The 68,627-nt window shown below is 47.2% G+C and overlaps 1 protein-coding gene across 1 annotated transcript; it reads right to left on the reverse strand.

Annotated features, from left to right (window-relative positions):
* Positions 1-26,139: 26,139 nt before the first annotated feature.
* LOC142588271 (uncharacterized) lies at positions 26,140-58,441 on the reverse strand. The gene is made up of 2 exons (XM_075699844.1): positions 57,907-58,441; positions 26,140-30,067 (listed from the first exon to the last, which is right to left on the reverse strand). The coding sequence occupies exon 2, from the start codon at positions 30,004-30,006 to the stop codon at positions 29,173-29,175; it is 834 nt and encodes a 277-aa protein (XP_075555959.1). The 5' UTR covers positions 30,007-30,067; positions 57,907-58,441; the 3' UTR covers positions 26,140-29,172.
* Between the last annotated feature and the right edge of the window lie 10,186 nt (positions 58,442-68,627).

Consider the following 68,627-nt stretch of genomic DNA (forward strand, 5'->3'; position numbering starts at 1 on the left):
CTAAATGGAGAAAAAAGAAACATACCCCAGAATTTGATAACCGCCTAGGTGGGGTTCTATACGTAGTCGTACGGGCGCTCGACCGAATCCGTAATGAGTTCAGGACGGGAACCGAGAGATAGCGAGCAAAATGACCGAAAGCGAAGAGGGACACGTCGTATGTACTACGTTCCGCGGTGCGGAAAAGAACACAGGAGATTGCGGCATTCGGCGTGCCCTAGGCACAGCCAGTTGCATGTGTCGCCCTCCACCAAGCGCGGTCGGCGAATGCGGCGCTTTCACCGTCGTAAAGGGCTTCCTACGCACGTTGTACCATTGCAAAAGGGGGTGGTTTCGCAGGGTGGTGGGAAAGGGGGGATTGGAGATAAGACGGTGGATGGGGGGGGGGGGGGGTTGGTACGGCTAGGTGGGGTGCTTTGGTTGTGGTGGTAGCGGTAAGGGGGAAGGAAAGAGGGGCGCCGCAGGAAACGTTGGCGCCGAACAGAAATCTATCTCGGGGCCTTAAGGGGTCGACGACGGCTCGCTCGGTCGGAGCTGGCTCTCCGTGTGTGTGTCAGACGCAGGGAGTTCCGTGCTCTGCCTGCCTTAGCAGCGTGCGTGCGTTCCCGAGTCGACCTTTACGTGAATCGAGAGCTAGTCTTAGCCGCCGCCCCCCACTCCTACGTAGTACACTTCTTGGCTTTCCAGCTGAGTCGCCGGGCGCGTTCGCGAGCGTCGCTGGCTGAATGGCGCTACCCACGCGCCCGCGTGCGCGTCTTTAAGGCGCACGAGTCGTGTGTGTGTGTGCGTGCGCGCGCGCAGAGCCGCAGCGCTCGGGGCAGGGACGTGTGCCGGGCGCGTGGGTGCGACGTCATGGGTGTCACGTGGTGGCGGAGCGTCTTGGTTGCCTTCTTGGCGGCGCCAGCTCTCCCGTGTGTTCTTATGCGTGTGTCGCTCGAGAGAAAAAGGCCGGCCAATTTTTCTCGGGCTTGTCGACGCGGCAACGCCTGGGAAAGGTTGTCCCCTTCGACGTAGGTTGCAGGTTCGGTGCATCGAAGCCTTTGCCTCGGCAAAGCACGCAAGCTGAACGTGCAGCGTGCAGATTTCACAATTGACATAGGGTTTGGTCCCTGGTGTCGCGGGTGTCCGAGTGAAAAGAAAAATTGCGTGAAAACCCTGGCTATCGCTTCAACATACTCATAAAAAAGACCTGTCTGTTTCTTTGCTTGCTGTACCACAACGCATAATAACTTTTTTTTTTTTTTGCGGTCATTGATATGGACACAGCTGACTATATATCTCATTTAATGACGCAACCTGACCTGTGGGTAAGGCCACCGTTTCACCTTCATCGCTTGACATTAGACACATTGCTGTATACGCTGCCAGATGTAGATTGCCATGAGAAAAATGTATCGAGAAATAAAATGCGATATAAATCATTCCACCTGTGCTTGTCACGTGGCTCGATCGTTCATGCTTCAAATGTTACAGTGTTCCTTTTTCACTTGTGCCCTCTCCCGCGGCAGTTAGCCCTCGGTTTCCCTTCTTCTCGTTCATACGAAGCGTGGGTCTGGAATCTGACAGTCTTGATGCCATTGGGTGGCGAGCGAGGGTTTATTAGTCACGTGCCTGCTCTCTTGAGCTCACGTGCAACGTCACGCCATCGGGCAAAGAAAGGTGTTCCGCATACGCCTCCCATGGCTCTCAGTGGCTCTGACTAACACTCCCAGGGCTAGATCTGGAACACATAAATACCCAAGTCAGTGGACAAATTGACGACCGTTGCTGCAGCACAATTGGCAGTGCTCCGCGCGCGTAATTAAGCGAAGGTGTGGGTTCGACTGCCCTATTCGTCCACTTTCATTTCACCTTTTGTTCGCTATCTTCTATATGCCAATTTCGGCCACACCCAGTTCGGTTTACCCCTATGCTCTCCTTGGCTTTAGTGGCTTAACATCCCTGCCTTCTCTCTTTATTTCCTCCCCTCATCCTCCTTGCCTGTTGGATATATATATATATATATATATATATATATATATATATATATATATATATATATATATATATATATATATATATATAGTACGTGTGTGAGTGACATGTCGGTTCCGTGTTAACCATTGTCGGGTCATGACGTACATATTCTGTGAAAGTCAGCGGGAGAGCTAAAAAACGTTTCTGCGATAAAACCCAGGAAGTCTTGTGCTTCTTGTCTTGTGCCGAAATATTTTCTTTCGACTACTTTTGTTACATCACACGTGATGGTATCTCTTCCATGAGTATTGATTTAAGCATTTTTTTGTAAACTAAGAAAAAAAATAAAAGAGAAAAAAGCCAATCCGCGCACGGCGTCGTCGAAAAGTACACGAATAAGAACCTACGCATGCACTAAGTTCGCGCTTCTCTCAAGGGTGGCGCCACCTGGGGCATCGCGCGCTTCACTCCTCCCCCCCCCCCCCCCCCCCCCCCCGCGCATTATAAATGCGTCCACGGCGCGCCTTGTCGTCGGGGTCGGACGCCCTGGCGCCTAACTTTATCGGGAGCACGAGCGACCTCTCGCGAGCTTGTGCGACATGAACGTCTCCGCACGCTAAATATACGAAAAATAAATAAATAATAACAAGCGATACAACACAGTGAGATAAGAGCGAGAGAGAGAGAAAACGAAGGAGTGAGACCGAGACGTCGAGCGCCAAAAGTCAAAGCAGACGACGCGCGACGCACTTACAAGAGAGGCTTTGTATAGAACGACTGAAAGGGGGCGAGGAGGAAGTTCAACTGTGTGTTGTACGTTCGTATCGGCCGATACATATTCCTCCTCTCTATATACTGCAGTCCCGGGCGCGTTTAATGTTGAAGGGCAGCATTTCCTGTCGCCTGGGTACAGGAAACGTGCCTTGCGTATAAACAAAATCGGTCGCCGGCGTGGCGCTACAGGCGAAAGGCAGGCTCTCCGATGTCTAATCCTTTTCTCTTTTTTTATCTAGACTTCGGGGTCTCGTTTTGGTTGTTTTCGTTTCCCCCTTTTCCGGAGGCGGCAGGATTATCGGGAACCCGAAAGAAGGCGTTTCTTCGCCTCTGGGGAGGGCGCCAGGCGAAACTGTACCGGCCTCCTTTAGACAGGCACGTTTCCTCGGCGCGTTCCCAGAGGCACGATAGATGGCGACACAGACGTGCGCCTTGCGCCGTTCTGGAACCGCACGGAATTGTTTTATTCAGTATTCATTTGGATAGTGGGTGTTTCTTTTTTATGCGGAACAGTAATTTTTAAACTGTTGTCCTGCCGTGGTTGCTTAGTGGCTATGATGAAGGGCTGCAAAGCACGAAGTCGCGGGCTCGAATACCGGCCACGGCGGGCGCATTTCGATGGGGGCGAAATGCGAAAACACCCGTGTACTGTTGCGTTTCGCCTGCGACACGTGGTTTTGCCGGCGCGACTGCGGCGGGGCGGCAGACATTTTGGCCCGATCGTCGTCGCCGCAACACTCATCGCCAGGTGTTTCCAGGCGCGACTGCGGCGATGCGACCGCATAGGGATCATCCTCGCATTCCAGTCATTGTGCCCGAAACAGGCGATGCCAAAGCAGGGACCATCCTCGCATTCCAGTCATTGTGCCCGAAACAGGCGATGCCAAAGCAGGGATCGTCCCCTCATTACAGCCATTGTGCCCGAAACAGGCGATGCCAAAGCAGGGACCATCCTCTCATTACAGTCATTGTGCCCGACCGGCAGCGCTACAACAGGGTGCTACGAGATCGTGCTCGACAGGGTGCTACGAGATCGTGCTCGTCATGGTGCTACGGCATCGCTACGACAGTGTGCGTCACCATTAGCCCATTGTACATTCACGTGCTCGTCTTTTGAGGGGTTCCTTCTTGCCCTCAACTGCGAGAGTATAAAAACAGCTGCCCCCGGACGCCAAAAAGAGGGGCTCCGATTTCTTCTGTTGAGTGAAGTGCTCTCCCGTCTCTCTACTTCGGTCAAACCTGACCGCCAACTCTTTGCGATGTTAAAATAAACAAGTTGTTTCGTTGTTACCAGTCGACTCATGTTTTGCCGGGACCTTCGGATGCTTCCAGTTGTACCCCAGGCCGCCAGGCCAACGCTACCCTTGGGGCTTGCGACCCAGGTACAACCACGGGCGTCAGCACCGAGTTCCCAACAGATCGCACCAGCAGTCCGACTCCAAACATCTGGTTGCCAGCGGTGAGATCGCCTCCGACTTCAAACAACTGTCTGCCAGCGGTGAGATCGCGACAACGAAGGCCAGCAGCGAAGAGATGCAGTTGACTGTATGCTGAGCAGCTCATCGACGATCCGGGAGCAGTGCAACGAGCCCTGTGTGACGACTGGTTGCCTGCAGCGGAACGACTGCGCGGAATTCCTGCCTGCGAGGTTTGGTGAGTGCGGGACTTTCTTCTTCTGAGCTTTGCCAGGCTTTTTGTTAGTGTCAGAAACAGAGCTGGTAATTGTGGTTGTCGTTGCTGCCGGGTTAGTTTGCGGCAAGACAATAGTAAGCAGTAGAGAAAGCAGCATTCAGAGCAGCCATGGATTTGAAGTCGTTGCGCAAACCGAAATTGCTGGAGCTTGCAAGAGAGTTGGGTCTGGATGTCTCGGACAAACTCAGAAAACCAGAACTGCTAAAGGCTATTCTTGAGTTAGAGGCTGAGGATGACGAGCTGTCGGAATGCCTTGAGACTATTGAGGAGAGGTCAAAAAGACAGGAGCGCGAACTTAAAGAGCAAAAAGAGAAACAGGAGCGCGAACTTAAAGAGCAAAAAGAGAAACAGGAGCGCGAACTTAAAGAGCAGAAAGAAAAAGAAGAGCGTGACCGTCAACACGCTTTGGAAATGAAGCGTCTTGAGGTAGAGATGGAACGCGCTCGTAATGGAAGTCAGGCACACGGTGCAGGAGAACGAGTATTATTCAAAATGACTGACCTGATGCGGCCGTTTAAGCTTGGAGAGGACATTGGTTTGTTCCTGGTTAACTTTGAGCGAACGTGCGAGAAGCAGGGGTTCTCTCGGGAAACGTGGCCACAGCGCTTGCTCACTTTGTTACCCGGCGAGGCGGCCGACGTAGTCGCTCGCTTGGATAGAGAGGAAGCAGAGGATTTCGACAAAGTAAAATCGAGTCTGCTAAAAAAGTACCGGCTGTCTGCGGAGGCGTTCCGTCGGAAGTTTCGGGAAAATGAGAAAGGCAAAAGTGAGTCATATACAGAGTTTGCGTATAGGCTTATGTCGAACATGCAGGAGTGGCTCAAAGAAGAGAAAGCGTTTGGTGACCACGATAAAGTTCTGCAGTGTTTCGGGCTAGAACAGTTTTATAGTCGGTTACCGGAGAACGTGCGATACTGGGTCTTGGATAGGCCAGACGTTTGTACGGTGGCTAAAGCCGCTGAGCTAGCCGAGGAGTTTGTGACGCGTCGGGCTCGCGGAGCTAAGGACGGTCAAAAGGGTGAATTTGGCTCGAAGTTTGAGAGGCCGAAGTTCACACCCATGAGATTAAAGGGGGACACGCGTAGTGAGGATGCGAGTGAAAGCAGTCCGACCAAACGTAAAGAGACGGCGGCAGCCAAACGCAGAAAGCGGTTCGAGATGAGGCGAGCGGGCGTTTGTTATACGTGCCAGAAGCCGGGTCACTTTTCGGCGCAGTGTCCGGAAACAACACCAAAAGTTGTTTTTTTTTCAATAGGCAGCACTGACGAGAACATGAAGCTTCTCGAGCCTTACATGCGAGACCTCCTCGTGAACGGGAAAGAGTGCCGAGTGCTTCGCGATTCCGCAGCAACGATGGATGTAGTTCACCCGTCTTACGTAGAACCCCATATGTTCACGGGCGAGTGCGCGTGGATCAAGCAAGCCGTGGAAGCTCATAGCGTGTGTCTGCCAGTAGCAAGGGTGCTTATTGAAGGACCTTTCGGAGCGCTTGAGACAGAGGCGGCAGTGTCATCTATGCTGCCACCCCAGTACCCGTACCTATTTTCAAACAGGTCCGATCACCTCCTGCGCGAGAAGGGGCTTTTGTTTGGTGAAGCTAGTGTTCAGGCCTTAACCAGATCGAAGGTTCGGGAGCTCGCTGCAAAGGCGGTAGTTGCGGGGCCGACGTTATCAAACAACGAAAAAGGGTCAGAGGCGCAGCAAGCTGATATTCAGAGCACGCCCGAACTGAATAAAATTGAGTCTGTAGCGTTGAAGGCGCCAGATACTGGAGAGGGAAATCCCGATTCGGGAAAGTTAGAAGAGCTATCTACTGATTTGCTCATCGCGCCTACGTCAGACGGACTTGATAGGTTGCTAAAAGTCAGCCGGACGGCTTTGATAGCCGAGCAAAAAAAGGATGGCAGCCTGGAAAACGTGCGCTGCAATGTCAAAGAAGGTATCGCCAGGAAAACTGCGCGTTTTGTGGAAAGAGGTGGAGTCCTGTACCGGAAGTATCTAGACCGCAGAGGAGTGGAGTTCGATCAGCTGGTCGTGCCTCAATGCTATCGTCAGGATCTGTTGCCCTTGTCACACGGGGGTTCGTGGTCCGGACACCTAGGAGTTAAGAAAACTAAGGACCGTCTCTTGCAAGAGTACTATTGGCCAGGGTGTTTTCGGGACGCAGACCATTTCGTGAGGACATGTGACACTTGTCAGCGGGTGGGCAAACCAGGGGACAAATCGAGGGCGCCGTTGAAATTGGTACCTATCATTACGGAGCCTTTTAGACGGCTCGTTATTGATACTGTGGGACCTCTGCCGGTAACAGCCACGGGGTACAGACACATTTTGACTGTGATCTGCCCAGCGACAAAGTTCCCTGAAGCAGTGCCGCTTAAAGAACTCAGCTCAGTTGAGATAGTTAATGCACTACTGTCCATATTTGCGCGAGTTGGTTTTCCTGCGGAAATCCAATCAGATCAGGGCACAGTGTTTACTAGCGCTTTGACGACAACTTTTCTCGAAAGGTTTGGGGTAAAGCTGTTACACAGCTCAGTGTACCACCCACAGTCGAATTCCGTTGAGAAGCTCCACTCCGTCATGAAGCGCGTGTTGAGAGCGTTGTATTTTGAACATCGAACTGACTGGGAGCTGTGTCTGCCTGGGGTGATGTTTGCTTTAAGAACCGCGCCGCATGCGGCTACGGGGTTTTCGCCAGCTGAACTGGTGTACGGTCGCTCGCTTCGATCTCCGCTTCGCATGCTTCGAGAATCATGGGAAGGTAGGGGCGACGACCCAGTCGTGGTGGAGTACGTACTTAAGCTCCTCGAACGCTTAAGAAGGGCACAGGAGTTGTCAGGTGAAGCCATGACAAAGGCCCAGCAGAGGGCCAAGGTTTATTATGATCGGACAGCCAGGGCCCGTCGTTTTGAGGTTGGCGATGAGGTCATGATATTGCGCACATCGCTAAACAACAAACTAGACGTGCAGTGGGAGGGCCCAGCACGAATTGTTCAGAAACTGTCGGACGTTAACTACGTGGTAAGTCTGCCAGGAAAGCGGAAAGCACAGCAAGTTTACCACTGTAATCTGCTCAAACCTTATAGACAACGGGAAGCAGTGGTGTGCATGATGATAAACGTTCCTGAAGAGCTTCCAGTCGAGCTTCCGGGACTAGGCTCAGTGACGAACAGGGAAGACACCGGTCAAGTCATTAGTGACCTTATCAGTAAAGCACCGCTGTCGCCCGAGCAGAAAACCGAACTACACCAGCTATTACAAGAGTTTCAAGGTCTGTTCTCTGAGAGGCCTGGTAGGACTTCTGTACTTACTCATGATATAGAACTTACCTCCACAGAGCCAGTACGATCCAAGGCGTATCGGGTGTCACCCCGCCAGAGCGATATTATGGAGGCTGAGGTAAAGAAAATGCTACAGCTCGGTGTTATTGAGGCAGGTGAGAGTGATTATACCTCCCCTTTGATTTTAGTTGAGGTACCGGGCAAGGAACCTCGTCCTTGCGTCGACTACCGCAGGCTTAATTCCATCACTAAGGATCAAATTTATCCGATCCCTAACATCGAGGAGCGCCTTGAGAAAGTTAGTAGCGCTCAGTTTATTTCCACCCTAGATCTTGTCAGGGGTTATTGGCAGGTTCCACTTACAGAAGAGGCTAGTAGGTATGCGGCGTTCATTTCACCAATGGGAACATTCCGTCCTAAAGTGTTGAGTTTTGGTTTGAAGAACGCGCCATACTGTTTTTCAAGTCTCATGGATAAAGTGTTGCGGGGACAGCAAGAATTCGCTTTACCGTATCTAGACGACGTAGCGATATTCTCCGCATCCTGGTCTGAGCATATGACACACTTGCGGGCAGTGCTAACCCGCCTGCGCGAAGCAGGCTTGACAGTAAAGGCTCCTAAGTGCCAGTTAGCACAGGCCGAGGTTGTCTACCTCGGTCACGTGATTGGTCAGGGTCGTCGCCGCCCCTCTGAAATAAAAGTGGCCGCTGTGCGAGACTTTCCGCAACCGCGCACCAAGACCGATATTCGGTCGTTCTTGGGTGTCGCCGGCTACTATCAGAGGTACATCCCTAGGTACTCTGATATCGCGGCTCCCCTGACGGATGCTCTAAGAAAAACAGAGCCTCAAACAGTCGTCTGGGACGAAACAAAGGAAAGAGCTTTTAGCGCCCTAAAGAGTGCCCTAACAAACCAGCCTGTGCTACGATCGCCAGACTATACAAAAGGGTTCGCTGTTCAGTGCGATGCTAGTGAGCGAGGCATGGGCGTTGTACTGTGCCAACGGGAAAATGGAGAAGTAGAACACCCCGTCCTGTATGCTAGTCGTAAGCTGTCCAGTCGTGAGCAGGCGTATAGCGCCACCGAGAAAGAGTGTGCGTGTCTCGTGTGGGCCGTTCAGAAATTGTCATGCTATCTAGCCGGCTCGAGGTTTATCATTGAGACGGATCACTGCCCTCTCCAATGGCTGCAGACCATCTCTCCCAAAAATGGCCGCCTCCTGCGCTGGAGCCTCGCTTTACAACAATATTCCTTTGAGGTGCGTTACAAAAAGGGGAGTCTCAACGGTAACGCCGATGGCTTAAGTCGAAGCCCCTAACGTAGGAATCAGCCTCAAAATTGTTTGTTACTGATGTTTTTTTTTCCTGAGGCAGGATTTTTTTAACATATTGCTTTTGTTTAGTGTTTCAAAGTGATGATATGCTTTCTAGTGCAAGTTTTCAATTTGTGGACGCGTTCTGAGTGATGCTAGACTACTGTAAGGAACTAGGCAGTGGTATAAAAAGGGGAAAGAGCCTGGCAGGGCTTAGTGAGGGTTGTGCCGTGCTTGCTGACTGAGCGGTTGAGTTTCAGCGTAGTTCTAACGCTTACCGGGAACGAGAACAAAAATGTGAACTCTCCCGAAGTCACTTTGCAGTGTCCCGTGCGAACCTGAACAAGAGAACGAGGCCTTCTCTGTGCGCTGCGCTCAAGAAACGTCGAGGGACGCCCGACTTCGGTTATGAGCATCATCGAGCGACATCCCTCCGGACAGCGGATGCAGTCCCCTGTCCATCGGGATCTCCTTCCCCCGGCGGGGCGGTCTGTTGCGTTTCGCCTGCGACACGTGGTTTTGCCGGCGCGACTGCGGCGGGGCGGCAGACATTTTGGCCCGATCGTCGTCGCCGCAACACTCATCGCCAGGTGTTTCCAGGCGCGACTGCGGCGATGCGACCGCATAGGGATCATCCTCGCATTCCAGTCATTGTGCCCGAAACAGGCGATGCCAAAGCAGGGACCATCCTCGCATTCCAGTCATTGTGCCCGAAACAGGCGATGCCAAAGCAGGGATCGTCCCCTCATTACAGCCATTGTGCCCGAAACAGGCGATGCCAAAGCAGGGACCATCCTCTCATTACAGTCATTGTGCCCGACCGGCAGCGCTACAACAGGGTGCTACGAGATCGTGCTCGACAGGGTGCTACGAGATCGTGCTCGTCATGGTGCTACGGCATCGCTACGACAGTGTGCGTCACCATTAGCCCATTGTACATTCACGTGCTCGTCTTTTGAGGGGTTCCTTCTTGCCCTCAACTGCGAGAGTATAAAAACAGCTGCCCCCGGACGCCAAAAAGAGGGGCTCCGATTTCTTCTGTTGAGTGAAGTGCTCTCCCGTCTCTCTACTTCGGTCAAACCTGACCGCCAACTCTTTGCGATGTTAAAATAAACAAGTTGTTTCGTTGTTACCAGTCGACTCATGTTTTGCCGGGACCTTCGGATGCTTCCAGTTGTACCCCAGGCCGCCAGGCCAACGCTACCCTTGGGGCTTGCGACCCAGGTACAACCACGGGCGTCAGCACCGAGTTCCCAACAGATCGCACCAGCAGTCCGACTCCAAACAGTACTTAGATTTAGGTGCACGTTAAAGAAATCCAGGTGGTCCAAATTTCCGGAGTTCCCCACCACGGCGAGCCTCATCATCAGATCGTGGTTCTGGCACGTAGAACCCCATAATAAAAAAAAAATAAAGTTATTATGTACAGACCCGTGCCATCTTCATGATAGGCTGAGCAGCTCGGCTGACATTAGCAGCAAGAACATTTTAACGGTAATTTTGTTATCTAAAATATGCTAATAATTTTTTTACTAACTTTAAAGTACATTCTGTCATTCCAAAATTGAAGTCGAGGAACACAGAAGTCATGTCTGCTTAGTGGAAATTCTAAGATAGCACCACTTTCGAGATGTGCGACATTAAAATGTGCTACGAAATACATTGGCGCTCCAGTTATGTTTCCCTAAAGGGTGCGTCTTAACAGTTTGGGGCGATCTTAACTGGAACGCTGAGGTATTTCTTAGCGGATTTCGGAGGGCTGATGTCTGGAAAGTATGCTATAGTCTTATTTTCTTGATGTGCTAATGTGCTATAGCCACGTAGCCTGTTCTGCCAGAACGGCAGGGGCTTATAATGTGGCAGTTTCTTTTTAAGTGTTCCACATAAGAAAGTCCTGCTATATCCGGCAGGTATTTGTGGTAGTCAGATACAGTGACAGCAAAACGTTGTGGCTCTGTCAGAAGCAGCAACTTGTAAGAGTTAACTAATAGTTAAGCGATGGCGACGCTGCTTCGTTGCGCGCAGAATATCTTCACAATTTTAATAATAGCCTTCGGTTTGTTTGTTTGTTTGTTTGTTTTTCTTTTCTTCGATGCCACAACATGGCGATTCGCGTGGCCTCACAATGGGCTCATTATCAAACATCATAGGCCAAATTCAATGGGCTACTAGTTCGCAAGTGATCTTTGGCGCTGGCCGGCAGCCTCAATTACTATGTTCATCATCAGGAGTGGCTGTATAATCTTTTTTTATGATAAACCTTACCGTAAGAGCTTATTTTAACGCGATAGCGTTAAGGAGCTCGTGTCGCAGAAAAGCCGGTGTCGTCGGTGTCGGTGTCGGCGTCCGCGGCGTTGGCCGTGAGCGATAAATCACGGCAGGCACTTCATAAATAAAAAGCAACTTCCAAGATGGGCTGGGTGGGAATCGAACCAGGGTCTCCGGAGTGTGAGACGGAGACGTTACCACTGAGCCACGAGTTTTTTTTTTCTTGTTCGACGCTTCAAAGCGGTACGAAAGCGCCTCTAGTGAACGCGGTGTTGCTTTAGAAACGAGCTGTTTCTAAGGCTCAGGCGTGCGTCGCTTGCTCAGGCGCACATTTCGTTGTCGCGCCGAACGCTGCGTTGCTCGACGCTCACCGCGTCCGATGCGGGGCGCGTAGTCGCTGCGCCGTAGCCCATTGTCTTACACCCCTTGGCGGGTCGACGGGAACGCTGTCGCGTTCCACTCTTGAAGGCGAAGCTTAAGCGTCCTCCAATTTTTTGAAGAAGGGCATCGGGAGTCAGTGTTGATCCCGAGGACTACAGTGTACCGCGCTAAATGTGTCAATTCAGGAGGTGCATGTTGACCTACAGAGTCGAGGGCGCCGCTCTGGAACGCAGAAAAATAAAATGAAACACCACACACGTTTGCGTGCGGGTCCCGCCATGTTTGCTCAGTGGCTATGGTGTTGGGCTGCTGAGCACGGAGGTCGCGGGATCGAATCCCGGCCAAGGCGGCCGCATTTCGACGGAGCGAAGCGTGAAAACACCCGTGTGCTTACATTTAGGCGCACGTTAAAGAACCCCAGGTGGTCAAAATTTCCGGAGTCCTCCACCACGGCGTGCCTCATAATCAGATCGTGGTTTTAGCGCGTAAAACCCCATAATTTAATTTAAATTTAACGTTTGTGTGCGGGCGTGTGTGTGTGTGTGTGTGTGTGTGTGTGTTTGTGCGTGCGCAGTAATAAACAGTAAGTAATTGTATAACAAGTAGTACAGTAATAAACAATACAGCATGATTCTTGAGCTTGGCTGCACAACTCATGCTCACTAGAAAGTACCGTAAACATTTTTCAGTGTGGCAAATTCTGGCTGCTTGCTTGTTGTAGTGTAAGGACGTACAATTAATTCCCCCCTCTCCGGTATATGAGAGCCCAACATGTACTAAATAAGCAGCAGGGGGTGTATCCGACAAGTATGCTTTTATTAGCAATTTCCTCCGTGCTTGATGGTTTTACGCTTGCTCCCTTCTCCTATAGTTGCTGATACGGTAGTCTACTCGGCGCCCAGTTTCGTTGTAATGTATGTATGTGTATGCAGAGAATAGACATCTACAAGATATCGACTGAGCTGAGTCAGGTATTTGTCAGATTTCCTCTTTTAAAAACGCAGTGGTTGTACCTTGTTTGCTGCTGTGTGTAAGGTCCCGGATAAGGTGCCGAATGCAGTGCTTTTCGTTCGTAAGGACTCGGTCATTGGCCCGCCTCATTCGCTAAGGATATTTCCAAAATTAGGATTGGCTAGAATTCGCTCCGTCAGGAAAAAGTTTTAGCTCGTGCGCCTTCTTTCTTTTTCTTGTTTGTGTCAATACGGTCTTAAGCGACCGTTCACTCAGAGCGACATAGCTTGTTTAAGTGAAGTTGGTAACTGTTTTTATTTCAGAAAGAATTCAAAAAGAAAGAAAGAAAGCGTTAAGTGGATGTGTTTACGTGAAAGCAGGGAAGTATAGAGGGTGTCCCAACTAAAGTTAGCGAAATTCAATAAAAAAATTGATTGGAAGAAATACGGTGCAAGATACGCCTTTAACACCTACAGTGTTCGGTCATCAGATCCCTGACGGCTGAACATCGGAGATCTTATAATTATATCTTGCACTGTATGTATGTTTTGATCTTGTATTTTCGTTGAACAGCTTGGCTAACGTTAACTGGGGCACGCGGTATAGAGTGCGCACTGGTTAATAATAATAATAATAATAATAATAATAATAATAATAATAATAATAATAATAATAATAATAATAATAGCCTTATTCATGAAAACAAATGGTACAAAGTGCCAAGGCATTAGGAAAGAAGTTGCTACAAAAAAGCAACTTGACTGGTCCTAATAACCTACGGCATTAACTCCGTCGTAGGTGAGGTACACAGGATTTTATATATTCATAGAAATATTAGTAGACAGTGAGGCACTATTTAGGTGGAGAACTTCAACAAAGTAAGCGGTACGCAAGCAGAACACGCACAAGACGCACCAAGTGCCCAAACAGAGTCTGTACGGTTGGGTATACCCCATTAAATGGCAGCTTGCGTTTCTTACGAGTTTAATTATAACGTTCTGCGCGTTTTGTGCAAAGATGTAGCCCTAGAGGGCAATATATTATCACTTCACTGCTGTCAGCGAGTTTCAGCAGCTAAATATCGGGCCAAGTATTTCAGAGCGAACGCCGCAGTGTAATGTGCATCTTAATACATACCGCGGACCGTTTATCTACGCTAACGCGGCAGCGGTGCTGTCACACATAGCTTGATCTCGCAGCGATAGATAAATACCCTTGCGCCTATGAGCGCAGAAAGCGCTAATGAGCGCTTCGTATGCATCTGTAGCATTGCCTTTGTTTTTTTGATGCGGCCAGTCGGCTAACGTGCAATACCAACAATGCAAGTTTACACTGCTTTAAAGATTCAATAAAAGATTACTTGTACATGATTAACAACTAACTTATAGCAACTAATCGTTTCTGCAGTGTATGCATTTCACGTCTTATATAATATTCTTCAACGTTTGTACACCTGCATATGTTTCATTGTTCCGGGTATACAGTTCACTCATTTCATGGCACTACAGTGCTTACAGTGCCGATGCATTGGTTGCCTACTGAATTTCTGTACGAGCACGTATGTCTTCTCTCTTTTTTTAGAGCGCAGCTCTTTGGCGTCCGTTCCTGGGTTTCGCGTCGTCGTCGGCGTTGTCGTCGGCCTCGTAACCAGCTCCGCCCCCCTTTCATCCCCCCAGCGCTAGCAGCGACCGACTGATACCGCTGGATGCCGCTGACGCCGCTAGAGAGTCAAGATAACGTGACTGCATAGAACACCGTCGCCGCCATGCAGAAAGAGGAGGAAAGGGTCCCCCCCCCCCCTGTTCTTGTGTGGCGGATAGGGTGCTCTTCAGTTGCCGACGCGCCGGTTATTTCACGTAGGCCCCGGCACGTCGACGAATACGTGACCACCTTCCCACGGCTAGACCTGGTTCTTAGCGCTGCGGAAGCGAGGGTATCATATTGTTTGTGTCGGCATCGGCGGCGTTGTCCCTGAAACCAACTCCGCAGCTGGGGTTGACTCACTATCGGCGTCAGCGGCATCAGTCAGTCGCTGCTATCTCTTCCCTCCTCCCTTTATCGTGTTGTCCGCTTGCTGCGCGCGCTTCTGCCCCCATCGTTTGCCGCTGGGTGTACACGCCGCCCCCCTCCCCCCTCTTCCTGCGAGTCTCCGGTTGTCAAAGCGCCGGCTCGAACTTAATTCCTTTCTTCGCTCCTCCTCCAATGCAACCCCTGTGCGGTGGCAATCAGAGAGCCAGATCGGTGGCGGCGGATCTGTATATGTGCACCGCCCGAGCCGAAATTGCCGCTGCCGTTCGCCCTGTGCGGTGGCAATCAGAGAGCCAGATCGGTGGCGGCGGATCTGTATATGTGCACCGCCCGAGCCGAAATTGCTGCTGCCGTTCGCCACTGCGAAATTATCTGCCAGTTCTTTCTGAGCCATGAGCGAGACGACCGATGGAAGTCCTCCGTCTGCTGCTGCTGCTGCTGCTGCTGCTAAACGAGCTGCCAGAGCAGAGGCCCAGCGCCGTCGCCGTCAGAATCCAGAGGTGCGTGCCGCCGAAGCAGAAGCTTACCGTCGCCGCCGTCGAGATGATCCAGGAGTACGGGAAATATAAAAAAAAAATTCTATGATAGCGCATACATGTGTTGCTCGATTTCTTTGCCTCAATCTATCGAAAAGGTGAAACAGCTTATTTGCTGCGCTCAAATTTCGCATTAGGAAGTAACGTAATCGTCGGTACTTTTTTTGCTTGGAGTTCTTTTAAAACTCGCTTTTTTTTTAATGCGAGGATAAATGCCTCAGGGCATACAAGGGTATGGGATGGGGGTGAATAAGGATGATTAAATGAATGAAAATAGATTTGCTGACTCGCTTTTAAAATATCCTTTCGTGGTGCATTTTTTCCACATATATCTTGTCGTTGAATCACTTTCTGACGTCTATTTCTATAGAAATGGACGTCGGACACACGTCAGAAATGTATGTCAGAAATACACTATAGTGTATTTCCATTATGTTCATATAGCTTGTCCGGCTTGCAGTATATTGTGCATAATATTATTCGTTCGGTGGAGGTCCCGCTTGCAGTTTTTACTTTGGGACATCTTCCTGTATATCACTGGCACTATGTATCAATATACTTTGTCAAAAAATAACGCTGAAATGAGAATTAATCCAGCTCGAATCGACCAAGCATTGAAAACAGAGCTGAGGCCGACGCCACACACATGTAAGACAGGTTTCTATCCCAACGCAATGCGACATAGACGCTGACTGCGAAATTCCTTTGTCTTTACGAGGAGTTGCGGTTAGGTAACGCTGGCTTGCACGATAGCGTTTGCTTGCGCCAATGCTACAGGAGCAAGCCAGCGTTCGCGGTTGTTTGTCATGCGTCCTGCTTGACTTCGCAAGAATGACAGTGGCAGCGGGGCACGCAGCTTTGCTACCGGCACCTACAACCGGATAGGCGGCAGACGTGACCATTGTACTGATCCAGTGTGACGAAGCGTCCAGTGGTTCCACTGACGATTGTGAGGAAAATGAGGGGCATCCGGCAGGGAGGTTACCCGTGGAAGCCGTGAAACAGGGAACGCCCACATTTTGAATTCAAGAAGCTATAGCGGCCCCGCCATCGCTGCCAAACACACTAAGTTTTCCTCGAGTCGAAACAATGGAGAGAGAGAGAGAGAGAGAGAGAGAGAGAGAAATGGCTGTGGCTTAGCTAAGGTTAAGCCCAGGATGCGAAGCATACTAGCCTTAATTTTAGTTGTTGAACCACTGTTTAGCCTGGTGAACTGCTGTTGCTTCGCTATATTCGGTTCGGCTAGACGAAGAAACAACTCATGCAGGCGAGCGCACGAGCTGAGACCCGGCTATGTAGCTACGCGGCCACAAGCGAGCGCACGAGTTGAGCCTCTGCTTTTGCAGCTGTTATGACGTCATAAGGTAGCTACGCGGCCGCGCGCGGCGCAGCAAGGAAGAGCGTGGTTGTGCGGCTAGTATGCTTCGCATAAAACATTTATGTGTATTGAGATGGGTGTCTTCCTCGTAGAGTGGAGCCCTTAGTTCAGGGCCGCATTGGCTCGTGCCACTCCTCGTGCGCGCCGGATCAGCCGTCGTTGCTCTTGCGGGTCTAAGCTGGTCAGCGCAGTCTCCTAGGAGGAAGGCGAAGGTGAAGGAATAGGGGAGTAACCTGGAGGGTGTGTGCCCGCCCAGGTGCAATGATATACAGTGGGCTTTGTTCCACAGTTGGGACAGTGTGAGAGATATTGTATGGGGTGGAAGATGCGAAGATAAAATAGGCAGGGAAATGAATTAGTTTGAAGCTGTCGCCACGTGACGGCATCTTCTCGGTTAAGGGAATTATGTGGTGGGGGGAAGTGTCTTCTGCTGGCTCTGCAATATTGTAGAGTTTCACTGTAGTTTGGTGGTTCTGTCGTTGCGTCGTCTGGGTTGAACAGCTCTTCCAATGGCACCCGGTTAGCGAGCTCTCGGGCTACCGCATTAGCGCGTTCATTACCATGGAGTGAGGCGCGTCCAGGTGTCCAGGCGATACGCACCCTGTGTAACGCTGTAGGGTGTAATGTGTAAGGATGCGATGTGTGTAGGGTTTCACGTTCCCTTGTGCCATAGTACTGCAGGTGGTCTGTGAATCAGTGACCACTGTGATAGGTCCATCCGGTGCCGGTATGGTTGAAGGGTGTACGATGGCTAGGGCGATAGCAGCCTGTTCCGCCGTGCCACTGTCCACAGTGTTGAGCGTGGCCGAAGCCCTCAGAATGTCTGTACTATCTAGTACGACTAGACATAGGGCACGTCTCTGTGGTTAGTGGGTCACGTCGGTGTATAGGACCGGCGTGTTCGATGTGTCATCGCCAAAGAGTCGAGCCAGGGCTTGTGCTCTTGCCTTTCTTCGGCCTTTATGACGGTCAGGGTGCATATTCCGAGGAACTGAGGCTACGTGAATTTTGTTGCAGATGTTAAGCGCAAGTTTGCGGTCTTCCTAAAACTAATGGTTCGATTGGTAGTTGAAGACGAAGCCGGTATTTCCTCTCGGAATGTTGACGCGTGCACACAAGAAGATTTATTTATTTATTTATTTATTTATTTATTTATTTATTTATTTATTTATTTATTGTATTCGGAATGTTGAGAACCTGTGTCCACGGGTTTTCAGAGAAACTGGCCAATAACAAGAATATGCCTGGAAGGTCACAGCAGCAGTCCTTACTGATGATTTAGAATTTATGCGCTTTAAAAAAATGTACACATCGGTTCGAGTGGAATGACAAAGTTCACCGAAAAGAATAACGTAAAAACGTGATCCACAACAACAATGACTAATAGTTAACTCTACGGTCGCTATCTGTGAGTTTTTTGTACTGCTGATTCCTCAAGACTGACGTTGAAATTAACGATAGCATTGATTATACATTTTATTTTGTGCACGTAGCCGTGGGTTTTATTTATTTAAAATATCATCGTGGTTAAAAGACATTACATAGGGGAGTGGTTACACACAATAGTTACAACAAGATAGAGAGATGGAGTAGAAGTGGGAAAAGCAAGGGGGTTAACCAGAACGGAAGAAAATCCGGTTTGCTATTTTTAGATATTTATATAGTCAATCATGGTAAAACAGAACACGTGAACGAGGGCACCACCACAAACGAAGAAAATATACTGGTCTGAAAACCATAGCTTATCGTCTCCAAAATGCATACCTAAAGTGTTCTGCTTAGTGAGCGATTGATGGAATTTACTGTCCCAACGCGGCACAGCTAAATTGGGACAGACGCCATAGTATACAGGACTCCGTATTAACTGTGACTGCCTTTCGTTATATAACATATCCCGAAGATTCTCGTCACGCGGGCGTCTGTGCCCGCGTGACGAGAATCTTTCATCAACACATGCTGTGGGATTCTCACGTTGAAAAATTATGTATTAAACTAAGAAAAGCCTTAGGTATTCTAAGGAGGTGTCAGTCGTTTCTGCCGGTTCCCCAGAAACTTCATATTTTTAATGCGCTTTTTAGTTCCCACCTACGCTACTGCCAGTTGGTATGGGCATCTGGAACTCAAACATTAAAGAAAAAGATATATACACTTCAGAAGTGTGCTTTGCGGGCTGTTGCCAATTTAGGCTATAGAGATCATACATCACATTTATTTATGAAATTTAAGGTTTTAAAATTCAGTGTTGCTTATGAACATCAATTGTTGTTGTCGTTAAGATCAGAAATTCGTAGAAATAGCCTAAACCTAAGATGTTTAGCGCAATTACAGCCGAACATTTCATTGCGTCCCATCAGAAATTCTGAACACTGGCACATTCCCCGAACACGAACGAACTACGGTCTCCAAATGTTAAAATTCACCATTCCACACGTACTCAATACATTCAAGCTTACAGAAGATCACTTGCGTGTCCTTTCAGGCAGGGAGCTATTCAACATGTTTACATAATCTGCTACAAGCCTAGAAAAATTCTGTCTAACTAAAGCCCTCCTTTCTGTTCACAGTATGTCTTAATGTTATGTTACCTTGCAATAATTTACATGTCGTTGGTTTTTGTTTTTTTGTGCGTGAATGATTGATGTACTTGTAGGCACCCAAGGGCGCATATATTTAAGTATACTTGAGAATTATTGTACACGTTTATACTTATTTTTATTTTTCTATCATACGTTAAGACTGTATGAAGTTTGCTGTGCTGTCGTTCTGCTGCTTTGTACGGATGGGAGGTGGGGCTAGTCAAGCTGCATCAGCGCAGCTTTTTTCCCACTTTCCACGCCACAACTGTTCTGTGTAAAACACACTGTACTGTTAGTGGTCAAAATAAACTTCAACAACTTCAACAACTTCAACAACTAAGCAACTGCGGCGGGTCAAACTTGGCCAATGTCAGCAGTAGCAGGGGTAGTTACCGCATTTCCCTTTTTTAACGAAGCTTTCTTTAGACCTTTCCCGACGTTTGACACACACACACACACACACACACACACACACACACACACACACACACACACACACACACACACACACACACACACACACACACACACACACATATATATATATATATATATATATATATATGCCAATCCCATAGAATAGATGTCCCTGGTGACGCAAGGCGTAGGAATCCTTAAATGACTACATCGGCACTAAGTATGTGCCACTATATATGGACCCATTCCTGGTCAATCACTAACATTGGATGTGTTACTGTGGTGAAAAGGATTCGAAAGCATTACCGCAAAACGCATTAGAGCAAAGCTTTCTTTACCTCTTTCCGGATGATTCGGCGTTCGGCGTCACATCGCCTTGGAAGACCTGTTTAACAAGACGTGGAAGGTTGTCTTTTCTTGAAATGATAACGGCAGTGGTCTCCTATGAACGACGTCGATGTGTAAAATAAGCATTCACGTAACGCCTCATCAATGAAAAAAAAAAAAAACTGATTGCTCAGGCAACTCGCGCACTCATTTCGTAGCACGTGCACCAACGTGAGCGCGAACATTGCTAAATTTAAGCATGAGCACCAAAGTAAAAACGAACATCGATAAACTTATGCACAAACATTGCGCAAAGGTTCGCTTCCCGTACATTCTAACATCTGCGTTGGGACCTGCAAAACTTTTTTGTCATGCAGGAATACGGCACGTAGGGCAATTGCACAGTTTATGCGGTGTTTTCAGCAAAATGTGATGAATGTATGTATCGAATTGCATACGTCACTCAGTGGTAGTTTTACTGCGACATTTGTAATGCGACATTCGCAATAATTTTTCAAGGCGACGATGGAGTTACATGCATTCCAAACAAGTCCGAAAACAACATTGAGAACGGCCGTATGTGCTGTCCTCCGGTCCTGATTTAAAACGCTTTCTACTGTCGAATTCACCTTCGACGTACTCCCACAGAAATCATCCTCTCCGCGGATGCAGAGCCTTAATCAGGGCGGTGAATTCCCCCTCATGTAAGCGCGCGCGTGTGGGTTCTCTCCACACCCTTCCGAGTCCCAAAAGCCACGGCTGAGGATTAAAAACAAAGTAGAAGGGGAAGCTCAGGGCGAATGTTTAAGCACGGCTCGTAAATTTTCCGCAAGAGGCCGCGGATCCAACGGCGGTCTTCTTTCTGCAACGGCTGCTGCGAGTGAAAACGAAGCCCTTGCAGCCTAGCACTGCCCGATCATATCGCGCATGAAAACGAAAAAAAAAAAGACAGAAAGAAAATGTGTCCTGCTTCTAACAAGAGCAGCGCAGGTCTCCCATTTTTAGGCCAATCGCAGCCGTCGTTCGTATCGGGAAGCGGCCGTCTCGTGTTCGTTGGGAGGCCGATTGCGGCCTGTTGCTTTCGCCATTATATTGATGGCTGCTGCCTCATGCTGCCGTCGTGCTAGTTTGGCTTCACCGTTTCGTTTGCGAAAGGGTCTCTCACCGTCAAGGGGTTGCGTTTGTTTTCGCGGATGTACGGGAGGAACCACCTTGATTTACTTATACGTGCACATACGCAGGGTATTCACGCAAACACACACAAGCCCACACGCACGCGCGCATGCTTGATACCGGCGCTCTGATTTCTGTCCCCTCGACGGCGCATTATCGGCGTGGTGTATCTTTGATCTCGTTCGCTTACTTGGAGCTCGTGACAACGTACAAATGGGACAGTTCTGCTACAGTTTGTTTGCTCATTTCCTTTTCTTTCCGCTTACCGCCGCCAAAAAGGCTCTGAGGAACGACCGTCCCCTGGCGAAGGTAGTATATTGTAGCAGCGATTATGCGTGTTCGCGGCGGATGTCGTTTACCTCGAGTTATTCAGAATTGTCGTTCTCGATCTCTCTATCTTATCTTTCTTTTTTTGCTTTCTTTTAAGATGTGCAGTGACGCAGAGCGTGCACGGCTCTCTGCACATCTGTATCATGGAGTTCGTTTTTAGAAAAAAACTTTATTACACTGTAAACTGAAATAACTCCGAGGTGGGAGTATACTGCTTGTCCTATAGCGACCCCCCGGTTCGGAGTTTTTTTTGCTCCGTATGATCGGAGTAGAATTTTTACTCCGTACGAGCGGAATTTTCGCGTGGAATTATGGGAGTTTTTTTTCTGTCTTTTCTTTACTTTTTGCTTTGCTATTGACGGAGTTCTTTCGAGGTGCAATGGGAGTATAAAAAGAGCCATCGCGTGAGTTTGCGCGAACATGTTTACATGCAGAGGCTGCTGGTCAAATTTCGAAATATGCACACGAGACCGCGTCGAATTCGACGGAACAAGTCAATGAAAACACATATATCATGACATACATAAACATTTCAGAAACACCCAATGCAGAAATTTGAAAGACATCACACGTACACGCGATACTCAAGAAGCAACGGTGCCAGTATATATAGCCACGATATTGTGTGCCTCGAAACCGCCTAGGGAGCAGCTGTGCTGTTTTCAGAATTACGACTCACATGCTCGTTCATACGAGATCTCTCTCTCTGAAATTAACAGAATACCTTAAGCAACACAAAACTGTTAATTCAAAATAGTGAGAGAGAAAAAGTTAATGGCGTAATTTTTCAAAATTATCATGCCATTCTGTGAGTGCTGAAGCGACTTCGCACACTGCCGGCGTTCGCGGCCAAAAAGTAGTGCGTTAGTTACAGTAAGCAAGAAAGATGTAAGTGCATGTGTTGCATAGCAAAATTAAATTTTTGCGATATAGTGGTAGCGTAGCAAGAAATTATTACGTTTGAGCATGACCCGCAGCAGCCGACATAATTAACACCGAGAAATGCGCAGTCATACATTTTATACACCGCACTACTTGCTCTGCGTCCGAGCAATCTGTCTCGGTTGCGAAAAGGAGCTACATCGCTGATCTGTCGAGTGAATCCCTAAACTCGGAGCCAGCAGGCATGCGTCTAAATCAATGTCTCGGATAGAGCGTAATGTTAATGCAATATAGGAAGCAACGACGTGACCAAAACATATATGCGCGATAACAATTCGATTCACATCGCTCAATAAGAAGCTTTATTTTCAGTACGCATACTTATGTTCATGGTTATATTGCGCTCAGTTTTACAAACACGATACTAAGGAAGGACAGGACGTGGACGTCCGTCCACGTCCTGTCCTTCCTTAGTATCGTGTTTGTAAAACTGAGCGCAATATAACCATGAACGTTCACCAACTAGCCCCCTTCATTGCTTTACTAAAAGCATACTTATGTCCTACCGTTTTTCTTCGGGCGAGGATATCCGTTCACAGGTACATAAAAACAGTTGCTTGCACTCCGGTCTTTCTCACTGGCAACACAGCACCGCAACGAACTTGGGTTACGCCATTCATGCGCGACTAGCACGGATGTCGTGGCTCGAACAGTGGCTACTGTTGCCATTGCTACGCGGTCCTTTCAAACACTACACTGGACGTTGTCAGCATGTACTAAAAGGTCATAGAAGTCGCATTTCACGTACTGAAGAACACAAGACAGGGTGACGCAGCACGAAAACACAGCCAGAACGTGAGCCGACATCACGAGCCAGTGAGCAGCTTCGAGGTATACCTAAGCCTTTTTCCGCACTTGAAAACGTGGTTCTTGCAATCATCGTTATCAGCAAAGCGATCACAGCTAATGTACTTGATGCTGAGATACAGTGAGCTTCAGGCATGCCAATAACACTTTCTGGAAGGAAATACGGGAAACAAATTGACGAAACGCTGTCGCGGAACGACACTTCACAGACGTAAACAAACCGTCAGCCATGAGCACTGCCCGCTCCGCCGAACGCGCCCGGTCGCTGGCGAGGCGCACAGCCTCATGGGAAGCGCCACGTGACCAACCTGTATCGGCGGATGGGAGTTTTTTTAAAACTCCCTGTCGGAGTTTCACGGGAGAACAAGATTTTTAAGCGGAGTAAAATCGCGTCATGTCGCCTTAATACTCCCGCAGCTAGCCAGCGGAGTGAAACGAGGGGATGGCGCTGTTTTGCTCCCATACATCGGAGTAAATATTTGAGAGGGGAGGTTTTAGGGCACATCACCTCTTAAAAACTCCCAGGTGGGTTTATTTTCGTTTACAGTGTACTACTGTGACTATTGTTACCATTGCTCCCATCCTGTAGCGTCTTGTGCATGGTGCATATGGAACCGTAGCTTCGACCGCAGCTTGGTGTACTTTGACCTTTAGCATGGAGTCGGAGTTGCGGAATTTTCAGCGTAAGCTAAGGGTTTTCAGCAATGCGACTTAGGTCATGTTTCTTGAGAGATATTCTGAATTCTAGGTCTAGAACAGATAATTTGAGCAGACTGAGTGAAAAGCGGCGCTTTTTTTTTTTTGTATGACCATTACGTGGCACAATTTTTTTTCGTATGGGTTTACGTCTTGCGTATAAATGTTCATGAAGCTGCAATGATAGGGTGAGGAAGGTAGCCCGGAAGGGTAAAGCACCGAGTTTATCCAGACGCACAGTACGACTTGCTGGCCTACCTCGGAAGAAGGGCAATATAGCGATGAGAGAGGAGAAGGAAGGACGTGGAAGAAAACTAGACGATGGAGGTGTGTTTGTGAAAGTATATTAAAAAGAAAGAGAAAAGAAAATACGAAGATGAAGAAACACCCACATGCACATCAATGATGTGTCACGTCAGTGATGGTAAAGAGCTGTCGCCTCGAGGAACTTCCATCAATGTTCATGTTGCTTTCCGCAACAACGCCGCGCCCGCTCCTGGGCCAATTATGGTTGTCGCTATAAAAGCCTTGAGTATTAGGTTGGTTAAATGCTGGCTGCAGTGTGGTTTGTGGGCACGTCGTATAGATAGCAGGAACATAACTTGCAGCGCAGTCTGCTGACCCGCCAACCAGACACGAAGCCATTTAGTGATAGTTGTTCTTGGTGATAATGACTAGATGATGATGACAAGGAGCGGTTGTAAAGTACGGGAAATTCAACCATTCAAAGGACAGTCAAACCAAAATTACGGACTCACTAGTGCTTCTTGGGGACGAAGACTCGTACAGGAAATATGAGACTGTAAGGGAGGCGATGGCTAGAGTTGTATCTCAATGTCTCGGCAACAGGAGTGTCTTTGTTGAAGCCCCTTAATGAGCCCATATGTGCTGTTGTTGTTGCATCGGAACGTGGTGCGCAGTTCACGTTCTTGTGGAAACGTCGGCAAGTTATTGATCGTTCTCTTCTTTGGTCTCTCAAACATCTTGTTGATGAGTACACGGATTGATGTTGTGATCGCTGCCAGAAACATTTTTCGCACCGCAACATCGCATCATTCTATATAGGTTGTCAAATGCTGCAAACTATTATGACTTCACAGAAAACCCGACGTTTTATAACATTAGTGCTATGGTCGAGTCCGCGAGGGACATCAATTATTAGTGTTTTGCGTACGATGTATGTTTTTGTTGACAGCTATAGGCTTGGAGAATGCGGTCGTGTTTTCGTAACTACAGCGGCGTCATCGCTACATAAATGTGCACATCACATGCCTGGAGCCTAAGAGAAGCTCTTGTTTCAAAATCAAGTGCCACATTGCACTGAAAAAAAAGATAGGTTTGGCGTATTATAGAGTTATGATGTAAATAATCTTCGTATAAGTCGTATAATCCCGTTTTTTATGCTATTCTTAGCCGTGCCGTTTTCTTTGATACCTTATCGTAACATTTCTAGAACTTAGGTGGCTGTCCTGACGAAGACAAGTTGTCGAAATGTTTGCTCCAGCGTCATTCCTTGTTCGACAACTGTTGGTCGCTTGAAGCCTCCATCTTGCTGTGAACTTATCCTTGATATATGCTTAGAGGTGAGTAGGTTACAAGATGCGAAGTGCACGATAAAAAAAAAAACCTTCAGCGAACGATACGAAAAAATATCCAAATTTATTTTTCACCTTAATTCACACTAATGATTGGACACAATCGCAGACTCTTCGCGGCTGTGTTGGCTTGGAACTTGTACAATTGTTTTAGCGTATATGACGTACAAGCGATCGAAATCAGCTCGGTAGGTGGCGGTTGGTAGCAAAGCATTGCAACACGCCATCGCTGGTATCTGTGGCCCAGGATGACACAATCGCTGTGTTGCAGTACAGCATTCGTTTCTGACTAGTTTTACTGTTGGGATGTAGGAAATACTGTAATGCGATAAAGAAATAATCGTGAGGGTTGGATTCATGGCTCGTATTATCGAATAGATTAAGACGACAGGATCCTTGACCAGGTATGGAAGCTACAGATGGCCTTGATGGCTGGGACGCTTGAAGCGCAATAATTAAGCGACGATAAAACGAGGAAAGTTGTTCCGTAGATGTTTGACAAAAGGATTTGTTTTGTATGGACAAGAACGATAGCGCCGACGAGTAATCTATGTTTGGACGCATTAGTGATTCAGTGCGATGAGCCGCTTGCTGTATCGAAAGCTTTTACCTCGACGTCTGGCCGTCTGGCTAAGAAATCGACCCTTGAAGCTGTTAAACTCTGCTTCGAACAGAGACGACAGCAATCAACTCGAGCTCATAAGAAAAGGAGCACGCAGCGTTATATTTGGTTTATTATAAACATTCTTTATTGTTCTGTCATTTCGAAAAAATATAGATATAATATTGAAAATGAGAAGAAAAGTTTCTCTCGTTCAAAAAATATGAACAAAGATCCAACGAGAACACCGCTACGTTTCTTTTTTTCGCTATCTTTAACGACGAAAAGGCATTTCCACGAAAACAGTGAGCTGTTCGCAAACATTCAACAAGACACATGACAAAGCACGCACAAAAAGAGATTCACCGGCACAACCGCGACATTGGCGCAACCATGTCACATTATATATAACCTAAATTTTTCTTTACATGAAACAGGCAACGCTGATGCCTTTTGGAAGCACACCGGTATAGATTACTAGCACAGCGTCTCTGCTAGCTCATTTAGCGTATTGCTTTGGGCCCGGTCTTCAACAAGGGTCTTCAACATTCATTCACACGCATATTCAGTCACACAGCGAACCATCCCCGAACAAATAAACTAAGGGACATGTTTTTTTTTTCTTATGTAACGTATTGCACTTCATGACCTCCAGCAGTGGCCAATATACAGTATATTTGCTCTCGCGTTCAAGAAAATTTTGTGCATATGTGGTTTCGGAAGTCATTTTTATTTAACGATACTTTTCTGCATGTTTCTTTTGCTGTGCGAAGCATTGAACAGTTTGGCTAAGCATGCGTTTCGAAAAGAAAAAAAGCGCCTCATTTTTTTACCGAGTATCGTATCACAGTGATAAGAAAACAAATGGAGACAAGTGAACTACTGCGGACATAGTGTTAGTTTGAGCACGTACGCTGATTATTCTTTATCATGTTGAAATCATCCATTGACATAATACTCTCCTGCTCTGCGCTTCTGCGCAGGAGGCTAAGAATACCACTGATTGCTTATAAAGCCCTTGTAATATATCTCTAGTCATACTTTCTAAGTGTAATAAGCCCAAACACTTCTTTTTTTTATCTATAAGCCCTGATTATGGTGACACCGACTTCCACAGGTAATTTTACTTGTCCATATACATGTGAACTACAACATGCTGTCATGGTCTTTTATTAGATCTGAAGTTTTGGCGTCCCCCCCCCCCGTTACCGAGCTTAGCAATCTACTACACACTTTATCTTATCTTCCACGTGTTTCCGCAACGAACCAAATGCAACGTCACAAATACTCGAGTTTACATTCGTTCTTATAATACACAACAAGAATACAAAGTGCAAGCTACGACCTTCAGCTGATCGGAGAGACATACCGTAAAGCAGCGCACCGAACTCTTTCGTCCTGTTTTTTTAAGGAGAAACGCCTGTTGAAATCCACGGCCAGCGTGTTTTCAACGTCGCATTTGAGACCGAAAGCTTGCAAAACACAAATCATAAGTCACGTGTACATCGATGCTCTTTCACCGGTAGATAGTAGCCGTTGACGCTGGAATGTATTTAGAAGCTCGCCAGAAACTAACCATAGTTGCGCTGGCTCCCTCGTCTTCAGTCGCATAGCATATTGTATAGCAGTAAAAGATGGACGATGAGACACGAATGCCTGTCGTGCTTGTCCAATATGGCACGCATTCGTTGAGTGTCTATAAAACCAGCAATTAATGAGAGCTTAGAAGCACTTTTCAAAATCAAAGCATGCTTGCACATAAGTCACTGTTCGTTCCAGCGTCAATTCTACGTAGTTCGTTATGTTGCTGAATTCACTAAACACTGCAGATTGCAGGGATAAATGCAGAGAACTGAGGCAACAAATAAACAAACAAATTTGAACAAGGGTATGGTGATATGTATATTCAACATAGCTGTACTTTAGATATGCATACTTTGAGAGAGCAGAAAGCTCTTTTAAAAGCGCTTCTTTTTTCTTCAATTTCTTCGCGGCAGACTTGCCTCAACAAGCCCGGAACCATTTATAACTTGGAAAAGTAGAAATATGCGTAGTCGGCGACAACCTGAGGATTTCAAAGAGGATTGGTAGTGATGCGCCAGGTAATTATGTTCGCTAATTTTCGTGGAAACTTTTTCGATGTCGGTGCTTCTTGGTAACTGCACGCGTTTTCGAGCGCTGAGGTTGTACTAAAATTGATTGGTTGTCACAGAGTATGGCAAGCGTAGAAACAGGAGAATTGGTAGCGGCCCTGCGAACTTGTTCATTCTTCAATCGAAACCCGATTCCATTCGTCGCTTTACGCCTTTAAGTGGTTACGCTTCCCGTATCCTAAATCACCGCACGGTCAAGGCATAGAAAACTAGCTTTTGGACGGACTAGATTGCAAGTTCACCATACATTTCTCGTTGAGCGTGGACATATGCGACATTCGCGTGTATATAGGCCGTGGCACGTACAACGGTAGCTTTCCCAGCTCTTCAGTTATGGCACGGCTGAAGAATCCACTCTTCGCTGTGAGCATCGAGATAAAGCCGTATTAGCGTTCATCAAATGCGCCGTCGCGGCAAGCAAGAAAGTTCGAGTACAGTTTTCTACAGAACATTACGTGTGTATAGCGAACGTCGCATCAGCTGTTATCCGCATCTAAGAAAGCGTTGAGATTCTCAAGGCACTGCTACGAAGCCACACGGGTTGGGCAAAACCAAACTTCGTCAAATTACTTACACTATGTTTGACACATTCTCATGTACAGATCATCACGGGAGTGAAAAAAAAGAAAGAAAAAGTAATTTCGTTGGGATATATGCAAAAGGCACAACAATCCTCCGGAGATCCTGCTCCGAGAAATGAACGGCTTATCTGACACAAAGTCCATCTTCATCAACAACCGCCTCTAGAAAGCCAGTCCATGAGCCATGCGTGTGGCACGAACACAGCGCGATGTTCCGCAGCACCGACGAATCTGAAAGCGCGCAGGGCAGTTCGTAAGAGTCGACTCGTCCTCGCTTCGGTTGCTCAACCTTGCACAATTTCATCAGCATGGTCCCCGCGCGTGCACCGGCAACACTGTCATTACAACGTACACAACACGTCACCGCTGGCCTGAAGCTTTCGTTTGCGTCCAAGACCTGTTGTTGCGTCCATTTCACGGCGTCGGCGCGTCGCTGAGCTGGAGACTCTCGCCGTCGGATTCGAGAATCATGCCGACCAGGTCGGAGCTCATCAGGAGCGGGTCGTCCCCAAAGTCGAGGCTCGATTCGAGCGAGTCGATGCTCTGCACCGAGTCGACTTCGGAAGAGTTCTCTTCGGTTTCGTTCGCCTCCCTCAGCATCTGGCTCAGCGCAGCGATGTAGTTGACCGCGAGCCTGAGCGTGGTGATCTTGGTGAGCTTGCTGTTCTCACCGTTCTTGTCCGGCACGCAGGCCGGAGGTAGCATCGGGACGGCAGCCCGAAGTTCTTCGAAGGCCCGGTTGATCTCCTGCATGCGGCATCGCTCGCGGGCATTGGCTGTTTTCCTCCGGTACTTGGACAGCGGCGGAGGCTTCTGCTTTGGCTTGGGATCCCTCTTGTGACTCTGCTGCTGCTGTTGCTGCTGTTGTTGGTGTTGTTTGCGCCTCTGTTCCGTCTCAATGCGAATCTGGACCGACCGTGGCCTCAGGTTGTAGTCTGGGTTGAGTCGACACGACCGCTGGGGACGCCCACTAGCCGTCTGGACCACCGGTGATGACGTCGCCGAGGTCACGGTGCTCGAGACGGCGCCGACGACGTCCATGGCCGGAGCTGGCTGCGTCGTCTGGAACGCCAAGGCGCTGCTCGACGCAGAAGACGCCGTCGGCTGTTGGGCAGTCGTTGTCGCCGTCGCTTGCAGGACGACATCGGCGGGGTTGAATGGTGGATACTCGATTGGTGTTGAGAAGTTTAGATCGGACGGAAAGTTGAGCTCGAGGAAGGACTCGAGCGCGACGCTGTCTACATCCATGTTGGGTATTGGCTTCCGAGAGTCAGCTCCGCTCGTTCGCCTGGATCTCGGCTCTCCCGATCTGCAGCAACGAAAGAAAAAAAAAAGGTTCTTGAGTTTCGTGAAAGTTAAGAAGGGTGACATTTTTGCTCACGCATTTACGAAGCTACCGAGCAGTGATTGGATTATTAGTGCTCCCGTATTGCTAAGAGAACGCAGCAGACTAAACGAAGATTCTGCAGACGTTAGAAACTGCTTGTAGAAGTCTTGTGTCCGCTATAAAGAAATCACTACATAAAGTCAGCTGCGGTTGCAGGGGAGCAGTTGAGCGGTTTGCTACGTTAGTTGCCCCCATCATTAAGCACGAATGGACTCCATTGAAAAACATGCCTCGTGAATACGTCAGGATAACTGCTTTAACGGCTAGAGAATGTTATTTAGAAATTCATGCGTCTCCAGTGGACAGCTTCTTTTCCATGTTGCTGTAGATATCGGTGCTCTGGAACTGTCGCATACCGACGGACGCAAACCACCGGTATAGTTAACTAACGTCTACTAAATAACACGAATTCATGCTTTTTGTCCCGTTAAGGTTTGTAGACAACACTCATTGCATAGAAAAAAAAGACTCACGGAGACACCGGTTATCATGAGCTGATGTCATCTTGCGAAAAATGACCACAGTTATATGTCTCCGACGTTGTGTACGACGCAGGACATATTTGCTGCACCATCGCAGACTGACATGATCGCTTAGTCACCGATTGTCGCGAAGCTAGTTCGTTCACGGATTCACGGAACTTGCTTGGATTCACGGAACTTGCTATAAACTAAACCGCCGGTTTCATAGAAGACAATAACTTTGCTCATAAGTGGCAGAAAGGTACCGTTAAGCATTATCATATAGCTGTCGGACGCGGCAAATGCTGACCGTTTTGTAAAACCACTGATCCGCCTGTAGCTTCGCAACAGTCACACATCAAGAAGCGGCTCGTTAACTCACTGGCTGCTATTGTGTTTCTTCGTCGCAAATATATTAACTGCGCCAGCTGGCAGCGTCCCCTCCTAGACCTTTTCGAGTTACAGAATTGCGCGCCGAAAGGCACCGAGTGGTTTACGAAAATTCATCTAGTAGTACTTCTAGCGAAGTGTTTTCTGCGACGTGCCCGAGGACAATTATGCTGTGAGCTATTCCCTTTTCTGACCTTTGTCTCTCTATTTCGAGGCCCGGGTGCCATTGGCCACGGACTTGGTCACAGACCTGGCGCAGTGATTCATTACCGTCCCTCTCACGAAAACGGTGCAACGTCGTGGACGCTATCGGGGTGTTGTAAGCTATAGTCGAAGAGCACAGTTCTCTAGGTCGTTACCAAGTTATTGTCGGGTGCGTTCCCTCCCCTTTATAAAACTTAATTTATACAGTCTTCAGGTTGCCATTGTCTCACGTTGACTTCGTCGGCTTCTTGTAGACCTATCGTTTTGGCGGTAAGAATCGTGCGCCATTTTTTTTAGACCAAGATTTATAAACAAATACACCTCCTTTATTCTAAGCCTGTTCTATATGGTTTCGGTCCGATTGTTTGTCGAAATTGATTGACAATCACCCATAAAAGTGTGCCAGACCATGAGTACGTGAGGGTGGGTCTCAAACATGTTTAACGGAGTGAAACATCTGTCCGCTTTCTATAAGCGATACAAATATTGTTGCAACGGTGTGCTCATCGGGTCCCAAAAAAGATAGTCCAAATCGTGATGTGATATTTAGTGAATATATGAGGTGATATTCAGACAAAATATTTTCAGCAGGCGTGTGAGCTCGAACTTTACTTGCTAGATAATTCCCCTTAGCTGTTTCGGCGTGTAGTGCTCCTTTATGTGCTCAGTGAAAAACAAAAACGTGGGTCAGCGCAGATACGTCAATGTCGTTGTCCTTTCATGAAATGCGCGTCTTGAATCATACCTTATCCAGCGCAAAATGCCCGGGGCTTTGCTGAACCGATTAGTGACGTGCAAGCACGCCAACCCATAGGCTCGTCCTTCGCGCCACTTCGAGGCAATTATACGAAAAGCAAAAAATTCTGTGATGACGGCCTGTAGTGCGTTTGCGATCCGTAAATCCACAAAAGTTAATCCACACTGACTGCGTCTGTTAAGATCCACTAGCAAGTGGGAACCCTTGTGACTGAGTGCGCAACGGACGCTTGAGGGCATCCGTGCGTACTGCGAGCTTAATCTTTGCACTTCTTTCCCATTTTATTGTTCCCTCTCTGCCTATTCACAGTGCAGGATGACCAGCCGAGCTCAACCTACTTAATTTCGAGGATGACGTAGGCCCTCGTCGGGGCGCGCGAGCGCCCAACTGCAGGCACAAATAGAGCTTGCTCCAATCCATTCCAATCCAATTCCTGCCTTATCACCCCCGTCTCCTCTATCTGTTACCCTTGTCTCCGGGGGACAAAGTCGCTGACAGAACGATGTTCGCGATCAGTGTTGGCCAACGCGTTGTCTACATGTGACATGTCACACTGGTCCGCAACCTTTCTACACGACACTGCGGCAGCCGAAAGGCTGGCTTTCGCGTGCCCTATACAGCCTTGCGACACCACAGTTCAAGCCTCCGAGCCACTGCACGGTTTTCTTGTCGAAACAGATTACGGAGGCCTCGGCCCACGTATCGAGACGGCGAGACCGTGGGGGTGACCCCGGCGGCACGAGTCCTGTCGACTGCGCCACCACTCGAGCTGCCTACGCCGACCGCCTCGCCGGCGCCGCAGACGCAATCGCTGGCGCCGCGTCTCCTGGTTGGCCGCGTCGCGTCTTTTCAAAATGCGCGATCGCGATTCGCCCTTCCAGTCTGCGCGCAGGTACGTGTAGTGGCATTCGCGTGAAGGAATCGTGCTTGCTGTGGAGGCCGGCCTATCTGTCTCAAGCCGCGCGGACGTCATTCACGTTCTTTTCCTGAAAAAGTTGGGCTCTAATTCGCAAATGTTTTCGTTCGTAAGTGCTCTTTACCACTGGTGGACTGTCTTCGCTAATGTTAAGTTCGTTGTCACCATTCGCCGGCGTTTCTTCTTAGGGACAGTAAGAACAGTAATACCGGTTCTCTTGTGCACAGGTCATGTCTGCCGCTTCATATAGAACTTGCGTACCCTATATAGTCTTACGTCATCCGATATCCGTGCCTGAGACCAAGTCGAACTTGGCCGCACCAGCTGAAGACCTGCGCCAGACTCCGACTGCTGCTGAAGCGCCACGTACGCCACATTAAGGAGGAATTGTACTCGTCGGCAATTCACCATATGGGGGGGGGGTGCCACCTCCAAGAACAAAGACGACGCGGACTAGACTCGCCATAAAATATAGTTTTCTTCTTACCCCTACCAGCTGAAGACTTGGCGCCAGACTCCGACTGCTGCTGAAGCGCCACGTACGCCACATTAAGGAGGAATTGTACTCGTCGGCAATTCACCATAGGGGGGGTGCCACCTCCAAGAACAAAGACGACGTGGACTAGACTCGCCATAAAATATAGTTTTCTTCTTAACGCTTCCAGCACAGCTTTTTTTTTTTCAGAGGGCTGAGAAGCGGTAACCAGAACATCAATGCTTTTTTTTCCCGACAGGTTTTAAGACGTACTTCTTGAAAGTGGGGCTAATCACAGAAATTTTGGTAAAAGAATGTGACTTTATTAGTGATCTGTTTCAATCCTGCCAGTGGTGCTTAAGGCACAATTAAGAAGTAAATTCGCGAAGCTTTGTTGTTTAGCCAACGTTACGCTGCAGTATGTTGTGGAAGTATTGTAATGTCAACCTTTTCAAGCAATTCAGCGAGATATGAGAGAATCTCGCTATCTGACATCTGAGATATTAGTGAGCTTGTTCTAACCAAACAAGATCACCCATGTATATGCATCTCCCATGAATGTAAATCAGCGGTTTGTTCCCATGACGTCAGCAAATGACAACATTTAGCTGACTTACAAATTCTCGCACTAGCAGTAAGTTGCATGTTCTCACAAGTATGTGTCCATTTCAGTTACTTAAATATGTCACTCCTATGTTGGCTAGAGAGGGAGAGAGAGAAAGTTCTTTATGTTAGCTAACATATTATTGGTAGTGTTTGACGCCATTGCACCGCATTTTTGCACCGAAAAACAATCAAACGAATGACGCGTTAGAGTGAAACTGTTTTCTTGCACTCTCGATAGCGATCACGGGCACATTTTACTATCTTCCGATTGCACGGTTCCCCCTTTTTTTTAATAAATACTCTGACATTTTCCTTCGTGTAGGTCTGGGCAAAGTACAGGATTTATCTTTAGTTTTTCTGTATTCAGAACTCCCTGCAAAGCTATCAGAAATTTCAATATCCTATGATTTCCTTAACCACCCTGTGTCTTCGTAACAAAGAATCGTAAACTTAATTTTTTTTCGCGTTATACTAAGTGAAGCATCCTCAATGTTCATTTTGAACCCGAGAGTTAATTCCCGCGCTTTTCATTTCTTCACTGAGCATTTTATTTTCCCTCGCGTTGTACAAAGCAGTCAAGAGAGGCTCCTTCAATGCCTCTGCGTTTCGGTTATACTGTTATGCGGTTATGACATCGGCACATAAATAACCTGTTCCTCAAACGCTTTGATGTTCTTTTTAGTGTGATAAAAACGCGAGCACTATTTGACGTCATCACACAAATATATGATCTGTCTGCGTCACGTATGTTGCAGTATTAGCCAGAGTGCTATACTATACTGCCGAGACCTCCTCCTCACTTGAGCTTTTCTTTTTTTTTTTTCCGATTCCAGTCAAGTCCTACAAACTCCTTGAATATGTGGGATGGAACGCCTATATATTTTCTTTCGTTAGCCCTACCCTCCACGTCGTTTGTCTTGTGCAGCAGTGTGCGGCGTACTCATTTATAATTCTCCACTCGACCTCAAAGAGACACGAGCTCTGCTGGTTGCAGGAAAAAAAGAAGTTTAGTCACATAGCTCTGCCGCTTTATCGGTTTGTTTTTTATCATTCCGAGGCTTCTCTCGGCGGTTGTAGGTGTCCCCCTTGTCGGGTGATCGCAGCTCCGCCCTCGTAGCAAACGTTCTCTCCTTTTAGACTGGCGGACGTATCTCATGGGCGTCTACTCTTGGGCTGCATGCATAATTTCCCCACCGTCACAACAAAAAAGAAACCTGCTTTTTCAGCGTCCATCAAAGTCATTTTATGTGGCGGGTGCAAGCTTTTTGACTAGCTAAGCTTGACGCTGTTTGACCTGCGAAGAAACGATCACGTGCAACGAGCGTCACAAGCCACATTCGGACCGTCCTAGCAAAAAAGGAGAAAATCACTCATAATTTTTTGAACAATTCTAGTTCGCTGCAACCCACCCATATATGTATATATAAGTGAAAATGATTTTCGCAACTTCGCGGTAATAATTGCTTTATTGCCCAACAGTTCCGGCCAGTGGTCCGCCCTTCGTCAGGTGTTACAGGCTTAATTTAAGATTTGCCTGTAACCCCAGGCGAAGGTCGGTCCGCCGACCGAAACTATTAGGCAATAAAGCGAAGGTTGCCGCGATGTTGTGAAAATAATTTTCACTCATTTATTCGTTGTCTGGCCCGTTGAACAACCCTATTGTATGTATATAAGAGAGAGAGAGAGAGAGAGTCGATCGCAGCACCGCTTTCCAATCCACTTTCTTTGGCATCATATGTGCACCAGATTTAGCCCTGTATCCCCTCATGCAACAATCCCCTACGAACTCGCGGCGTTCCTACCGTACAGTTCCCATAAGTCGCATGCAATTACGGGACATGTGAGAAAAGTGGGATATGGATAGTCTCGACTGGGAATTCTTCGCTCTAGCGCATCATGCTTTTAGTAAACCACGCGTGCTGCGTATTTACCAGACTCTAGCAGTCACGTAGGCAATAAGTAGCCCTTTAGCACTGCGCATCGCGCGGAATCCATAGCGTCCGGAGAGCTTCACTTGTCATACTCAAGTATTCCTCTTAGGAAACCCGCGTGAAATTTATCTTTAGTGATTTTAAGTATAGAGTGAGCTTACGCTGAACTCCTGTGTCCTTCTTTTCTGGGGTGCTTGCAGATTGCTACTATGGTACAAATATGCTGCAATAAAGAATGAGTAGGTGATTGCGTCTTCAAGTTTTTCGCATGTTTGCGCGAAGGGAACTACTGAAACCGCCGTTCTAATGCAAAATATTTCTGGCGGCTCCGTACTTTCTTAGGCGAGAGATTCTGAGCGTCTGTCGACAAGCATGCACGAATAGATTTCATACGTTTCGGCACGTCTGTATATGCTGTTGACTCTGAGGCTGGTTCCGAAGCGACCTCGAAGGACAATCGCGCAAGCCGTTTTCTTGTCTTACTTCTCCTCCTTCCATCTTTTCTTTTTCTTTTTTTACAGCACGAGGCTCAAACTGGCATCAAACTGTCACAACCGCGAAGACACGTTATTAGCTTACTTCAAACCTGTGACCCTGTATACGGAACTTTATAGGTTTCTTTTCGACAGTGTCTACGATTCGCGAAGTACGTGAAACAGCTTGGATACGTCTTTAAGCCGAACAGAAAACACTCATAATATGAGACAGCTAGTATACGTCTGCGGATAGCAGAGAAAACGCGCGTAGACAGCTATCATATCGTCTGCAGGCAGCACAGACAACGCGATGACAACCGTTCGCTAATTAAGCAGACAATCAAGGGCGCTGAGGCTCGCCGGCGTTGACATAGCCTTGTGCTGCACGTTGTGCGGTCGCTTGAAAGCGGTAGAACCGCGTTTGTCAAGGCACGTCGTTTGCTGCACGATGCACACGTATATAATCTGCCAATCGCGTTCGCTGGCTTGCCGAAGTGCCATAGTAAGCCCAGCCGCACACGAAAGCAATCCAATACGGCTGCTGCGCCGTCTAATGCGTGAGCCGCTGATTGGTTCAAGAAATTATTAAAAAAAGAACGAACGAGAAAAGAAAGAAGGTGGTCGCGGTTAGCGAATAAACTACGTTCTTTAGCGCCCTGTCACTCCGGTTGGTAACGGTATACTACACGGCACCTCTATGTGACAAGTAGAGCTAGACATAGTTAAAGAATAGAAACACAGCAAACAGAATTAAAAAAAAAATACGTTTAGTGAAGTGTGCGATCAGGAAAATCGTTTTTACTGCCTGTCAAGAACGTCACAGCTGTATCTTTGTTTTTTCATTGACTTTTTTAATTTTGTTGTTCACGTCGTCGCCGTCGTTAGACCCGCCGATCGTCGCTCGCTGGCAACTCGCGGAAGCTGACAGCTTCCTCTTTCCGTTTTTTTTTTATTTTCCTCGCATTCGTTCTTCTTCTTCTTTACTTGACCTGGTGTACGGGTATTATTTTAGCCGCTACTTCGGCTCGTTCTCCAGGTATATACGGGTCCTGTTCGTAACGCGAAATCACACGCGTTGAGCTGAGCCGACACCGCGACTCCGCTGAGAGTTGACGGTCGTGTGTCTGTGCGTACGTAGCAGCTTGACGGACTGTGACCAATCCCACGAAGGACGTCCGCGATACGTTTCCCGCCGAACAGCGTGCCGCACCCATGGAGCCGACGCGGTGTCGTGAATATATGCCTCCCGTCGTTATCGAGTTTTTTTTTTCTTTTTGATTCCAATTTGGACCGCCCGTGGAGTCGGCGTCTTTAATTTTGCCGTCTTTTTCCTCTCGCATCTTGCGGAGCTGCGATCCAGGCGTATATGCTGCCTTGTTAGATTGGCAGGCGAGGTTTCTTCTATCGAATCGAGTCGTGCTTCCGTGAATGCAGCGGAAAATGTTGTAGCTTGTTCCAGCCTCTTCTGTGAGTTTACTCTTATCTTTCATTCGCAGTCTACCGTGACTTCTCGGGCTAATAGTCTTTCGAATGCCCTTCGGCTTAACGTGACAGAGTGGCAGAAGTGCCCGACGACATGTTGAGCGCCCAGGTTATATATTTAGTTCGTGCGCTTAAACTGGTGCGTCAGAGGCACACGAGAAGAGGCAAACAATCAAAAGAGCGCTAAAGCAAATGAAGTCAAAGAATAAATTTTAAAAAAAGAATAACGCGATTCAAATGATTAACCGTGGTTGAACGAGAGCTTGATGTTGGAGCCACGTTGGAGCCACGTGTTTCAACGACGAGTCTTGCATTCGTCAGGAAAATGTTGAAAAGCACTCCCATTGTAGAATATTTGGCTTCAGATTTAGACGTCTGTTGTCCCGCCACTGTCGATGTCGTCAGGCCTTCAGCTTCCTGTGAATGCTTTACTTTGTTTGAATGAAAAAAAAAAGCCGTTCGAGTAATTCAAGTGTAGCGTAGCAAATATGACGCGTTCAACGTTTGAGCCTGGCAGTAATTTAACGACGGCATAAAACACACGCTATTACCAGGCGGCGGCATACCACGTGCCCGTAAAGTTGCGTACTAGACAACGCAAACGAGTCTACAGGAGAAGCCGCTTTCAACCGCAGTCAACGCAGACAGTGTGCTTCTTTTCCTTTTGATGCTTCTTGCTTTTTGTTGCTATTTGTCTCAGGCGCCTTAGCGTTGCGTTGCTTACAGACTTGATCGTAACGTCCGTGCGGCGCCTTGGGACAACTTAAGGCACCGTGAACAAGACGCCACGTCATTTAGGGTTTAGTTCCATTTTTTTTTTCATTTCTTTATCCATATATTTTTTCTCTCTCTAAGTCGGATATTGTACGGGCAAAAAATGCTGCCGCTGGTTTGTGTGTACTTGGGGAAGAACTGAGTAGCCTGAGAGGGTGTTCAAATATCCTCCTGTGTAAACCACTTACGAGAAGAAAAAAAAAAAAAAGAACCGAAGCCTTACGCACACAAGAATAAGGTGACCGTAAAAAGAGGACAGTCAAGGCACAAGGGTTCCGCGCGGAGTGACTGTTCACGGGGAGCGTAAAGTCTACACCTCGTGGCTAGACTCTCGCTTCGCTGGCGTTCGTGCGCAGAGTCTTGCTAGTTGTCCCCCCAAGCGGTAGGTGCCCTTAGTCTTTCGCAGTCTTCTTCTTCTGGAGAGCGTTAGAGGCGTTTACAACCTCACGCTGTACGTTTGCACCTTTTACGCACTTCTCGCAAGTAGCAGTCTTATAGTAATGGTTCGTGTGTCTTTTGCGAGACACGCGGTATAGCGCAGAACAAACCGAACAAAGCAAACGGGAGAGATTTGATGGCCTTCTCTGTGTTTGCTCTACGGGGAGCCCTAAACGGAAGGAACTGCGCACGGAATGAGTACGGCACAGCACGAAGCTGTATAAACGCGCGGTTTTACTGGCCGCGAGATGGGCCTGTGCAAACACACGGCGGAAGCGACCGCTTAGTCAGTGGAAGTTGGACGGATGGATGGATGGTTGGTTGGGTCATCACCGCTGGAGGGCAACGGAAGGATCTGGCATGGCGGTGCGCTACCGGATTTTCCTCTTGGCGTTCTCAGTGTAAGACGCACGGTGCAACTTGACGGCCAACCTTGGTGACTCGGTGTCGTCGTAAATTCCCCGCGTTTTTTCGTCGTGCGTGAAGGAGTGATCAATTCGCCCTGTTCTAGAGGTTGTGTGTAGTGATTTTACCCGCGATATCTGAGTGGGTGATGATACTTTCACTAGCAGATGGCATATAGAAGGTGATCGTTGCTGGAAACAAGCTTATTAATTATCTTATGTGAGAGATATCACGGTAAGCTTCCACATATTCTCTTCTCGTTCGTGCTATCGCAGCAGCTGGATTACTTGACGAGGGAGGTATTTTGCTTGAAAGCCAAATCGCATGGTGCCTGTAACGGACTGATAAAATTTCTCTACTTTCTTTTTATTTACTTACATTAGGCCCCACGCATTGTGTCTACGGAATTGACGACGAATATTTCCACCACTTTGACCGGGCGTGCTCATGCTACCGCGTTGAAAGAGGCACGCGATTCTCAGTGTGCTACAGGCTGGAGACCTTCAACGTGTCAGCGCTTCTTTCCAGAACGCCCCACCGTAGTTCACGAGAGAGTCGTGTTTACATACGCCTTGTTTTCTGCGTCGACATACTGGACCTCCAGAGGGGTTGCAACGATTCAATTCCAGTTTGTGAGTCGTCAGAGTGGAACTGTGCCTGCATTTTCGCGTTGCAAAATTTACATTATATATATATATATATATATATATATATATATATATATATATATATATATATATATATATATATATATATATATATATAGAGAGAGAGAGAGAGAGAGAGAGAGAGAGAGAGAGAGAGAGAGAGAGAGAGAGAGAGCGATGATACCATCCAGCATGTAGGGGTCGGAGACTAAATGGGATCCGCTTGGCAACAAGTAAAAAATGGCCAGCCTTTGCTTTACGAACTGTGTATACTTAAGAATAGCCGTATAAAAGCAAAATGCACACTGATAACGTTCTGCTCGAATAATCAGTGCATTAAACAAAGTAACGGACGATTATATTGTCAGGAATTATTCAAGAAGCTTCAAATTCTCGGGTCAGTTGGCTGCCGACGCCTTAATTGTGACAAAACCACCGTATAAGAGGTCTCGCGAGTTAAAAAAAATCATGAGCAATCTTGCGCGCCCTCTCCTGCATGCAGCGCATTCTCTCAAGGTGGAAATGCCTTCGAGCTCCATTTGCTTCCTCTCCGAGCAGCGAAGCCGTAAAAAAAAAAAAAAGGACGACGATGTTTAATTAGCGCGGCCATCGGCGATCCAGGAACCGACAAACTTGCTCAAGAAGTGCGCCGCGCTCAGTTGCGGCGAGGCGAGAGGCGTTCCTCGCGTAGATTTATGCGTGTTTGATCAACCTCGCTCTCGCGAACGCTTTATGAAGGCAGTCATTTCTATTTATGTATCAACCAAGGCTCCTTCTCCACCGGAGGAGCGTCGAGCACCAGAGTTGCATGTGACGCCAGCAAAGTTCGTGCGACCTCTCAGGTTTTTACGGCGCAAGAACGCCTTGCAATGAAGTGAAAGTGCCGCCTTACATCCGCCGGTAGAAGAACTGCAGGTATACGGGCTGGCGCTGTATATGCGAATGAGCTACCTGGAATGAGGAAAGGCAGTAATTACAAGAATACGCGTACTCGGGTAGTTTTTCCCGTCGAAGGAAAACGCAACATGTCCGACCTCGCGCTGACAAATGTGAGGTGATCGGTGTGGGCCTTATTAAGGTACACGTGGACTGTGGTGGTGAAGTGGGTACGTACTTGCGGTAGAGAACGGGCTGCGCTGTTTGTTCGCCTTGTTTCGCATCAACTTTTGCGTCGGTTCGATATCCAGTGTTAATACTGTGCAAACGTATAACGTGTTCAATGTATGCGTATTGACGTATGTGCATTGATCCTTAAAATTATGTTTGTAATCAATAGAGCAACCATGCATTGACCAAATGGAAAGCAGTAGCCGGCATCACCCACGTTGTCATTATAACTCCTCTCGCTTCAACATTTAATTTCAATAATAACAAAGGCACTTCTTCCTTCTTTTTTTCATTTTTTGTGTACCATATTCATTTTCTTTTTCTCATTATGCTTTTGCAACATCAAATCATATGGCTAACTGGAGCTCTTCATGGGCGTCAATATCTCATGTGCACATTGAAAAAAATAAAATAAAAGGCAACCTAAAACATTCAAAAGAACTTGTAATTTGAATGAAGCGGCAAGTAATTTATTCCCCCGGCTGAAAGAACAGTTGCCTTACGGCTGTGTAGGTCTATATATAAATCCCACGCAAGGAGGAGCCTTTTAATAGGAATTCTCATTGATTCATGGAGTGCGAAGCGGCGGGGAGGCTAATAGTTTTTCAACGGAGTAGAGCAGTCAAACGCGACCGCAACGAAGAATAATTCAAAGGCCGTTTATACTGGAATGGAATCATAACGGGTTATCTTGCGTGCAGCTCAGCAAGCGGGTTCCCATGTGCAGTGTGTGCGGGGGTCTTTCTTTCTTCAGCGGGCGTCCCGGCTTACGACACTGTCGCTAAGAAGTTGTTCTACACAGCGGCTCCCGTATACCGAGGGTGGCACATACTCTGTTCTCAGACGCGTGCTTGGAAAGCAAAGGGTCGGAAGCAAACCAGTTTGAAGCCGTTCGATTCAGTTCGCACACAACTGTTATATGTCATCCTGCTCCATGCAGGTACCCGCAGAGCCCTCGTCGATGACTCATCGTATGAGTTATGCCTGGCAAAGGAGAAACCTTGCTGCAAATAACACCGCGTGTCCTTTCCTATCGTAGTAACCCTGGAAAGCACCTCGCAGTCCGCAGAAGCGAGTGAACGAAATTGCGGCATCCGGCTGTTTAGGAAAAGGTTAATGAGCCCTTACGGTAATCGTGATTGCATCGAATTTTGTCAAATGTTCCCGACTCTCGACTAACTAGTATTGAAACAAACGTTTGGCGCCGTAAATTACAGTTCGTCCACTGTAGCATATTCTGTCGAAAGGCGAACACCTCTGTGCACCATGAGGTGTGCTGCATAAAACTTGAATGCAAAACTTTAACGAAAGTATAATGTACCAGTAGCAAGTGGCCGCATTTGGTGATATACATGGCGTTTTTACGATAAGAGTAGATTGTCAAACCATCACGAATACATGAAAAGCACCAATGGAAATCTGGCACGCGTGGGACTTATTTTTGGCAGTCCGGATAAGAGAGATAAAGAGAGGAGAAAGGAAATGTGGGCATGGAAGGCCAACCAGAGGCACATCCGATTTGCTACCCTAATCTGCGGACTAGGCATGAAGTAATGTTCAGAAAAAAAAGTATGAGCAGCGAAATAACACTACTCTCTCGCAGGGCCTCATATAGCATCGAAAGCAGTCCAGAAAATATCCATCGAAGTTCGCTCTGGCACATAAAGCTTCGCTTACGTGACCTCAACGCAAGAGGATTGAGTCAGAAGTCGGGCTGGCCCAGACCGACAGGACCCGACCTGACCCGAGTCGGGCAACAACAATAAGGCATAAGTAAGCGTTTGAAGTTTGAGAGGAGCAGCCTCAATATCAGGGGCGTCAGGCACCACTAGAGGAACGTGCTCGACATCTAAAACCACTGTATTTCTCTGTCTCGGTCTCTATTACTCTTTGTCGGCAACCTGAACAGGTACCACATATTCACGGGCCCTATCAGTATCGGGCCGCGCCCATGTTGTCGGAGGCGCAGTGGTCCAACCTGGAGAACACGTCAAAGGTCGTTGCCTCGAATCCCATCCTTCTCCACCGAGCGTTCCCGACTTTTAAATGACTCACAGGTCGTGAAGAAAAAAAAAACACCGACGAGAAGTTGCTCCCGCCCCGTCGTACGTATACACGCAACTCCGCCTCGCTCTGCGATTTGCACGCCGCTCAACAGAGGGCTTTGCGGCGTCCACACAGACCTATTCGCTTTCGCGATCGGTCCTTAGCATTCATTTATTTCTCTCGTACACCGTTGTACCTGTGGCAATTAATGCCAACGAGGGTCGCAGAGTCGTGCACCCCCGAAGGGGGTCGGCGATGCCTTTTGAGACCTTGGGTGGGGTGCCGCGGCCACGCCACTGCGACTGTTGTGTTTGTTTCTTTTTATTTCTTCGTTTTTTTATCTTCATTAGTGGTTCTATCGAATGGCGTTAGTCGTTGACGAAGGAAAGAGCAGGCGCTGCGATCTGCTATAAACACATTGCCGAAGGCTCGCTCGCCGCACGTTTTCTGGCACAATGCCGCGTCAACCTAACGCACCGTGTATGTTCCGGTCGAAACGCGAGTCTGTGCGTACCTGGCGGTGCAAGCGCTTATCGCGCGACGTTCTTGGTGACTGGGTGTAGTACATACGTTCTCGAGCAAGAGTCCGAGGACCAGTGGTGCTACAAAAGAAAAATTATTCTTCGTAGCTTATAGGCATGGAGATCGAAGGGGTACAGCTTGCTTGAGCGCCTGTTCGACCGACGAAATGCATCAAGACAATTCCACCTTGCCACGGCCCATGCTAGAAAAATAAATGAAGCTTTTGCTGATGATGTGGTCTCTAAATTTTACTCTCAACAGTAGATATCCGAGCTTTGATGCCCGCTGTTGCTGCAGCAGGAGGGCCGTGCGCAACGCTGCATCCAACGTCCCTGCCTTTCCGTCTGTTTTTCCCTCTCATGTGTGTCGTGCATTCCTGAAAACTAGGCAGCTTCATTGAAGACGGTATGATTGATTGATTGATTGATTGATTGATTGATTGATTGATTGATTGATTGATTGATTGATTGATTGATTGATGACCAATATTGTACATGATAAAGCCACGAGTTGGATAGATAGATAGATAGATAGATAGATAGATAGATAGATAGATAGATAGATAGATAGATAGATAGATAGATAGATAGATAGATAGATAGATAGATAGATAGATAGATAGATAGATAGAACAACTTTATTGAAGAATAAAACGCTCAATGGTTGGAGCCCCTAGACAAGGGCCCCACTGGCTTCCGCACGCCTTGGAAGAAATTGGCAGCTTATATGTGCTTTAGAGACAGCGGTAGATAAGAGAAAGTTTGTTATCTGAATTATACGAACCGCTCCCATAAGAATGCAGTCAACGAGTATGTGATCATCTTTGACTTGTGCCCCTGTTCCAAGAAAGCTCGTGGGTTGTAGTTCGTTATTTAACGACAGTAGCCTCGAAGATATATAGGTGTGCCGTCATAACGTGGTCTGAATTCAGGTCACGTGGTTGTGTCTGCAGCAACGTTGGTGGCGCTAATAGTGCTACATTGCAATAAGTAAATATCTGTGGTGCCGCAACCGGAAAATAAAATTTGCGCATGAAAGGCGTGCGAGTGGTGCGTTTCCTAGCTTCTCCTCCTTTCGTTCCCTCCCAGCGAAAGAGTAGGCAGGCGTTGTGCACCTCTCTATGGAAGTTATCAGCACAATGTGTTGGCGGGCTAGTTGGTGCTGATCCATAAATACTTCGTTTAGCGCAAAACAACGGACACAAGAAAAGGCGACAGGGCAAGGCGCTTGTCCTGTCGCCTTTTCTTGTGTCCGTTGTTTTGCGCTAAACGAAGTATTTATGAAGTTATCAGCTTCCTTCCTCCCTGTTTCCTTTGTGTGCTTATGGTTGCATATGTAATAATAATAATAATAATAATAATAATAATAATAATAATAATAATAATAATAATAATAATAATGCGTCAAATGATAACGTTTCTGTGGAGCTAGCTTTTCTTCATCTTTTTTTAGAACTTGTGAATGGTGAGTGGAATTTCTAAGACTGGCTGGCAATCATCTCTTTGCACTCACAAGTTACCACAGGTCTGGAACAGCAATAAAAGTGGTTTTCAATAGGTGAAGCGCCAATAGTGACGGCACACAAGAAGAAATACAGACAGGACAAGGACATCCTTTCTATGTGTGCCTTCCAGTGCGCCGAATCCTTCGGTGGTGGTCTGTCATAAAAGCGCCTTGTCCTGTCTGTATTTCTTCTTGTGTGCCGTCACTATTGGCGCTTCACCTATTGAAAGCTATGCACCAACTAGCCCCACAACGTGTTTTACTGCAATAAAAGTGGTCACCCCAGAATCTGAGCAAATATAAAAATAATAGAAAACATGAAACCACACGCACACACACAAAATGCAACGAAGAAAATTTAGAACGAAAGCAACGATACTAACGCCACACCTTCCTTCTATCGCCCGTCGCGCCGTTCACGTTTCGAAACTAATTTCGTGCAGATGAGCGCGCGATGTGGGCCAACGCAACACCAGCTATAGCTGTATACGCTCGCTCTTCCAACTCGCGAAAGTGGTTTCAGCCTAGCGCACTGCTGCTCAGATTTACCGAAACAGCGGAGCGCATGTCACACATCGGCGCCGCAGGCCAAGCCGAGACTCTCGCCTTTTCTCGCTGAAAGTGAGCGTCGCTCGTGTAGCTGGGGCGTTGTTATTCGTGGCTCGAGCAGTGGACGAGCGACGCCCATGATTTCGTGCTTTGGTTACGAAGCGAGTCGCCGTCGAAAAAAAGGAAAAAAAAGAAAAGAAAGCGACCGTTTCGTCGGGTGAAACTGTGGGCGTGGCCGCGCCGTGATTTCTCCGCTCTTACACGCCGGCGAAAGTCACATCGTTATCATTAGAAGCGCCGTACAACGGCGGATGCGCGCGCGCGTGTACGCGGCGTTGGAACTTGCCCGCTTATAACTGTTGCCGTTTTCTTTAGGCACGGAACGCCTGTTTCCCCGGTATGTTGTCCCTGAAGATGGGTTTTCCGCGGTATGTTGTGTCCGAAGATGGGTTTCGCCTTTCCTCGCGTTCGATTTTCATATGAAAGGGGGAAAGGAAGATTTCATCGGATTTTTTTTTTTTTTCCATCGCCGCTGCGATTGCCTAACAGGCAACGAGACTGAGCGACCGAATGCGACACGCACGGCGCTTGGAGCTCCAACACATTATCCCGAGGCCAGGATAATGTAACGTTTACATTTCAATGCTATGTTCCACTTCACGCTTCGTCAGAGGTAAGAGTGGCGCTCCGCCCACGTTATCACTGGGATCGGCCGATATCAGCCCTGAGCACACGAACTCTTGACTTTCTCTCTTTGTCGTAATTTGTTCCTTCATTTCTCATTTCTATCTATCTATCTATCTGTCTGTCTGTCTGTCTGTCTGTCTGTCTGTCTGTCTGTCTGTCTGTCTGCCTGTCTGCCTGCCTGTCTGTCTGTCTGTCTGTCTGTCTGTCTGTCTGTCTGTCTGTCTGTCTGTCTGTCTAATTTTAGCATACACTAAAGAGAGAGAGGCGGGGGGACGAATTAACATTTGACAGGTCATCATGTAGCACGTACAGCGAAGACCGGTGGTCTATAAGTAAGAGAATGCGCTGCAAACATCTGAGAAACGCAGTCGAGGAATGCAGAGGATTAGGGGGTGTGACAATATCGACACATTTGCGGGCATGTGGGATTAGTGAGGCGCCTGAGACGAGAGGGGAAAATCGGGAGAGCGAAGGCAAGTGGCTTTCGCGTCGCTGTGCACATAAAATGGAGGGATGATGATGGCAAAGTAGAAGAAGAAAAAGAGGAAGAAGAAGATGAAAATGAGGCGCGGATGGTAACAATAACGGAGTACGGTGTACTATCCTAATGCTGGGCAAGGTATGCAGATGGATAAAAACATGGAGAAACATATCAATGCAATACACGGTATAGGGCAGCAGTGCGTACTATAGCGTACTATACTATACTATAAAAAGTGCGTACTATAGCAGGCTAGAGCTGCTGATATACAGTTTCCGAGGCCCTTACGCTGGTTTTGTTCGTAATATAAAGTGCGAGTCAATCGTGATTTTGGATGCATTATCAGCGAGGGCGGCCTGTCAATGGCAAGCAGCACAAAACGTTTTTGAATCGGGTCCCAGACGAGTCTCCAACATTTACGCACATCTGAGAGGCGAACCGTAGCAACATTCAAGTTTGCATCTGACTTTAATGTTGTCAGTGATATCCTATTTTTATTATTAGAAGTAGCCGAATCATTATGAATGAAAATGCATTTACTTGAAGCAACCTACTGATTACAGGCAGCTCAAGTTTCTGAGAATAGCTATACTGATTCACCTGAGTATGGTCAGTGTTGATAGTTCTGTCAGCTCTGAAAAGGACGTGTGTCATCTTCTAATTCTTAAGGGCCCCAATTACTCTTGCATAACACAGAAAGTCCACTTAACTCATGTTTATTTCGTTGTACGCCGTCTGTATAAGTCAAGGCATTGGGCCAAGCCGGATATTTGTTGAAAACTCGCGTAACATCCGTCGCGTGCAGTGTGCGCATGTCCTTGTTCTCATGCGCACACGCCGGTCATCGTAAAGAAAGAAAGCAAAATAGCCTTTATAGATGCCGAACTGTAATAAATTCTTGTTTGGGATGCCACGAATGAAGCCTGACGTGACCTCAAAGGGGGCAAAGCCAAGCACAATAAGATAAAACGAAATAAAACACACGCGCACAACAAAACGTTGACTGCGGTCTACATAGAGTTGAACTTATACGCATATTGGCCACTGAAACATACGCTTGGAATCACGGATAACGCGCGTGCGCCTTAACTCGTTGAAAGGCCGAAGAAGACCAATGAAAGCCAAAGTTTAAATAAGAAGAAAAACAGATAATCTATTGCCGTGTACGTCAAGCACGGGCACACAAGCCCCATTAAGGGTAGAACCGTTCGACTCGCGGATACAATACTCTCCCTCAACTAGACGGCTGCGCGCGGGGAATTCTGGGAAACCAATTAACCTTCACCTCTGACACGGAGGGGTCAGGTCGGTCGAAAAGTCCGCGTCACGCAGCAGGCGAGGCTGCAGAAGGCAACGTTAGCAGAAGGTGCCCGTCGTGTGCATGTAATACGAGAAACGGGCGAAGAAAGATCGTCTGCTCCTTTGGTGTTCGGACAGTGCGCATTGGATACAGGCATAAAGCAAAAAAAAAAAAAAAAAGAAAGACATTTTTAATAAACCACAAGCAGACTAGGATTACTCTTTCTTTTCTTTTTTTGGTTCCGCGAAGGTCGGGGTAGAGAAGGCATGGGAGAAGCCACGCATTCGTGTTAGGCTTTTGCAGCCCCCATGGACTGCGGGCTACTGAACGCAAGAAGCCCGTTTACGACGTCAAACGCTTCCTTAATCTTTTCTTTCTGTCCTCCAAAGCAGTGGGAATGCCACTAACACTACTTTTTTCCCCCCGTCGTTGGAACCTTAAGTTATGCATCGTTAACAAGCGCGGCGCGTGCGCGCTTAATATCTCATCGGAGCATTTTTTACGACCTCCGCTTCAACCATGGCGCCCGGACATGCGCACGCGCAAGGCCTAATGCCCTCCGGCTTGGTTCGAACGTATACGTACGGCATATATCTCCCGGGCGCCTATATTACAGCCACCGTTTGGCTGCTGTCTTGTCCAAAGGCAAACAATGGCGTCCTCTGTCTCGCCTCCGTTCCCTCGCCACAGCTTGGAGGAAGGGGGGGGCGCTAGTCCAAGGTTATTAACGTAAACGACGACGGCGCAAGCCGTCCCAACTGCGTCTGAATAAAAATGTTCAGTGTCGTGAGAGCAAAAATGCTGGTGTTAACTGCAGCCACAAGCAGCAAGCCTGCCAACGATCAGTGCACCGAATTGGTTGTACACCAAAGTAAGAACGAGCTAAAGAAAGAAAGAAAGAAAGAGAAAGAAGGAAAGAAAGAAAGAAAGAAAGAAAGAAAGAAAGAAAGAAAGAAAGAAAGAAAGAAAGAAAGAAATAAAGAAAGAAAGAACTGGTATGAGGTTCACTTTAAGGAAGCTTAAGTACTGCTTGAAACAGTGGCATTATTTGCTTGTATACACAATGGCGATGACAACTGCGGAACCGTGCAACAAGGATTACGGCACGACGACTGCACAACGGCTCGCGGACGCAAGGGAAACCGGAACTGCATCGCGTATAGTGCGGAGCAAATCACATTTGCTGTTAAGATGACTTCGTCTGCCAACAAAGCCTGGAGATAAAAGTGATCATTACGATATATGCACGACCAACCGCACGAAAGTTGGAGGTAGTGGCCGCAACTTCTATCGCTGTTAGAAAAGGAATGCGACATTCACTGCGACATCAGCAGGATATCACAACGCTATGCAGGGTAGCCCGCCGCGTCTATGCACTGGCGACATATATAACCTCCCTGTCGTGCCCTCTGTTCTCCTCCTCTCCTCTCACGGGGGACATATTCACCTTCTCAGAAAAGATGCTGCGTCATCGCGATGCGCACAAGCTCGTTTTCGTCCTTATATATATATATATATATATATATATATATATATATATATATATATATATATATATATATATATATATATGTCGAGCTGCCTGCTGTGGCGCCTCTGAAATGCATGTACTGCAGACGCCAGTCATTTTTCACCCTATCGTGAGTAAAACTGTTGTCTATGAAACGTTTGAGTTCCGTGATGCAAATTGCTATATGAAGAGCAATATAACTGCCATACAGGCTCAAGGACATCGCGCTGAAGTGCGTCTGAATTCGCGCACAGGGCCTGAATTCACAGAATTTTTCATTCGCAAGTGCTCTTCGTGATCACTAGCTGGCCGCATTCGCTAATACTATAGACGTAGAGCACCAGGTTTGGCGGGAATGCGGGAACTATCCTATCGTAATAGCGTTTTTTGTAAATACAAGCCCATATCACCGCTGCTCACAGGCATTGGCAAACCAAGCAGCAAGGCAGGAATATCGCTTTCTTCGGCTCGCAGCACACCGCACTTAAACGCTCTAGGCGAGATTGCGGACGCCTGTATACCCCAACGTACGCAGCTTGCAGAATGTTCGCGTAGTCTCGATAAGGCTCAGAGCAGCGTCTATGCATTTCACGCTGGTGCGCTGCCGGCTGCCATAGCGCCGCGTATATACGCTGCTCGCAAAAAGACGGCAGCACTCGTCTGGGTGGATCGCACCGCGTGCGTCTCAGCCAATTTGAAAAGGTAATGAAGCGACGCAGCGACAACATGCTTGCAGGCGACCTCCGGAGCCGATATCTGTTACGACGCCGACAGAGTGGCTATATACATACAGGGTGTCGTATGAGCTGATTTATGACCTCGCTGTCGCAAGGCTAGAGTTGTCATGCGTGTCTGTCCTTTGTCGTTCTTTTTTCCAATCGTCTCGCCTCGCAATTTTCTCCGTCTGTTTCTTCAAACTCGCGACCCGAAGCGTTGAACTATGCAGTGAGCCGCTTTGTGATGTCGTTCGTCAACGTTTGACGATATTGATCTCTGTGACAAAAAGGCACAGTGCAGGTTCGCGTGCTTTGAAGGGGTCACGAAGGAAGTAATATGGATTGTGGTCACGTTGAGAGGTCGTATAAAACAAAAAGTATTGCACGGATTGGGAAATAAACGCCATTTGATTGTATTTCGAATGAGAACGAAGATGTTTGAACTATGGAGACGTCATGTTACTCGTATGTCGCGCTTGCAATATTACAGACCCCAGCAGAAACGAACGATGGGTGAGTCGGTGAAGTTTTAATAATGAAGTGGCGGTGTCCGACCGATCGAGAGAACCAAAACGATTTCTGGGCTGGCGGAGATTCACTTGAAGTGATTAGAAGCTGAGGCTTAATTTTCTTGACAAGAATGGGGATTACAAGTTCACATATTGAAGCACCATAGATTTTCCTTTCTCAGAGCACGTATTTGATTATCAAAATAATATATATATATATATATATATATATATATATATAGGTCTGTGAGTGGCGGCGCTGGCTAACACTCCCAGGGTTCTACTAAGGCACATAAATACCCAAGAAAGTGGATGGGAAAACAGCGCCGTGGTAGCTCAATTGGTAGAGCATCGCACGCGAAATGCGAAGGTTGTGGGTTCGGTTCCCACCTGCGGCAAGTTGTTTTTTCATCCACTTTAATTTCCATTAATTTATCGTTTCATTCCTTCATTTATTAAGCACAAGTAATTTCCCCTATGTTGTACTTGGTGTCAGTGTTTGTAGGCTTCTTAAGATATGACTATATATATATATATATATATATATATATATATATATATATATATATATATATATATATATATATATATTTCTCGTTTACTTGAGGCGTGAGGGAATATGCGAAACTTTTGCACATTAGACGGAATATTGCACTATCTGATTCAGTCTTCGAATCGAATAGTGACTTTTTGTAAATACGAATACTTACGAATAGTATTTTGAATATTTTATATCGCCAACTCAGCGCAATCAACCAAAAAGGGAATCAATCAAGAATGCTCCAAATTTCGTTCCGGTGGTCATAGTAAACATAAAGCACAAGAAGTTACGTATAGCACGCTACGTCATTCAGGGAGCCAGACTATCAACCCTTATCATTCGCATTCGCCAGTGAGTCCTAGATGAGTATGTGAGTAATTGGCTTATTTATTTATTCATTCTTTATTTTGCTCATTTATTCAACGCATACTGCGGACTCGAAGTCCATGCAGACAGAACAAAAGAAATGAAAAAGAACGATTAACAAAACATGTCAACACAAAACAAAGGTGCCAAAGTGCGAATACAGTTACGATGTGAAGAATCTAATGCTCCTATTTGTTTGCGATCTCTATCTGCGCTTTTATTTAACAAAGCTTTACTACGTGCAGTATAACAATATCAACATGCTAACGTTGTGAATACAGTGGGATGCGTACGAAGCTCGTTTTATAGTAATGGTAGTTACGGCTATTGGAAATACTTGATAACCATACGAAAAGTATTCGATGTTCGATTCGCTTCTGGCACGATTTCATTAGTATTCGGCTCAGTCTCGGAAATTTCTACTCGTATGCCTCTGGCTACCCTAATACCGACAAGATGTCTCTACTCTATACAGACAGCGCCTGATTTATTCTGCAGGTTTGCCTCCTTTAATTAGGCGCGTTTGCTCTAAAACAGATTAGTCAACAAATTGTCCTTCCTTTCCTTTTACTCGTCAGTGCAGCTTTGAAAATTTATGGGCGCGAATTCACAGAAACATCTGATTACGCGAGACAAAATGGAAGCGTCAGGGCCGTTCAGTGTGGTCGGTACGTGAATATGGAAATCTCTTTTCCTTTAACACTGCGAGTGCGTGTGTATGGCGTGGATGAGACTTTTCCTATTCATTAAGCGAGGCGATTTCTTCGAATGTCTTTGCAAGGCTAAATAGTGAAAAGCAGATTTCCCAGATGCAGTGCCCTTACGCTGCTGTATTCATATGCAAAGCTCTCCTCGTCTCACTTTGAAACTCGCGATGCCTATCGTACGAGATAGGAGACACTTAGGGTAATTAGAGGCATAATTGAGGCGAGTGGAGGAAAAAAACGAGCGCCAAAGATGGAAGTCATCCAACGCTGCTGTATACTTGGACGGTGCCCAGGTTTTGTGAGCGTCGCTAATACAAAATGACACTCTGGGGAAAACGAGGACGCTCGCTTGCGCGGTACTTTTGCGAAGCGATATCACTCTAGGTGCACCTGTGTTCCGCGTTACAAGAGATGGCGTTTGTTGGGAAGCTAGCCCGTAATATACCGCATGTCGCCTTACAAATTTGTGCATGGCATTCGATTGCAACTCTTTCCTCCCCTCCTTCTTTGTTCGATTTATTATATATATATATATATATATATATATATATATATATATATATATATATATATATATATATATATATATATATATATATATATATGCCAGGATGCATGTGTTTATCATTGGACTCTGGGAAAAAAGTAGTGAAGTTTACCAGCGCTTTTCCTTATGCTCAGTAGGTTCAAACTTACAAAAATTTCAACCCGATCCAACCCGACGCCATATGTCCCTTTTCCATGCTCCAGTTCTTTCACTCTGGCGTTCACCAAATCTGCGCGGTGCATGTTTTCATACGCAACTGCTCGTAACAGCCAACATTCAGTGCGCTGCGTCTCGTCTCACTGACACTGCATATCAGAACTATAGCAATTCATAGTCGGTGAAATTCCGCTCACTCCTAAGCATCCCGCTCAGCCGCACGCGTCCCCGTGCGCATCGAGATACGGAAGTCGTTTCCGTCGTGCCGGGGCGAGTGTAATTGCGCGCAAAAGTAGTACGCGCCGAAGTAAAAAAGCCGCAGTCGCGTATACGCGCGTTACATACGCGCCACTGTATAGGCCTAAGCCCCGCGGCATGTTTAGTGGCGGCGGAGCTGCGCCTTCGCTAAGCCTAAATCTAGGCTTAGCCCTCGAGCACGCGCTCGCGAGCGAGCTAGTGCCGTTAGCACATTCCGCGCCTCTCTGGCGCCGTGTTGCGGGGTTGCTCGAGCTTTGCAGTGTACACCTCTCGCGAAGGCTATACGAATAATAATAACGATAAAAGAAGTCTACAGGCGGGGAAAGATTTATGGGGCGCTACTACCTAACCTACATACGCTTTGTTTCGTTTTCTTCGCATTTTTTTTCTTTCTCGTCTCTTCGTTTTGCACCTGCTTCTGCTGCTGCTGCCGTGTACACTACACGGCGCTCGGAAGTTCTCTCTTTCTGACGGCGCGCGTAATAGACGCGGAAAAATGATCGACTGCCGCCTCTGCAGCGTGCGCTGCGCGATGGCCAAGGACGGTGTATGCGCCTAGCTCTTCCGAGCTCTCTGCGTCGTCGCGCCTCGTAGACCATGCGCAACTCCATCTTCCAGCGCGCGCCGTTCTGCGCTCGCGTACGCATAGTATATTCGTTTGTGCCGCGCGAAAGTCTATACCACTATACGGCTATATATAAAGTACGCTCAACGGTACATGCACGGAATCGCACGTTGCGCATGTTTCGAACCCGTCAGTTCCGGTGTTCCGAACGATGAATACACGCGCATCGTCGTGGCGCGCGAGGTCGCGTTTACGCAGAATACAAAGTATACGAACCTTCGTCTCGGCGACGTTCCATGCGCGTTCGCATCAAACGCGCGCGTTTATTCGGACAGCGGATTTGCGTGTCCTTTGGAGCGCGTAAGGTCGTCGTGTTCGAGATCCTAAGCGGCTAAAACCTTAACGCCAAGAAATTGTAGCAACAATCGAATGAAGTCGAGAAGTGTATATACAACGAACTCATTAAAGAATGTTATTTATAATGCGGAATTAAGAAGAGAGCTGCCAGAAAAAAAGTAATACGTTGCACGCGAGAAGCTGTTACGATTAGGTGCACCCTTACAAACATTTACTTTAGTGGCCTACGGAAACCCCGTAGACGCGTTTTTACGACACGTGTAGAATGTGATCTATAGAAACTCTGTAACATCGTCTGCACGTGTAGATTCCCGCACACTTTCCGTTACACGTGCACATACTATACACTTAACGAAGTGCATGAATAGCAATGTCCAGCTTTCCGGGTGTCAGTTTAGTCCGTAGCGCAGCCGGATCTGGCCAATTCTTTCCGTTTAATGCGTGCTTCAATGTGTCTCGTAAAAAATCGATTCCTTGTTTGCTCTCTCAACTCTGGGCTTGCTCAACTCGCGTTGTATCTACTCACAACATTAATTCTACTTCTACTATATCCACCGGGCGAAACAGATGTAGCTGTGGCCATTAAAAGAAACCCCTTCCTTTCATTCTCAATTCAGTAAAGCATGAAGGATACTTTGACTGAGCTTTGTTATCAACCGGCATCGAAGCACAGCGGCAAGTATTTCTCGTGTGAAGAGCGGGTAAGAGCCCCAGCGTGGGTGTTTTGATATCATTACGTTCTTGAAATCACCCCTTTGTAACCCTTAACCCCTTGGCACGGCCTAGTGTAGCAAACCGGACGCGTGTCTGGATGACGTCCCGGTATAAATTTTCTTCATCCTTCTCTTGTATCATCCTCGATATCCGTGTGAACTTGTCATTAAGTAAAACCTCGTTATAACGAAGCTGAAGGGAGAGGCAGAATCGTTTCGTTATATTCATCATTGCACGTATAATGTACTATGAATTTCTGTGGAGACTTCAAGGGGAATTTCACATATACTCGTTATATCCTCTATTTAGTTATATCCTGTTTCGTTATAACGATGTTTGGCATAAATTCGTGATTGGCTTGTACGGGCGCTAGTTGCAATGTATTGGAAGAGACAATTTGCCAGGTGGATATCGGGAGTGTTCCGGTACTCTGCGTTGGACAGCCGACATATAGTTGGCGCTCTTCTATAGCTCCTCGTTAAATACGTCTGCCAACGCACTTGGGAAGTATGATAATCTTCGCCGGACGCTTGATTTATTTATATGTCACGGAATTGGAGATCTTGGCAGCAAAGCACGGTATATTGGCGCCTGCTTCTCCGCAACGTTAAATTATCAATTTAACGTTGCGGAGAAGCATATATATATATATATATATATATAAGTGCAGAAAAGTGTATCACATCGCTCTAGGTTGAGGTACAGACTGTATAGGAAGGTCATCTGTAGCGTGTGCTCTTGCGCTCGCAAATTTAACTCGTACGACCCTGCGTAGGCAAGTCAGTTCGCCAGACTCGTGCACGCGAAACTTGGGGCGTAAAACATCTTTTTTTGAAGACTATATATTCATGATATACATATACGTAGCCTGTGACAGACAATGAATTCAGGATAAAATCATGTCAAAAATAATGTATCCACCCTATTCCAATTCTCATGCTCGACCCTCATCCTCTGAGCCTTTCACGATCGAAGGATTATAGAGGAAAACAAAGTTAATCGTAGGAGCGGAATCGCTGTGTTATACAGGCCTGTAGGGCCTGACTGTCCAAAGATTTTGGTTCGTAACAGTTGTTTGTTACTAGACAACCACGTTTAGTAACTTCGCTATTTAGTGGGACTAGCCACAGCCGATGAAGAACTTTGTGAATCTGTCGTGAATGAGAACTGTGAACTTTGCGAAGCTGAGATCGCTACATTTTGCTTTTCAGTTATGTCACGTTCGCCAACACTTGCGACAACAATAATTGCGCTAGCCTCGACCAGTTCATGGAGAGGAGGACGATTTGCTTCCCGCGATATATACTTACAGCTTGGCTATGGCGTCGCGATGCTAAGCACGAGGTCGCGGGATCAAATTCCAGCCGCGGTGCGGCCGCATTTCGATGGTGGCGAAATGCAAGAGCACCCGTGTGCCATGCATGGGGTGCACATTAAACGTCCCCAGGTGGTCGAAATTAATCTGGAGTCTCCCTGTTTGATAATCAGGCCGTGGTTTTGGCACGTAAAACTCTAGAATATAATTTAATACATATAGGACTACCGCGCGGTCGATTGTTCTGCGGAAAGGATGTTGCAGCTTCGAATTTTAACTTAATTTACGTGCATGTGTTTTCTTCTTTTGTCCAATTTGTTGTCGACACTAGCTGAATAAGAAGGTTTGCCGCGAATTCGGAAACCCTCTGCCGGGTTCGCATGTATGTGGTTACGTGCCTATACTAATAGAATGGCAGAATATATTTTACCTGTGTGTAAGCTGCAGTGCAGTCTGTATGCTGCATGGTCGTGCTACAATTTTCGCACGACCACACTGAATACTTTAGCGCTTTGAGTCAGTCACGGTGCATCGACATAAAGATGCGACTTACTTTTGAATGTTTAGGCAACTATATAGCAACGAGAAAAAATTCTCGAACATAGTGCTGAATGTAAACTTAATCCTCTGGTAAAAAAAAAAAAAACGAGGTCGTAAATCATTTCGCGACGACAGCAATCCAAAGTAATTGTCTTTTATTCGGTGTACCACGAAGTTTGACGAGTAATTTGGACTGTCGCTTTATGTCACTCTTATTAATTAGTGTTTATTCCTGTGTCAGATGACTCCCTTCCCAATGATTTCCAGCGCACTTATTTGTAACCAACGCTCTACTTGTAAATCTTCTCCCTTTTCCGCGGTATATACAAGGATCAGTGGAAATTTGCACTCTTAAATCTTTATTCTCTGGTTATCTTATTAGCATCAAAGTTACGTCGCTTGAATAATGAATCAAATAGGTTAAGGAATAAAAAACAACATATAAATAGAAACGCATACGTCTAAAATGCAGTTGAAACTTCTGGCGAGTTACTGGTTAATAACGCCGCGTTTTAACTACCTGGATGAATTAGACATTCTTTTATTTTATTTATTATTTGTCGATGAAAACCGCTCTTCATTTGGATATTGTGCTCCCTACAAAAGGCTGCAAACTGTCATACAGAAACAAAAACGTGAAAAACTCTTCCCACCTAGACTTCCCAGAATAGCACGCACTGTCATCGATGCACAACCGCGCACCGAACAACTGAAGCACAGCTCGAAGCGAATCCTTAGTTGGCCCGCAAACTTCCGACAAGAACTGCACACTATCGCCGAAATGCTTATAAGCGCGCACTCACCGGTGAACACGGCTTCTGCTGCTCCGCTGCCAGCACGGCGGCCGCGGTTGGCTGAAGCGGGCCTTCCAGCGCTCCCTCGTCGAACCCGGCTTCTCGTTTTATCCACGCCGCAGTCCCTTTCAGGTTCCGTGGTTCACGAGTCAACACAGTCGACGAAGGATCAACGCCGCCTCTGCCGAACGACTCGCAATGTCCCTCTCGGGCCTCACAAAAAAATCCTCGCGCAGGAGTGATGCGCGGTCGACAACCAAAACGGTATATCCGAAGCAGTTTCCCGCTCGACGAGCGCTGTGGTGGCGCGATGACTGGGGCACGCGCGCAGATGTAAGTGGAGGGGGCTTCGCGGGAGACCGTTTCCGCGTTTGGGACGTCCGAAGCGAGGCAGGCGCTGCTTTTCCCCCCCTCCGCTTCGGCCTGCGTTGGGCCTTCTCCGGTAATAACACAGTGGTGGTCGTCGTTGCAGCAACGGCAACGCGCACGGCGGGGCCTTCCTTTTTTTCTGCCGGGGCAATCGACGCGACGGCGTCTGTAGCTCGTCTGGCGACGGACAGCGCGTGGCGGTGTAGTTGCTTCTTATAGAGGGCGGTGGTCAGCCAATGGCCGTCCTCCTGCTCCGTGACGTCGTTACGGGAAAGGCGGGGCGACCGGTGGGGGGCTGGAACTAAAGGGGGGGGGGGGGGTTGGCAGACGAGAGGAGAAGTACGAATCTAGATAAAAGCATACGATGAGCCCGCTCGCCGCTCGATTTCTTCCTTCTTTCGTGATGTCGGGCGGGTGCGCTTTTCTTTATTTTGTAATACCGCTCTCTTCTCTCTCAGTTCGCGCTCGCGCTTTGCGGTTGCTTGCACGTGCATTTGTTGTACCTTAGTTCGTTTCCGGCTCTTACTTTCCTCCGTTGTTCAGCTTTTGTTTGTCTTCGCATTTATGAGTGACGCTGCTCGAAGTGCAGATCGAATGTTGCCACTAGGAGGGCTGTGGTGTAGTGCTGTAGTTGTCTGCGCTTTTACAGCAGAGAATGTTTTTATCTTTTTTGTGTGTGTGTAAATATTGTGTATGGGGGGGAGGGGAGGGTGAAAGGGGACGGCTGTATGCTGTATTGAGTGTGACATAATATTTAGTGATCGCAATAAAATGTCACTCGGTGCACAAAGTGACGCCGAGATTCATTTGTAGCGATAGAAATCCCGGCCACTATTTTGCTTATCGATCGACGTCTAGCTTTCCGAAGAACGGCTGAATTGTAAGATGGCATTTGCGACAAAATCTAGTAGTCTGTCTCTCTTGACCTATGGTGAATCTCGAAGGTCTGAGTGCGCCCTCAAAGGCGCCCCTCGACGCACCCCTAAGGTTCCTTGTTGGACCGAACAGACATAAATCTAAGAAGACACTTGATGTTTGCGGTTTGCTATTGAGGTGCGGCACAGCAACGTAGTCGTCAGTGAGCCGCTTTGAGGTGGTTTTGCCGTTTGCACAGATTGTTGTGTGGCAACTTCTCAAACGTCTTATTATCTGCACTAGTGTTTGCTCGTTAAAAAGCAAAAGAAAAAACGCAAGCTGCTTATGGTTGAATCATTAAGCACGGAAACCTTTCCATATGTTAACCCTGCTCCCACCACCTCGGACCGGAGAAACTGCGACAGCGTCCTATCGATCGATAGATCAATAAATCAACCAATCATTCACTTAGTCAACCATTTCCTAATGGGAATGGTGTCGTAGAAACGAAGGAGCGACGTTGAAAATTTATGCAGATTCCACACACCAAGGGAATCGGTGTAGACGAATGCTGGGTGTATTGGCCTTATGTCACGTTGCATTAAAGTGGACACTTTTTTACGTTATGGAGACGCCATTTTTAAGCTATGTAGATATGACATGTTATGTTTCTGGCATTGGAGCAATACGTCAGAAGAACTAGGTTGACTTCTTTATTTCTTGAAATAAGTTAATGGTCGTCACCACTATGGTCGGTTATCAGTAGTAGCTGCATCTAGGGATTCTGGTAATTATCCTTCAGGGTCTCCCAGAACCATATGAACACCTCTTGTGACATACAAACCAGCGCTACTACTATATAGCTGCGCTTTCTCTTCGAGCTTCTCCAGGCTGACGTCATAGCTGGTCCTCGTGATTTCACTCTACGTGAATCAGCTGTTAGAGAGGCACCTCGCTACGTCTACTCGTCAAGACATCGGCGCCAAACCCACAAAAAGAGCCAAAGCAGCTAGGTCCCCATGCCACACTTGAGCAACTGCTATTGCGATATCATTATCAGGATCGGCTCATCCCTGCCTTTGTTCGCACTGCCTCCGAGATTCGTCCGCATTTCTAATCGCATTAAATGCCTTGCGAAGACACGTATCGGGCAACGGTGTCGGGATCCGTCCATCATGTCGCCGCCTTTAACTACGCAGCCTCCGTGATTGGGCCGGCTTTGATTAGACCACACTCCGGGATCGGCCCTGTTTATTATTACACTGCCTCCGGTATAAACGCAGTCTATTCGGAGAGACAGGCGACGACGAACGATACACCAAACGTTGAGAATGGGGAGGGGGGAGGGCTGTGTAAATAAGGCTTCGCTTTACACGCTCGCCTTGTGCAGCTTGGACTTCTTCGAAAAATCAAAATGCTGTATTTGTTGCACTCAATATCGCAACGAATATCTGTCAGTAAATTACCAAGTACACTCTTTTAAAAAAGTTTGCACCCGTTGGGGCGTTGCCTTATTGAATATTCAGCGCTCGTTACTTTCCTGTCGAGAAGGCTGCCTGACGCTGATAACGCGCAAGCCGTTCGTGACTTGGAAGTACCGGGCTCGCAGCATTATAGAAAGGAAATGCGGGGAAGACTGATGACAATTATTGTTGCGGGACAAGATAAGGCCTAAACGGTGTAAATTTTTTAAAGACTGTACTCTTTAGATTACAAAACGTGTACACATCCTAGGGCTACTGCGAATTTCATGATCTCATCAACTTACCTTAGGTTTTCTATTGGACGAAAGCCTCTTCCAGCGGTGTCGAGTGAATGCATTGTCTTGCGTCAGCTGACTCTGTCGTATATGCCTTCAAATTTTCTGATCACATTACGCTATACTTAATGTTATGCTGTGCTCGAGTTTAGGCTTCCCTTACCTTGGCACCAATTCGGCTGCTCTGTTAGACCACAGGTTGCCTGCTCTATACATTACACGACCCGCATGAAGTGACTACACCTAAAATACTGCGGTCGCCTTTCTTTGCCGTGCGAGAAATTTGTCACGCACGAATGTAAGCTACACATGTGCGGCGAGAATATTTATGCGTTACGGCGATTAGTTTCGGTTCATTCGGGAGTGTATTTCCGCAGTAAATACTCCCTTTTATCGACAATAAGGGATTGAAAGAACTGCCTGTTACCCCCCGTGTCGACTACGTAACACGTAGCCAACGCCCCACCACACCTTCGTGGAGTGTACAATTGCTTGTTTGATGCCGAATAATACAAGAGAAAGAATAAATCTGCATTGCGCCAACTTTTTCGCAGCCTGTAACGTTTGACAGCGTCCTAATTCTGCAGGCACGTGCCAAGAAAGCGGTTGAAGTGCTAAGTGTAAAAAGAAAACAAGAAGAAAAAGAAAGACAACTCGAAGTCAGCAGTATAACGCTAACCTTGTACCCAGCGTACATTCTAATGATGTAGCTACAAGTGTATACGAAAGCGGTTGTACGGTATACGAAGCTGGGCGCGGACAGAGGGAGACGTACGACCACGTCTCCTAAGAACTGGGGCACCATCGGTCAGCCTTCGATAAGTGCATTGGGACCGACCCCATCGAGTACAGCTATCTCAATGACTGCACAGGAAACAAATTCGAAGTAGCGCGGTTTAAGCCCAAAATTGAATGCCCGTGACCAACACACGTTCGATCGTTTCTCGACAACGAGACGCATCGATCCACAGCGCGCATAGCGCGAAGTGGTGAGTCGCTTTGTGATGTATAGACAGCTTAAGGCATGGCACGTGACGATAATTTTTCATTCGTCCAAGGAACAACAACGACGACGATGGGAGTAATTCGGAATCGAAGCAATTTGTTGAGGCTGAGGCCAGCGCGCGCTCGATTAAGCGCGAACCATTTTAGAGTGACACAACTATTGTTCGCGGTCGACCATAGCCAATCCACTATCCGTTTCACGGCTGTCCCCGGTTGCGCGGATTATATGCGGCCGGTTCGGCGAGACCAATCTGATAGGCGTAGAGAGCGCGGTATAGGCTGCCCGAAGTACTTTCACGCCAATCTTGCACGGTGCTCGAACGCCGCTTCGAAAAAAAGCCTTAGCAAGCAAATGGATGCAAGTGTGTGCGTGTGTTTGTGGGAAGGGGGATGGGCAAGGGGATAGGCGAGGTTTAGCGCGACGTCGTAATATTTTCTGCACGTTGTTTATTAAACTGCTTAAGCGTCCATCGCGCACATAGGCGTGGCATGTTGCCGCAGCCTGCTTTACAAACACTGCACGTGGAACGTAACCACGAAGTAACATTATAACAGTTTTGGCTCATTGCGTATACGTGCATTAGGACCGCTGCATTCGCATACGCGAGTATTGAAAGACGAGCAAGGACTGAGACAAGCAAGCTGGCAGACCCAGCACTGGCGTGCCACTGACACCGAAGTTGAGGCTACTGTCATCGCCGAAAGACTCGCTTATTTTTCTAAAAGATATATTTTCCTGTTGCAGACAACGTATCTTAGTTTTACGATAGTCTAGTTTAATACTTACAAAAAAGAATATCATTTAATGTGGGAACTAACTTATGTATCTCTCTTTTCGTGGAAACCAAGGTGACTTGACATCGTCGAGAGCGGTAACCATCATTTTCTGGGAATATTACCTGAACTCCTCGTGGAACTAGCAAAAACGAGTTTTTTACGTTTTCTCTAACAGAAAGGGGCATGTAAACTTAAAGTACGTTGTACTTTTATTGATCGCCCTTTCTCTCTTTTATTTCCGCACCTTCCGCACCGCCTTGACGTTCAAGGTGCAGTGGCAGCAAGCAAATTGCAGATATACTCAGCCTACCAAATAATCGGACGGACGAGAAGCATCAGGCCAGATGTACGAGATACAGAGTTACCACTTTTCGGAATTGGAATGACGACGAACAGTGTAATTTGGGGGCGATGAAGGAGAAATTTCACGGGTTCAAGTTATCACCGGAAGACAAAATCATGCGGTGCGACCACGTACTAAGCTTCACTTATTGGGCCAAATTAAGAAGAGAGAGAGAGAAACGAAGAGGAAAAGGTAGGGAGGTTAACCAAGGACGTGCCCGGTTGGCTACCTTACACTTGGGGAGGGGGAAAAGGGAAGAACAGATGAGGAGAAAAAAGAAAAATATATTAGTCAGTCATCCACAGTCAGTCGCAGAGGAATCTTCACTTTCACAAGCGTTCATAGAATCCAGTGTCCTTCTAGGAACGCAGAAGGGCTAAATATCTCTAAAACGGTGCTGACCTCAGTTTGACGGTAACTGCACAGGTTTTGAGCATTGCTATAGCCCCCTGAAAAGGCTTTGTATAAGTTTTATCATTCCAGGGGTAGTATATGCAAAGCATTTCTTTCGTAAAAACATTTTGTCATAGACCAATCGCGTTCGCTAATATGCTCTCTATGGTGGTTGGCCGTCACTTTTTCTAACGAAATACTCCAGTCGTACGAAAGCTTTCTCAACACGGGCCCACATATTCTTTTTCTTCCTATTCTTGCTCGGAAATGATGCCCACTCCTTATCTAATAGCCAGCATACTTAAAAAGAAAAAGAAAAACGTGCTGTGTTCAGTGTAAAAAAAAAGAAAGAGAAAGGAATCACCTTCTAAAAAGTCCCTGTTATAACACTAAACTTGCTCCCGACGTTTATTCCATTGGTATAACCACAGGTGCGTGCTATGAAAGCGGCTGTGAAATCTGGCAGGGACAGGAGGAGGCGTACGGCCATGTCTCCTAAGAACTTTGACAATTCGTTAAGTACGTTGGATTCGACCAGCATGGAATGACTATAAAGAAAACGAAATTAAGGGTAGGGACGCATTGCTTGAATTGGATTGGATTTCCTTCTTACTTGGCTTTCACCTTCTTCTTTCATTTTCTCTTTCTCTTTTCCTTTCTTTTTTCTTTTTTTTTTCTTTTTAGAGCACGCCATAGGTACCTTAACGCTTTGATTAAGGTGCGCCGACTAGCTCAGCGACAAGTTCTGCAAGGCTCTTTATTTGCTACTTTGCGTGTTTTCCGTACGAACAGGTCAAATGAGATGCGGTATCATGAAAGCGCACGCTTTCCATTTCACTTCTTTAGACAGAAGTTATTATTTGACGCAAAAGTAACGTTTGTACGATGTCTTCACTGATAACGATAGCACCGGCATTTACAAACATCTTATTCGGCCTAAAATGTTTGTAAAAGCAGCTGCTAGCCAATCGAGATATCGGACAAATCAAATCCGGATGTTGGTCATCATCAAAAGGTATACGGAGAACTGAAGGCGGGGATGAGGGAGGCGAGGGCATGTACTGCTACTAAAGGGTGGGGGAGGGGGGAGGAGAGGAGAGATATTTCTTATTTATTCTTTTTTTTTTCATTCAGATACCTACAGCGCCCTCATATGGTCATTATTGTTATCTGTCAGTTGTAGCCTTTGATGGCCAGGTTGAGTGCTTTGGTAGGTAAAACACCTGACTAGTTAGTAACTTGAGCGATGCGTAAAACAAGCGAGAAGCAGTACTTGCGCGGCGAGCACATTGTTACGCGCGCGACCTACCGCACGGCGTGCTGCTCCATCGCGCCGAGGCGCCCTTTTTCACGTTGGAAAGCGCGGTCTGCCCATTCAATAGCCGGCTGCGCCGAGAAATGCGGCCTACTCGCGTAGTGCAAGTGGTGCACGCCAGGCAAATTTTGCCCTCTCTTTGCGCCACTCGCCCAGAGTGGTGGCGGCGCTGAGAGCGCCCGCGCTCAACACTCGCCGTTGGCAGCGGCCACCATACAACATGTGGCGCCATCCCTCGGCGTTCGATTGAATTGTTGAGGCCATCAAGCCAGCCGTACCTCCTTCCGCGCAATTTCTCAGGGTCTCTGGTTAGGGAGCCGGAATTTCACTGACTATCGAAAAACCCGGATGCAAAGGGCGCGTGACCTCACGTCAAACTAACTCTAAGCGGAGCTTGTTTGAGTCAGTGAGGTAGCAGCAATGTCGCCTGTAGCTGCCGGTTGTCCAGCCATGGAAGTGTGACGCGTATATCAATACATTTAAAGCTTCATGCTCCTTGTGTTACGGTGGCGCATCGATTCTGGAACGTTCACCAAGAATAAACACGTGCCCAGTGGCACAATGCCAGTACCGTAGTGTGCCGGGGGCCAATATACCCAATGACTGCTGCCGCTATGCGTCAGAGTCACATTCTTTGAAGGCGGCACTACACCTTCAACAGGTCTCCGTGTGTGTGTGTGTGTGTGTGTGTGTTTGTGGTTAAGTGTTTATCACTGTATATATCATAATCATCACTCAGCACCTGGAGTAGCATGCCAGGAGAAACACCAGGATAACGTCTCTAGCATCTCATTAAAGCCTCTCTCTCTCTCTCTCTCTCTCTCTCTCTCTCTCTCTCTCTCTCACACACACACACACACACACACACACAAGTTGGTTACTAGGTCAAAGAGCAACCAGTACCAAGTTGTCTACTCGGGCACATATTCCGTGGCTAGTTTACTAGGCAAAACAACAGCCAATAGACACCCAGTGGCCCAAGTTGTGTCTATGTATGTCCTCAAATATGTTCGGCAAAGAAACGACGACGAACGACGAAATACGGAGGGTATAAGCAAAAAAGCTCGTGTTCGCTTTAACTTTAACATTACTTGGAATCGTAATCTTAGGTAATCTCTATATCCTTGGTGTGTATTGGTCACTCTAGCGGTAAATGTCTTTTTTTTTTTTTCCTCCGGATATGCTGATGCATCCGCATACGCATGCACAAGCAAAGTGCTTATGCGTACTTGAACTAATAACGCTGTTTATTTATGCGCATTTATGCAGGAATAAGCGAAAAATGTTCGGCGTAACGTCAACAGATGGGAAGAGAGCGGTGTGGCGCAGAGAGCAAACGGGGACAGCCGATGTTCTAGTTGACATAAAGAGAAAAAAAAAAAAAAAAGTGGAGCTGGACATGCCACGTGATGCGTAAGAAGAAAACGGGTGTACCATTACAGTTACAGAAAGGGTAAATAAATAAATAAATAAATAAATAAATAAATAAATAAATAAGACTACTCACGTCGCCATACATCTATATCAAACCGATTCATTCTGCTCTATGTTTAAAACCGCACTTTGTCGCCAGTGACTAAACTGAACCTATTAACGTTCTTTTGTTATTTCTTTACGCTACAGCCCTGATTGTGAGCACTGGCAGACTCGTGAAACGCTGGAACCCATATTGTGCGATTACCCAGCATATATGCGGGAGCGAAGGACGTGGGAGAGTTCCCTGGCCAGCAATAGCAGGCAACCACTGTCGGAGGACGCTATCCTCGGCTCTTGGCCTGACACTCCAACTTCAATGCGGGCAACTAAAGCGTGTAGAAGTTTCTGCAGGACACCGAGCTAGACGAGCGGCTCTGGTAGGGCCACCGTCTAATATACATAAGCACTCACCCCTTCTCTTATCATCATCATCCATCACAGTACTTTCACTCCCCTTCCCTCTTCCCCATTGCTGAGTAGCTGATTAGAGTGCACTAGCTCAGCTCGACCTCTCTGTCTTTCCTGTCAATAAATTATATCTTTACGCTAACAAATGTTTAGCGGAAATTGTAATTGTACAAGCACTGATCGATTCCAATGCAGATTGATGTGCTAGGAATTTCACGGTGTTAGGATGGACCCGTAGCGCCTACGTACTTTGCCACGCTGGGCTTGTTATCATGTTTATCACCCTCACAATAACCTTTCGGTGACATAGTGAATGTAGAATTGTCTTGCTTAGCGCAATGCCGCGGTTTATCCTTCTCGCCACGGGGATCACATCCTGGTGGGATCGGGAAGCAGAGATGATTTTGTATTTAAATTTATATAGGTGGGTTTACGAAGTGACGCTGACAAGCAGCACTACACAAGTTCGGACCATTCAAATATACCCTGATACCTGTGTTTCCATTCATATGGAAATAGACTGTATTGAGCACTGTAGCTCAGAGAGTGTGTCTACAATTTCCGTTATCTTACTTTTGCTCATACACAGAAGCCCGACACGTGAGTTTAGCGTCTGGTATGTGTTACGGTAGTCCGGGAGTTTAATTGCGGGCCATTGTTGAGCAACTTGATTGCAGAACATTTTCATTTACCTTGATCTCTCTCATTTTAAAGTGCGATCCAAGCCTTCAATATTTAGGAGTATATTTAGCTATTCGTGATCAATGTTATTTGCGCGCCGCTTAGAACGAGGACTGGGAAAAGACAGACACGAGCGCCATTGTGCTTGTGTCTGTCGTTCTCCAGTGCTCGTTCCAAGTGCTGCGCAAATGACATTGATCATGAATTGCAACCGACTAGCCCGAACCACTACCCATCTAAGGTATATTTAACTAATCATGGAATGACATTATCAAAATCCGTGACGTCACAATGCGCTGGTGAGTAAACCTAACGATCGCGTGGCAGACACAAAGAAAGTATCATCTTCACTATACTTCGCTCATCGCAAGAGTGAGATTTTTCTTGTTCCAGGTGTATAATCTAAAAACGCAGCTTAACCTGACGTTTCTCCATAACTTCACTCATCACGGGTGGTCTAAATCAATCCACTTTCCTCGACTATCGCGTCGCTTAGAGCTCGCTGTGGAGATTTGGGACGCAAGGCACGTAATTTTGTAATGTATTCGTAATTAATTGCCAATGGTATAGCCCCACGGCCATTAAGATGGCTTTGGGCGATGTTGGGTGCCGTCGGTTCCGCATAAGCTTTCTTTTCTAAGTAGTGTCCCGGTTGAAGCGACAGAAAACAGAGAGCCATCTCTGGCCTTCATCCAAAAGGGCGCCACAAAAGGTTTTTCAGCGTGGAACGTAATGTAATTACACACTTCGACTCGAATCAGAATTACGTGCGTTTAATTACTCGCAATTAGAGGCTCCGTTGCAAACACACACCTTTCTTCCGAGGTGGAGAGCCGCTTGACGGCCGTGCGTGTTTGATGAATGCTGTACGCTTGGATGGACCACCTACGGCGCTCACTTGTTTGTGCTTCCGGCGACTTAGTTACGTGCACTGAACGGGAACTTGGCGTAAGGATAACGACTCGGACTGCTCACTTGCTAATGGCGTTTAGTGGCAATAGCGTGTCTTGCTTAATGCTACCCGCACATTCTGTAACAGGGTTTCAAACCGTCACGTTGTAAGTGACCGTGAAGAAAGACGCAGTGCCAAAAGTGCGAGCACGAGTTTAACTCTTTATTGGCCCAAACAAGTGACACTCAAAGCGCAACGAAGCGGCGAGCTCGGTCTTCGGAAGTCTTATCCTTGGTTCAAGCACGTCTGCCACTAACACGCGGCTCGTCGAAGATTACAGCGTAATGGCTGGCGTTCGAGTGCCTTTCAGAATGTAGTACGAATGTATGTATTATGAATTTCAGAATGTATACGCGTGGCGCTTGCAACGTGGATTACACGAGGTTAAGCAACAACA

Source organism: Dermacentor variabilis, chromosome 7 (genome assembly GCF_050947875.1).
Source record: "Dermacentor variabilis isolate Ectoservices chromosome 7, ASM5094787v1, whole genome shotgun sequence".
Classification (NCBI taxonomy): domain Eukaryota; kingdom Metazoa; phylum Arthropoda; class Arachnida; order Ixodida; family Ixodidae; genus Dermacentor; species Dermacentor variabilis.

What these genes read in the sequence shown, in the direction of transcription:
- LOC142588271 (XM_075699844.1), bottom strand. Translation starts at nt 30,006, where the DNA reads ATGGATGTAGACAGCGTCGCGCTCGAGTCCTTCCTCGAGCTCAACTTT.